We start from the raw sequence: 72,089 nt of genomic DNA, 5'->3' as shown, positions 1-72,089 counted from the left end.
CCGCCCACATCCTCGCGTTATTCCAAGCGCCATCTAATAGTAGACACAGATACTGCTCGTGATCTAGGGAGCCCGTAGCAATGTCAACGACAAGCGCAACTTCGTCAGGGTTAACAGCTGAAATATCGATGTTTTACCTCAAATAAAGCTGTTTGACGATTTAAACTTGATGTGATGGCAAGAATGGGCGAATTGAATGTGAAATCAACATTCTGGCAGAAGATATCGCACCGAGGGATTAGCGACGAAGCTGTTTTCGCTGCGATGCGGGAGGGCAGGGCGCCACCATGTTTGTCAACTCTACGTACGGAAGCAACGCGAAAACCACAACGTAAAAATTGGCATCTCACGTACGCCCGTGAGACCATCGCCTCTTGCATTACTGGAGGCAGTTGTGAGACGCACGTAGGCCCTTTGAGTTCTGCGAATGTGCACTGGCCACCCGCGAAAGTTCTACGTACGCGGAGATTCTACGTACGTGGACTAAAACTGTCTATCGGCTTGTTCACGTGTTCATGATCTAGCGTTGACGCCCAGGCGGACAAGTAGGTAGCAAGCATGCGTCATTCTGTGTCGTACCAAGTATAACGTTAAGGGTAGGTCCAACTACCCACGTTGCATGAAGCGACTATTTAACTCCACCTCCTTCCCAGCACATTGTTTTCAAAGCGGCGTCCTGCCTCCCCCTTTGGCGGTAGATCACGGTCTCGCGCTATCAGTCAGTCGCCCACCCGGTCTTGGTGCGTACACGGCCTGTGTCGGATTTCTCAGTAGGCGCAAAAGATCGTCCCGATCGTCGCCGATGTCTTGCGCACGCATGCATGTTTCGCGCGCACGGTCGAGCGTGGAATGTCAATCGAAATTGCCCACTACTACGCTTAAATCGGTGCGCACCGTTTATTATGCATGGTCCGCCAACTTAAATTTCGATAACTAATTCATGGCAAAAAAAAAAAAACAACCGAGACGTGGGTATTTTTGGTTAAGCTTGATCCGTTCATATCACTGAACGCTGCGTGCAATCGTTGGACGAATTAATATGCTTGCACGTTTAGAAGGCGCAGCGGAAGTAATAGGGGGCTGTTTTATAAAACTGAATTATGTCATACATACGTATTTAAATGAAACTTCGCTAATGAATTGGTGTGCGTGAATGATAGGAGTACATCTCCATGCGTACTCCCACACGGAACAAGAAGGAAATTGCAATTTTACTCTTCTCACTTGAGAAAGGGAGACAATGGGCAGGTTTACTCTTCCCTGTGCAGGATTCTAACTGGGACTAGACTCCGCCCCAAACGAGAAGAATACGCAGCTGGTTCTACTCATCCTGCTCATGGGGAGCGAACTTTGCATCATAGTCCCCACAGCTTCCGAGGGGAGTGTGCCAACGCTCACAAGAGTACAATGACTGTTGAAGTCTTCCAATACTCCCCGCATTTCTCGTGATATATACGCGCGGCTTGTCGAATCATGTGTTTATGTTACTTCACACGTTGTTGGACTCAGTGCGAGTGCTTGCAGTAGTTAACCCCCAACATAAGCTTAATCAGGCAGATTGGTTAAGGTTTTTAGTTGTAGCCACGAAAATATTCGAAATATGCGCAGGAAAATGGCAATGGTGGTTATGATTGGAAAGAAGATGTGCCTGCCCAGCTTCCATATCATATCGATGGCTCACCTTTGGTTCAGTAAACAACAGCGACTGAAGGCGCTCTGTGCGTTGCCGAATCCTCAAATATTCGCGGCGTTGCGGTCACTCCTGTTACTCTTGATTCCGGGCAGCATACTGGCAAAGGCGTGCCTATAGCTATATTGTGAGGGCAATGAAGACAAAATACAAGTTAAAAAATAAAATACGGTGCATTCCCTCGGTTTGCCCGTTGGGCAGCGTTTTCGCCTCTCTTCCTGAAAGTCCGGTTAGTCTCTCCGCCACTGTGTATAGACGAGCAGACATTCTGATCTCCTGCGTAAAGTGAAGGATGGAGCGACCATGGCGGCGATAAAGCAATATTGCGGCGACGGTCACTTCGCCCTGTTATGTTGGAGAACCTCACGTCATGGGCCTTTTCCGGACAGGACCCGAGGGTTCTCGCCTGTGTGCGTACGCGTGCTTCTCGCGGAAGACCGATCTTCCACACACTCTCCAGGACGCCTAAGGCATGTGACATATTCTCTACCGTCGGGTGGCCCATCTGCTGCGTCGGCGAAAGCACGCAAGCCCTAGCATGAACACAGTTGGGGAGCGCCAGATCACACCCCGTTTGCCGTTTATGTGCATAAGGCGTCTCTCTCAGTGCCACGCTCAGTACGGCATTTGGTGCCAGATAGTGAACGTTCGCACCAATGTGCAAAAAACTCTACAGTCCCTTCTTCGCCACATCTCTGACGAAAGCGCGGTGGAGGTTCACATCAAGCGCCGACTCCTACACAAGCCTACTGGCAAGGTCTGAGTGGCCAAAAAGGCTAACATAAACACCCGTTTAGGGTGATTGATGGATACGCCACTGTCAAAGTACTACAAAGTCCTATTCAATCCGAAAACGTTCGAGAACGTCCCTGAATACGCCACGGTACACCATGAAGAAGTCGAGGTTTCGGTTGAGGTGGCGGACATCCACGATCCCGTTCAGTGCGCCTCGGCCATCCATTCCGTTGCCGGACTGTGATGTACTGCGAGATGGGTCTCGAAATACGCATTTACTACTTGGTGCTTGTACCTGGGAAGGGTACTTCCATTTTACTTTCAAGCACGTGCACATCCCCGGTGTCTGGGTCACGGGTGTACGGGTGGCGAGAGGAGAGGCGGGGGCGGGCAGGCGCAGCTATAAGTTTTATGCCTTTACAGATGACATATTTGTTGTGCTGGCGGGTGGTTTAAACGTGGACGTCAAATGGCCCAATGTGACCTCTCGGTGTCCTCAGTGGCCGAGTAAATTGGATTTCTGCGTTACACAGAGAATAAGATGCCTACGACGCGGGAAGGAAACGGAGAGCTCCATGTTTGAGAATCCAGAATAAAGCTCGATTCCTTCTAAATTTCATTCAGCTAGTTTGCTTGGAAGCATGTTTAATAGCAAATTGAATGCAACCGTGTTTTCTGTCGTTCGCTCTGTGCACTGCGTCTAGCTTCGCAGATCATCCTTCTTCAGAGAGTAGAAGGGCACTGATTTGTTTATTTAAACGAGATGCTTGATCGGCATTCTGGCCCAGACATTTAACATGAACGGCGGTCTGAAGCTTTGGGTATAGTTTCCTCGCATTTTCTGCTCTGCGTCATGCGGAATACGCAGTCAAGCCGCCTTTAGCTTCAAAATTCATGTTATTTTAATAACAAGGACCCCAAAATTCTTTAGAGAAACGCAAAAAAGTTGTTTGTATTTCCAGTGCAAAAACGTGGCAGCAATCCCCACCTGTTAAAGGGGTGGGGAAGCAAAGCTTTAAACGCCAACCACAACAATTGCCCATGCCACGTTACTTGAATTTACACACGTGGCTTCACAAAGAATGAATACGTTCTGCCAGCCGTTACTTGGAGCTCACAGGGGCAACGTCCTGAACGCAGGAGCGTTGGCCACGGCGGCGCTAGAGTGGTGGACACCGCCGCTGTACCCAGCCGTGCGTCGGCAGAAAGAAAACGGACAGGAGCTTCTTTTGAATGGTGAGACAGCGGGACCTAGTCATCCTGATGTGCTAGCTCGCGGTAACACCACCGCGCGGCTCAACCGTAGAAACCGAAGATGTTCAGCATGTGAGCTGAGAGATTCCCATTTATAGCGATTTAAACTAGTTAGTAAGTTTGCGAATTGCGAGAAAGCCGAGGGCACTTTTCTAATTGCTATTAATCAGGACCAGTTGCTCCTTCTGCCTTTTTTATTACCTCTTAAAACACAACCGAATTGGTATTCACCATTTTAAAAAACGCAGTCCCATTCGCGGCAAGCAGTAGGCAAAAGATAGCGTTCCTCTAGCGGCCAGATGTCTGTACGTGGTCTCTATATTTTGTTTTCCCGCCCTTCAAACCAATCCTTAACGTATGTTTGCCGTACGACCACTTAATCCCGTCGGGTGCGGGTTAACCTGGCGGTGCTGTCGAAGAAGTTAATCAAGCCGTACGAAGGAAGCGCGCACAATGGACTCGAAGCTGCGCTAAAACAGGCCCATAAGAACCGTCATTAAAGCAGACGACAAAGGCGTACCGCTGATGCACCCCCCCGCCAAGCAGGAACGCCTGCGCGGGGAACGGCGGGTATATTTGCCGCTGATATCTACAGTTTGCCCCGTGAGTAAAACCCCTCACCCCTCGCGCCACCGCCTCCGCCGCTTTGGGTGTTTTTTGTCCCGCACGCCGCGAAAAAACCGCTGGCTAGTACAGGTAGAAATCTTTGCTTTAAAATTCTGGTCAGTATCGCCCGATGAAACATAATTTCACTTGTAAAACTCCAGTTTTGGTATTGCAGTCAAATCTCAGAAAACATTTCAAAAACTATATTTGCCCCTAAATCTGGAGCAAATATAGTTGTTTATTTCATCTGGTCTACAAACTGCAGTGTCGGTGAAAGCTGAAGAAATATTTATGTATTACACCCAAAGCATTCAATGGCTCATTTATGAAAACTTGCGGCGAATGGCGTTATAGCTCTTCACGTTTGTGGCAAACGGGTGACAAGCATTGCTTCTGTAGAATGAAAATATTGCGGGAAGGTATCTCAAGTGATTGCGGCGGATAACTTTAGTAAAGGAGCGATAAGAACATGTTTGAGTGCAGGCTGAAAACCTTATATTCGCCGTGACGCCTGTCAACCCGTCTTACGTTTGTGAGGAGGGATAATGGCAACCTGAACTTCAGGAGCTGCGGTTTCTTGTCTCAAATAAAGAGAAGAAATGACGTTCGTAAAAATTAAGATGACCGTCTCGCGGCGCAGATCTAGAACGCGTGTAATGGAGGCAGACACGTTCAAGATGTAGTGCTCACTCAATAGCATAGGTACAGTTGACTCTTTGGAAGCAACATGGTGGTTTGTCACGTGGCTCGACCGCCAGAGATGAAGATGGCAAACACAGGCATGCTGAATAAAACCTTAACTCGTTTACTTATTTATAGTTATTTATTTATTTGTTTATATTTATTTATTTATTTACTTACAAAGCTCTCTTTGGTACGACAAAATCCCTTAACACCACGCAAAACATCCTACTTGCTCAGTCTATAGACGAAGACGAACTGGAACGAGTTGCAGCCCAGACATTCTTCCCCAAAGATAATGTATACGACTCGACTATCTACGCCCCAACGTACGGTGATCACATGAAGCCTGATGACACATTCTTTACCATTCAAGAACTGCACACAGCCCTTGAGGCTGTTAATGTAAAGAGCGCTCCCGGAAAGGACAAAATTACTTGGCAAATGCTCCGTAACCTCGATGAGAAATCTAAAGAACAGTTGTTGGCGAAAATTAACACAATATGGGAATCTGGGATACTCCCTGTTGAATGGAAGCACTCCGTTGTGCACCCAATACCAAAGCCTAAAAAAACCCCTACTTCCATTTCCAACCTTCGTCCCATTTCACTTACATCCACTCTTTGCAAACTGATGGAGCGCATGATCCTTACTCGTCTCACCTACCTGCTCGAGACAGCGAACGACGCCATTTACGACCCTGCACAAACCGGGTTCCGGCCCGGTCTGACCACTCATGACAGCCTGCTCTTATTACGACCAATGATAGAGAAAAAATGGAGAAAGAATTTTAACACAGCTCCAGGAGTCCTTGTTACTATTGACCGCAAGAAAGCATTCGACACAGTTTGCCACGCCTACATCATTTCGATTATGGGAGAACTTAACATCGGTCACAGACTCACCAATTTTGTCAAGAACTTTCTCTGCAACAGAACGTTTGAAATACATACGGGTAAAAAGCATCCCCACATCTTCCACAACCACCGAGGTGTACCGCAGGGCGCTATTTTATCTCCGACTCTATTCAATCTCGTTATGTCAAAAATTGCCAGGCAACTCCGACAAATTCCCAACATTCAAAGTACTACATATGCTGACGACATTACTATTTGGATTGACCCCCGTAAGACAGACCTGACCCAACAGCAAGTGCAGGTACATATTCAAACTGCACTTGACACTCTCGCCGACGCCCTCCAACACACTGGGATGCAGCCTTCACCTGACAAAAGCACATACGTGGTGTTTGGTGGCACACAGCAACAGAAGGACGCCTACACTTTCCAGTTTGTACGATCGCTCCTTAAGCCGTCCCCCAAAAAGTGGGTTAAAGTTCTTGGCATCCCTGTCCCTGAGGATGGCGGCTGCAGTGTGTGGCTTGAACAAATCAAGAAAACATCGCACCAACAGCTTCACATAATCAAACGCATAAGCAACCGGTTAGGAGGGGCTACAACGGAGACACTCAAACTGTTGACCCAGGCTGTCCTCACGAGCAAAGTGACATATGGGGCAGTATGCTTCGACTTCACTAAGGCTCAGTTGCAGCAGCTGGAGGTGCTACATCGGGAGAGCCTTTGAGTCATCACTGGCCTTCCCAAACATGCCAAACTCGAGGAGCTCTACAAGCACGCTCAACTCCCCCCTCTCACAGAAATCATCCGCACCCGCCAGGAAGGCCACGACTTCCGACGAGCATCCACTCTCGCCGGCCGTGCGCTACTCGCGCTACTGCCACAATACGCGGCACCACAACATCGGATCCCTTTGCCGCTTCCACCATGGGACGACTTCATCGTCGTTAACCCAAAGCCACTCCCAGTCACCGGTCCTACGCTTCGCCACTCCAACAAACACAGACGCACATCTGAAATGACCGAGCGGTTTCCACATAGCACTGTTTATGCCTACGCCACTTGGGACCCCACCACGAATACTGCCGGATTAGCGGCCATTCACTCGACATTTCAAGCCACCTGTCAACAAGAATATCCAACAGCGCCATCGTCTACCCACCTCCAACTCGAAGCGATATTACTGGCTGTCCGACAACTTCAAATTTCTCACTGGCCTACCAACCAGCCTCATGCAACTATCTTCACAGCCAGCCAGGAGGCATCCCGCGCATTGCGCCGGGTGCCTTATCAGAATTCTATCTGTGCGTCCATCGAGATGCTTGCCCGAAGGCTACATTGTACAACAGGACTACAAATTCGGGTAGACTGGGTGCCAGGGCACTGCGTTAACTCCACCAAGGAGGCCGCGCGCGCCCTGGCAAGCGATGTTCTTTCCACCCGCTCTCACCCAGTTTTGCCTCATCACGACCCCAACTTGGACCCCTTTGAAGCCCGCGCCACCTACCAGCGATGTGCTAGAGCTCGACTCCGCAGCCACATCCCTGCCAATGACTACCCGCTACCTACAGGACTGCCACGTGGCCTTCAGGTTCTGATCCACAAGGCTCGTGCTAAGGCGGCGCTTACACAGGACATCCTGTTCAAGTGGCGTTCTTACATACCAAAAAAAGGGCGGCCACCCGCTCTCCCCGGCGCTACGGCAAGCAATTCACCTCCGCCGGCCATGACACCACCCACGTGCGTCACGTGCTCTTTAGGAGCCACAGCGACCATTGAACATCTCCTTTCGACGTGTCCGGGTCTGCACGCAGAGCGCACGTCTTGCAAACACAGCAGCATTACGTGTTTGACGGACTGGCTCTACCCACCAGCAGCCACAGCCAAGCAGGTGTTTGCCTCCTTGTGGGACTTCGCTCTCGCTACTGGCGTTCCTCTGAGAATGTAGTTTTCCCGAACTGACACCACCCTCCCCACCCGCCCCCACATAGGCTGAGTCGCCATCATTGTGCCAATAAAGTTTCATTCATTGATTCGTTTATTTATTTCTTTATTTATTGTTTAAATTTTTTTATTTTTTTATTATTTATTTATTGACACCACCCGAATGGACCCCACCGAGTCACCACCGAATTGAGACCACCGAATTGACACCAAATTTTTCCGCATTGACACCACCCCACCCCCCCGCCCCCACATTGGCCGAATGGCCATCCTTGTGTCAATAAAGTTTCATTTATTTATTTATTTACCAACGGCGCCGCGAAGGCATTACAGTGGTTGGGGGTTGCATACGACGAACCGAAAATTAGAATAGAGCAGCTTACAAATCAACAAAAGTATGCGATCCCTCAACTGGAAGCAAGAAATTCTGACCTTTCATAATTGAGAAGAAGAGCTTGTTACATTTGCATAGTACTAAATTTTAAATGGAATCTGCAAGCAGTCGATTGCTTTTTCCAGTTTTTGTTACACAACGAAGCATAAAAACTAATTTGCTCTTACAACGGTCCGCAGCGAAGAAAATACATAATCAAAAACAGATGGTCCCGCCACACGCAATGAACCTGTAACACTCAAGATTTATTTTAAGTTCATTGCACAGTTCCTGACAAAGCTGCGGAAGAAGAATTGCTTCGAATGCATGAAAAAAACCGCCGACAATAACGGATTCCGCTGCCAGACTGTACCGAAAAAAAAATCCGCCATCTCCACGAAGTGAATGATGATGAGAGGGGCGACGCAAAAATGCTTATCGGTAAAACCGTGAAACATTCGCCCGCACATCATATAAAGACTCGGCACGTCAAGCTTTCCACCGCTCCGTTGACAAGCCCGTCGACGACGTCGATGTTTGTGGTGGTTATGTAGGGGTTGTTTTGCACGATGAGAATCTCCATGGGTAAGTTGGCGAATTCGGTGTGTGACATTTTAGCCACCTTGGCCGTCGCCTTCTGCAGAGCGCCTTGTGTCGCGTCGTACCCCCGGTACGTGTCTTGAGCTCACAGGCGACGAACGACAACCTTTTCTTCCGCTTCTCCTTGTTGAGTAGCAAAGAACGCGTTGAACGTTTTGACCTCTTCGGTCAATCTTTGTTTGGCCAATCCCTAGGGGGATCCTGCCACAATCATCATTAATGTACCGGCTACAGCAGCAACGAGGGACGGGACAGGGCCCGAGCAAGAGGAGCTTCGCCCCTCAAAATCAATAACTTGCCATGGCTGCAATGTTGCGTTTATACCATGGCACTTTGTAAGTATTGTCCACCCGTGCTGATATGAGACGTGTTTTTCCGAAATGAGCCAGATCCAGAGATCGAAACTAAGTCGGATAAAACTGCAGCGACAAGCAAAACTCGGCACCTTTCCCCTAAAAAAGGGATGGCAAGAAAATAGTTGAGATAGCGCACTAAAAACGTGTACGCAGATCGTAGTTCGTATAGTTCGTAGCGGGGAATGAACTTCTGGCTTGTTCTGAAGCACGGATAAGGGTTGAAATTACGAAGCTTTCGCTACGTTGGATGGAAACAGAAGGATGCGTCTTACTGGGATGAGAATTGCTGCTTTCTTAACAGCGGTTCTGCAAGCGCAGGTCAGATACGGTAAAATGGTGTGCCAGTTGGTGTGGTCAAGGCGATTGTAAAAGGAAAGTTTGCAGGAAGGGGTAAGATAGAAGCACTGATTGGGGTGTTTGATGTGTGTAGCTGAGCATACTCTTGGGAACAGTTCGAGAGTAACGAAGAACTTTGGATGAGGAGTAGCAAGAACGGTAGTCCGCGGTCACAGAGAATAAGGCGGGCTGGAGAGTGGCGTTAGATGATTGCTTGCAGACGGATTATTGAACTACTAAAACTACTAAAACGCAGCTCGTATGAAGGTTCAGTAAGGCTTGTTGTTGGGCTAGTTGGTATCGGTACATGGTTGGAAAAGCGCTTATTTTGTGACACAAGGGACAAACGTAGAGCGAAGAAAACCAGACAGAACGAATGAGGCGCTACTGGGAGGCATTTGGGAGGCATTTTGCATAACATCGGGATTAGAAGGAGAGTGTGTGAGCTCCCCTTCCATTACCTTGCTAGAGAAAGAAAAGGAGTATCTCCGGTACAAATAAACAAAGAAATTTGACGCATGCGCACAGTATTGGCATAAGTGGTGGATCATCTATATAATTCCTTCTTCCTTGTTGAATAAACTTCAGTTGTTAGTAGCGCCTCATTCGTTCTGTCTGGTTTTCTTCGCTCTACGTTTGTCCCTTGTGTCACAAAATAAGCGCTTTTCCAACCATGTATCGTATGAAGGGCCATGGTTTCGGCATAGCGTTTTAAAGGGTTGTCACTGATGTGACTACTCCCCGAAGGCCGTTTGGAGTGACAGGGAGGGGCATATAGGAATACACTATTACAGAAGAAAAAAAGGGTGGTTCCGCTAAACTTGTCCTTCTCAGCATGGCAGTGACAGTTCACTTTCTTCACTGACAACGGTAGGTACGGAAGCTTGTTTACATACGTTTACATGGGCACGAAACTTGTAAGTCACTGACCTATGCAGGGTAACTATTTCAAGCGAGACTGCGGCGTTTCACGGAAAAGAAACAGAACTTAGATGCGGCCGGGGAAGGGCGGGTTCAGCGTGCTTGTTTGAAAAGGGCTATGTCCTGACGAGGTGTGATATTTTCACTTTACTTCTGGCCTTTTAGTCCTGAAGATTTACTCTTTTATGATCATGATTAATCTAGCACTGGTCGTAGATAAGTATCAGTAGTCACTGCTCTTAGAGGGACATTGTTCTTCACCCTTGCCAATGATTTATGTCTGCCAATAGCATGAACCCTCTTGTAAGGATTTTGTAGGTTTCCGCGGATTTTTATTTTTTTTGCTCTGCACAGGTGGATTCACTTTTGTTTGGCTAATAATTTTTTTAAGGAACGTTATATCAAGTAGATGCAATTTTTTATTCATGTCGGTACGCCGTAATTCGTCAGGGTTATTTTATGCGCACGTGTGATGAAAACAGTATTTGGTTCGAAGGGGAGAAAACGCAGTGGGGCTTAGAGCAGAGCGCTCGATATATGAATTCTTCTGGCTGCCAAATTTCTATTCAGGTATCGCAATGCAAATAAAAAGGCCTGTTTCGAATAAATACAACAACTTCGAAGTCAAAAGAAGGAATGCGCCAAAAGTTTGCAATATATATCGCAAATAACAGTAGTATTTTTAACGCATGTCCTACAAATAAAATAATGAAACCAAGGTAACGACCTCCCTTGCCGAGATTATTGCAAAGAAGGGAACCGTAGCATTTTTTTTATGTAGTATTTATTAAAACAGCCTTTCTTGGGCTACTCAAGGGTGAAACTTTTCGCCTGTCTGTAGGTCTGTCCCTCAAAAGAAGGCGAATACATATCTGGTGTTTGCATTTGTTTTAAGTAGATGCGCACTCGATTTGTGCAAGAGCAAATTAAAAAAAATGCGTTGGGAAACTGTGTTAAAACCCCAAAACACAAGGCAGGCACCCCAGCCTAGCGCTCCTGGCTGGAGTGCTGAGTTCCAAAAGTCCCAACAAATGGCGCGCCGGCTGAGAACGCGGCAAACTAGAACTTCGCAAACCTGTAATGGGTGAACCAAGACAGGAGGGGAAAAACGTGAGAGGTGGGACGATGAAACAGGACAGTTAGTTTCTTGCGCACTAAGCACACGTCTGTTCTAAGGTTGAAATGACGCTAGTTGTGTCAGTTATGTACTTATTTTGTGCCCGGAGTACATGTAACCTTTTTGCACACAAATCTTAATATATACTTATCATGGTTCCTGTTTTAGTTGTTTGGAAAAGTCCGCACTATATACACTTCCTGTTAAACCATTCTTTGAACATTTGGGCTTGCGACTTGATTTAGTGACATAAATACCCAAGTACCGACAGAAATACAGACAACAAAATGTATCCAGCAAAGATTTGCTACTTTCGTCAAGCGATGTCGTGGGGGATGCGCAAATGACCTTTTGACCGGAGACGAACCCCTCGAGGCGCAACGCGGGATTCCCCGGGCGCGCTGTTGACGCCTACGGGTGCCGCCTGCGACCGAGGCAGCCCACCACTCCCACAGGCTCCCATGCATGCGGCGCTGGGTCATTTCGGGCAACTTGACTCGTCTAGCGCCCGGCGAAGAGAACGGTGCGTTAGCCATGAATGAACGCCGCATTCGCGCGGCCTCCTTCTGTGAGCGTTGAACGGAACCGAACGGTTTTCAGACGTGGTCGGCAACGGATGTAAATCAAAGGTTTAACCAAGCGAAACCAAGACTCAACCACACTAAGCCAAGCTTTTGCTTTGCATATTTAAGGTTAGCTGAGGTAAGCCACCGCCATTATTTCGTTTAAAAATCCTCAATAACGGAGGGCTTTAAAGGGGCACTGAAGTGAATTTGTCAAGCTCCCGTTTTTGCTTGCACTGTGTAGACTGGCTCAAATTAGCACACTTTTCACCGTTTATGCAGTTGAAAAATCGGTAATTATTTTACAAAGCGCGAAAAAAGAAAAACTACCATGCGCTGTTTGCGGCGGCCACACAAACTAAGCTGTGACGTTGGGAGGAGGGGGCGCCGTGATTGGACGATGCCCAAGGTTGGCAATCAAACAAGTTTCGGTTTCGGTTTCGGTCTGTAAAACAACATGTTTGACATTCGATGGCGTCGTTGGATGGGCATTCTCAATATTGTAACGATGGTTACAATAAAAAAAGGCAAACTGGGTTTATTAGACAAGGTGAACTTGTGCCCACAAGAAACGAGCTCTGGCTAGCTTCAACCGTTCCACGGTCTTCTTCCTCTTTCCCTTCGTTCGGCGCGCACTCCTCGTCCTCTTCCTTGCTTTCGAGCACCGCCTAACGGACAAACGGGAAGGTACACCACTATGTACCTGGCGGGAAGTTCACACTACCACGGGAGATGCTGCATTGCTCCCCCCTCCGGGGTGGCATCGACCCGATGCCACTAGAACGCGTACGCGAAGGGGCAACGAAAAGAAAGGAATACGCAAAACAAAATAACAATCAGACGAAACACAAGGCAGAAAAATTAAGAGGGCAGCGGTAACCCGGGAAAAAAAAGTAGAAGCACAGTAGGTCAAACGGGGGTGTCCAATGGCCGCTCGTAATATGGCTTTAGGCGCACCACGTGCACAACTTCAGAGCTCGGTCGACGTCGAGAAGAAACGTTGGAGTTGCTCTCAGGTAACACCTCGTAGTTCAGATCGGAGATACGTCCGATAACCTTGTAGGGACCGAAGTAGCGGCGAAGCAGCTTCTCCGACAGTTCACGGCGGCGGATAGGCGTTCATACCCAAACAAGGTCGCCGGGACGATAGTCCACATTCCGTCGTCTCAGGTTATATTGCCGGGCGTCGATTTCTTGTCGCCTGCGGATGCGAAATCTTGCAAGCTGACGAGCTTCTTCAGCGGTTTGCGTGAATTCGTCAACATCAGTGCCGGCTACCACGTCGTTATCCACAGGGAGCATTGCGTCGAGGGTTGTCGTCACTGGGCGGCCAAAAACAAGCTCAAATGGTGTGAACCGGGTGGTTTCCTGCATGGCTGTATTATAAGCGAAAGTGGCATAAGGGAGAATTTCATCCCATGTCTTGTGGTTGAGGTCGATGTACATAGACAACATGTCAGCCAAGGTTCTATTAAGTCTTTCCGTGAGGCCGTTTGTTTGGGGGTGGTAAGCAGTAGTCTTGCGGTGAGTACTGTGCGTCAAGCGCCGTACTTCACGCATTAAGTCAGATGTGAAAGTCGTCCCCCGGTCAGTCAGTACTACAGCGGGCGCTCCATGTCTGAGGACAAGTTTGTGAAGAAAGAACTTCGCTACCTCGGCAGCGGTTCCCCGAGGAAGAGCGTGTGTCTCTGCATATCGGGTTAAGTAATCCGTTGCCACAATGATCCACTTGTTCCCTGAGGCTGACTTCGGGAAGGGGCCCAGTAGATCCATGCCGATTTGCTTAAACGGTGCGTCAGGAGGGTCTAGTGGGTGAAGTAGCCCTGCAGGTTTCACGGGTGGCGTCTTCCGGCGCTGGCAGTCCCGACAGGTCTTCACGTACTGTTGCACCGAGGCTAAGAGGTTTGGCCAGTAATACGTTTTATGAATTATTGCGAATGTGCGAGTGACCCCTAGATGCCCAGCTGCAGGCTCGTCATGGCATGCTTGTAAAATTTCCGTGCGTAATTCTGCCGGTACGACAAGAAGAAATTTCTCTTTACTCTGATCGTAATTTCGCTTGTAAAGTACGTTGTCGCGCAGGCAGAACGAGTTGATGCCTCTAAGAAAAGCACGGGGAGGTCCAGCGTTTTTATCCCGCAGGTATTCAATGAGTGGTCTGAGCTCCACGTCGGCCAATTGACGGGCAGCCATATCTGCAGCTTGGATCATCCCGACAAAGGGGAAGTCCTCCTCCTCGGCTTCAGGGGAATCGGTGGAAATCGGTGCCCGGGACAAACAATCAGCATCACTGTGCTTGCTGCCCGACTTGTACACGACCGTAACGTCGTACTCTTGTAGCCTTAAACTCCATCGAGCAAGCCGTCCAGAAGGGTCCTTGAGGTTCGCGAGCCAGCAGAGGGCATGGTGGTCGCTGACCGCTCTGAATGGCCTACCATACAGGTATGGACGGAATTTGCTGATGGCCCAGATGACAGCAAGGCATTCTTTCTCTGTCGCTGAATAATTCCTTTCCGCTCTGGAAAGGGTGCGACTAGCGTAAGCTACAACCTTTTCCACCCCAGCTTGCCACTGTACAAGAACAGCGCCAATTCCCACATTGCTGGCATCCGTGCGGATTTCCGTGTCGGCGGCGTCAACGAAGTGGGCTAGAACTGGAGCCCTTTGAAGGCGTCTACGCAATGTTTCGAAGGCCTGTTGTTGGCCGTTGCCCCAGGAGAACGGCACATCTTCTTTCATAAGTCGGGTCAGTGGCTCGGCGATATTTGAAAATCCGTCTACAAATCGTCTGTAATAGGCACAGAGGCCCCCAGAAAGCGTCGCACAGCCTTCTTGTCGTTTGGGCGTGGAAATGACGCGACGGCAGTCGTTTTCTAGGGATCCGGACTAACCCCAGCAGCATTTACAATATGCCCAAGAAATTTGAGCTCTTCAAACCCCAGATGACACTTTTCTGGCTTGATGGTCAAATCTGCAGAGCGAATAGCCTCCAGGACACTTCTGAGCCGTGACAAGTGCTCGTCAAATGAACTGGAGAAAACGACCACGTCGTCCAGGTACACAAGACAGGTCTGCCATTTCAGCCCAGCGAGGACAGTATCCATCATGCGCTGGAATGTAGCCGGCGCAGAGCATAGGCCGAAGGGTAGAACCTTGAATTCGTAGAGACCGTCTGGTGTCACGAATGCCGTCTTTTCGCGGTCGCGCTCGTAGACTTCGATCTGCCAATATCCCGATTTCAGATCTAGGGACGAGAAGAATTTGGCATCGCGCAACCGGTCCAACGTGTCGTCAATCCTTGGGAGCGGATAAACATCGCGTTTGGTCATACTGTTTAATTGGCGGTAGTCAACGCAGAAGCGAAGCGTGTTGTCTTTTTTCGCACAAGTACGACGGGGGAGACCCATGCGCTCTTCGAAGGCTGGATGACATCATCGCTTAGCATTTCTTTGACTTGCTGTTTTATTGCTTCACGCTCCTTCGGAGACACTCTGTAAGGGTGCTGGCGAACAGGTCGGGCGGATTCGCCTGTTAGGATGCGGTGCTTCGTCACATGAGTCTGGCGGACTTTGGACGTCGTGGCGAAGCAGTCAGAAAATTCCTGCACGAGACTCACTAAAGCCTCCTTCTGTGTGGCGGAAAGGTTCTTGTTAACTTCGACAGGCGGAATGACGACGCCCTGCGTATGAGAATCTGCCGCTGTCGTGCCTAGTGTGGTCAGATGCGTTACGTCGGCGACCTCTTTGATGAATGCAATGGCGGTATCTTTCGCGAGATGTCGGCGCTCGTTGGAAAAATTTGTAAGCAGGACGGGCGTGCACCCATTTTCGAGCTTTAGAAATCCTCTCGTGATGCAGATACCTTTGTCCAGAAGTAACCGCATGTTGCCTTCGGCTATCCCTTCGTAGTCCTGAAATGTATCGTTCATGACGTTGACGAATACACTTGTGCGAGCGGGAAGTGTGACACCGTCTTCGTCGATGAGGCGCAGAGCCGTGTCGCGTCGGTGTTCAATGTTTTTTTCGATGGCTCGCTTCGTGGAAAATCTGATCGTCGATTTCTGCAGGTCAATAACTGCACCATTTGCTTGTAAAAAGTCCATCCCAAGGATTAAGTCTTTTGAGCATTCGGGTAGGACGACGAAGGTGCCGATGTACGTGAACCCTTTGATTTTAATTCGAGCAGTGCACATACCCACAGGACTAATCAGATGACCTCCGGCTGTGCGAATCTGGAGGCCAGTCCAAGGCGTCAGCACCTTCTTCAGTGTGGTGGCGAAAGACTTACTTATGACGGAATGGTCCGCCCCAGTGTCCGCCAGCGCCGTCATCTCGCGCCCATCGATTTCCACCAAGACATCGCACGCTACATGTTGGGTGGTACAGCTCCCCGTCTCCGCCTGGTCTCTTGCCTCTCGCCCTACTCGTCGTCGTCGCAGTGGAGGTTCGTAAAAGTCGACGCCAGCGGCCTCACCTCCCGGGGCCGCTGAGTTCAGTTTCCCCGGATTTCAAAGCTGCGCGATGGACGGTCAGAAGAACGGGGGTGAAGCGTGGACTCGAGGATCGGCGTTGCATGGGCGATGGCGAAGGGGACTCTGGGCGTCGTGGTGCGAAAACGTTTCGGCGGTCGGCGAGGTAGTAGTCAATCTCTTGCGGGCGCTCACCATTCCTTGGACGCGGAGCATTTGGCGCAAATCCTCGCAAGCCGATACGGCGATAGGGGCATGCGCGGTAGACACGCCCTTCTTCTCCACAGTGGAAACAGAGTGGTCTGCGGTCAGGAGTGCGCCACAGATCACTTTTCCGAGGTTGTGTTTCCGGTGGATACGGCAGGCTTCTGCGATGCCTGGGGTTGAGCGGTGGTGTCGGCGCAAAGGTGGCGACGGTCGGCGGCGAGCGGTGGTGGTATTGCTGAAGAGCAGCTGCGTATAAGAATTTTGGTTCCTCCAGCTGTGGCTCCTCTGTTGGCTCAGGGATACCCACCGCTTGCCGGACTTCTTCGCGTATCATTTCGGCGATAGACACCGTCGGTGCTGAAGACTGCTGCTGGCGGAATGCCTGGAGCTCCTCTCGCACGATTTTCCTCACCAGTTCCCGCAAACCGAGGCAGTTCTCCAACCCTGTCATGCAGCTTGCATTGGAGACCATGGCTTCGGTTTGGCAGTACCGCTTCGCTCTACGCTGAAGGGCGCCTTCAATTGTCGTTGCCTCACTGACGAATTCGGTAACCGTTCTTGGGGGATTGCGCATCAGCCCGGCGAAGATGTCCTGCTTGACGCCACGCATGAGGTGCCGTACCTTCTTCTCGTCCGTCATGGCGGGATCTGCGCGCCTACAAAGACGGACCATATCCTCGGTGTACATGGTAACACTCTCGTTCTGGCGCTGTTTTCGTGCTTGAAGGGCAGCCTCGGCCTTTTCTTTGCGGTCGCTGCTCATGAAAGTGGCTAGTAAGCGCTGACGAAACTCCTCCCATGACGAAAGTGTGGATTCATGGTTCTCAAACCACGTTCGCGCACCTTCCTCAAGAGAGTAGTATACCTGTCGCCGCTTATGGTTATTGTCCCAGCCGTTGAACGTGGCGACCCGTTCGAAGTGGTCCAGCCAGTCTTCCACGTCTTCATAAGGCTCGCCGTAGAAGACTTTTGGTGTACGCGGCTGTTGCACCACGTACTGGAGAGGGGCGTCAGTCATGTTCGTGTTCACAGTGGCGGTGTTGCCTACAATCTTCTTGGTTGCCCGATCAGGTAGAAGGCCGCACTCCGCCGGCACTCCGAGTAGGCGACGGCTGGTCCGCTGGTGTACGGGCGACACTTCGACGTGGACAGGCCTGGATGATTGGGGTATCATGTACCCCGCACCTCCACCACTTTTGTAACGATGGTTACAATAAAAAAAGGCAAACTGGGTTTATTAGACAAGGCGAACTTGTGCCCACAAGAAACGAGCTCTGGCTAGCCTCAACCGTTCCACGGTCTTCTTCCTCTTTCCCTTCGTTCGGCGCGCACTCCTCGTCCTCTTCCTTGCTTTCGAGCACCGCCTAACGGACAAACGGGAAGGTACACCACTATGTACCTGGCGGGAAGTTCACACTACCGCGGGAGATGCTGCAATATCCCAGTTATCGTAGTACCGAGCTTCTGCAATGTTGTCGGCTGTAAAATGCATAAGATAAGCCTCCCAGGACGGCTTGGAATCGTAGCATTCACTATCTGAGGCCTACGCAGTGCATGAACGCCCTCCGCGTCCCCGCAGACGCTCAAATGCATGCGCTTTTCCCCCATATTTGGAGCTTGCCTCGCTCATGCCTGTATCGTAAAAAGCGTGTACGCACCAGGCCAAGGGTCTGTTGATTCTGGCCTGCGCCCACTGCCCGCAAGCAGTCGGTGCTTATGGCAACAGCACGCCAACGAGAACTCGCTAGCGCGGCAGTGCCAGCCTGCGCGAGTTCTGCGGACTAGTTCGTGGAGCAAACGTTGCGGCCCAAAAAAAGGTGAACTCAGTATAGAAAACATCGGCGAAAAGCAAAAAAGTTAACGCATAAAAAAAAGCCTGTACCCGCGGCGATTCGAACTTGTGACTGGCAAAACACTTGCGGTGACATACCTAGCGCACCAGACGACTAGGCCACAAGGGGCTTTTTTTTTTTCTTTATTGGACTAGGCCACAAGGGGCCGCTGGCGGCAATGGAAAATATCAGGTATAACCAGTTTACACTTTTATTTAGTTTTAGTATTTCAAGCAGCTTAGGTGACTATTTGTTGTATTGCGCTCGTGCAGTAAGCGTCCCCCGAGTTTCCACAATAGCTCACGTCTAGCAATTGCATTTCGTAGACGGGAAAGCGTTCGCAGATGCGTAGTCGTGCTCCTGACCACTCTGCTTGTTCGCCTAGCGCAAAAAAGTGCTTCCCGCACCCTAGTTTTACTCTGTACGGTAAAAATATCAGTTGATTTTATTTCCTTAGTACCTATATTGACTTCGCTCACTCTTGTCCTCCTTCAAGAGGCCTTATATTTTCCTACTGACGTACCAGTCAGCGAAGCGTCGCATGTGCGCTTGTGCAGCGCTTGTGTGAAGTGACCTTGACTTGGAGCTAGATACAGCGTACAAACTAACGAAGTAAAGAAAGGCGCATTCTTCCATTCCCAAGCGTGTTGTGGCTTAGTTTCAACTGATCGAACGAATTGCGACGACCCGTCGGCGGCCGGCGGACTAAACGGTGGGCCGACTGACTCGGTCGCGGAAGGTCGGCGAGCCGTGCAGTAGCGCAGCCAATTGTCAGCTCCTCTCCTGCTGACGTCACACGAAAACGCCACAGAAAATGGGCGAGCGTAAAGAGAGGAGGACAGCATTTTCGAATTGATTTTTCTACTAAATAAATTCGCGTAAACGCGCACAGAGTGGTCGAAACAGGGCCCAGGGACTCCGGACTACAGTTTGCGCTCGTAATCCCGCATTGTTTACAAATCAGTTCAGTGTCCCTTTAAGATTAGATGACTTAAAGATTATCTGCCATTTGAACAGCTTTTAAAAGTGTTTTTTTGAAAGAATAAAGAAAATGAGCAGCTCTACTCGCAAAGCTGTATAATTGAAGGCGACGTGAGGACTAAAGGCACAACCACGTTCTTGTCTTGGTCCATGGTCATCATAGGGGAAGGTACCTAAGCATGTTTATTGTCTTGTCTCTCAGGCTTGAGATATAATGGCGAGGGCGACTTCCATCACGCTCAGGATCCTGATGAAACTAGGCACTCGGGATATTCCAACCCATCTGAAGAGCAGCTGTAAAAAAGGAAGGCACAGAAACTCTTGGCATGGCTGAAAAAAAGGACTGTGCGACCGTAAACGTGGCCATATATACCCTCCAGGAAGCCGACGGAGAGTAAGCTCGGTAGAACCCAATACGACGACAAAGAAGCTGCAAAGTTCTTGATGTAACACATCAGCTGAATTGGTAGAGATGATTTTGAAATTTATTGGTTCCTTCAAGATCATTTAGTAGTGCGGTTCACTGAAGAGCCTGGGGTGCATTAGTGCTCTTGGCAGGAGTTCGTCCAGGTTGTCACACCAGCTTGTGTAGGCCACTGGTAAGCGTATATTCGATTACTTCCTCTACCTGTGAAGGACCCGCTCGAACGCTTGTTCAATGCGCTCCCTCGTCTGGAGGTGTGAAACCAAGCTCCAATACTGGCTCGCGACGTGTTGTGAAGTGCATAAATAGCCGTAAGGAGTTATTGAAGTTAGGGATGCATTTACAATCTCAATACGGGCAGGTTGGATGTGTGTGCTGGCTTTGTAGGCCTATTTGTGCCCTGCATTAGGCGTTTTCTTGAAAAAGAAAATTCTCGTGGAGCTTCTATGCAGGCAGAAGGGTAAGAAAATATTTGGAAAGGTCTTTGGAAAAATAAGATGGCTGAACATTGTTGATATTTAATTTTCTCTGGGCTCTCTTTGAGCCTTTTCACTTTCTGTCAACCTTCACCTATTGTGAATATTCAGGCGAGAAATACCAGCACAGGCGAGAAATACAAAAAAAAAAACGAGGAGCATTTGGAGCTTCGTTCTTGGGATGGATGCCCCGAAGTCCATGCGTGTCGTTCGAATGAAAATCCGAAGAATAATAAATTACCAAAAGCTAGGCCTGGAGCGTATACAGAAATTGAGGTCACTGTTTTGCTGCTGGATATACATATATAAATTTCTTCGAACGACAGTCGGCCTTTGCGCTGACGTCGTCAAACGGAGTATTCGAGAAGCATGGGAAGAGATATATTGAACGTGTTTCACTTTGTCTTCTTGGGCTACGCCTTTCTAGTTTTGGCGCAAAGCGGTGAGTTGAGAAATGACAAAAATTCTGAACTTAGCACCCGCATTTTCGGTGTGCTGATATAATCCCAAAGAGGGGGGGTTAATGAAGCTTTGTGGCAGCGTGTATTTCGACCACAACATAAAATGGCCATAAGTGCTCATTCGTAAAAACTCAGTTATCAAGAGTTATCTCGTGACTATTTTTTTGAATAAAACTCACCCATTTTATGGTGAGCTAAAGCGAGTAGGTTAAAATTAATTCACAATGTACCCGCCATGGCATCTGAGTGGCTAAGACGTTATGCAAGGATGCGGGGTCGATTACCGGAAGTAGCGCGGCTTTTCTGATGTAGGTGAAAAGCGAAAACGTTGGTGTGTTCGAGATTTGGCACACGTTCAAGAGCCCCAGATGGTGAAAATAATCCAGAGCCCTCCACTACGGCGCGCCTCATAGCGTGTGTGGCGTAGGTGTGTTAAACATAAAAATCAATCAATCAATCAATCAATCAATCAATCAATCAATCAATCAATCAATCAATCAATCAATCAATCAATCAATCAATCAATCAATCAATCAATCAATGCATCAACCAATGAATGTATGATGCCTGTTATGTAAGGGCAACGATTGTACCTTTTCTGTCAAATAATCCCGAACCATGCCTAACATCAGATTGATGTTGTTTGGTAATATTGGTTCGAACTTATGCGACATTATTGAGGCTGTGCATAAAAATGAGACACAAATCGCCCCAAAAAGGGCGAAACGTCATTAGCTAGTGCGAAACTGAGCCTAAACTCTAGAGGCCCGACAAAGACAAAATACATAATTTGTTGTTTCAAGATAAGTCGTTTCCCTACTAGCAAAAGTTTCAACTGTAATGAAAACAAGAAATGTTTATTCTGTATAAAAAAGGAAACATTTGAAATGGCGCTGATTTGCGGCAACTTTCATGCCAGGTATTTATGATGTCACACAGAAGTAATTTTGCGATTTGCACCCGCGGAGTAAAGCCACGGCAATCAAAAATTATAATGGCGCAACGGTAGGTTTGCCTTGACCTTCGTTTTAGCCTATCACTTCACGCTAACGGGGAGTTACAAACTTACGACTCTCTGTTAAGCATTTCCAGTGTTTCGTCCCTGCTGACACTGCATCGCGTGGAATGTGGAAGCTTTTCAATGCGTCCTGCTTTTTTGTGGGCTAACCGATTTCCGCTCCTCAGTGACCTCCAGTAACCTACGAAAGGCTATCCCTCACAAAAAGGAAAGTTTAGGCATTGTCCGATCTGTTTTTAAAGCCTTAAGTGTAGTCAGCTAGGTTTCGTTATTTCTTGAGGGAGAGAGAGAGAGAGAGAGAGAGAGAGAGAGAGAGAGAGAGAGAGAGAGAGAGAGAGAGAGAGAGAGAGCAAGAAGCGAATAACATTCATTATTTCATTATAGCAAACTGGGGTGGTTTCGCCGGCTGCCGGGGATGGTTGGGCTGGCCTGAGTACTGATACCCTTAATATTTGGCTACCGCAGTGAAGTGGTAGATTAAAGACATGTGGTTACCATTCGTCAGGAGACCCTTGGGAATTGGTCAGAAAAAATGAGGATAGATGGAAGAGGAGAAAAGTGTTGACAAGCCCCCACCATGGTGTAGGGGGTATTAGGATTAGGAAAGGAGCAGAAGTAACAGTTGAGAGGTTATAGAACAAGTGACTCGAGATGGGTGTGTGACGGCATGAGTTGCTAAGTGACACCACATAAATGGTTCTCCCTTGGTGCATTGAGTATGCGGTGGAGGCAGGGTGCACGCATCCCCCACCACTATCACAATCTTCCTTTATTCGCTGCTAACATTTTCAGATTGGTAATGCGTTCTCGTGAATTTCAGTAACCTTTCGTTCCTAAATATTGTTTGCAATTCTAACTAAATTTTCACCGTACTGTTTATGTGAATACGTGTTATCCCTAATTACGGTAATCAGTGTAGACAGTAACTTGAAATGATTCATAATACTGTGCGGCAGTGCACAAAGAACGACTACCATTAAATACAAGGTTGCAGAAGTCATACAATTACTGAGTAAATTCCTGGAAGGAGGTAGGTTCATATGATTGAGAGCAGCTTCAAATTGTTGTCAATAACATTTTCTGCAGGGCATTTGCGGCGGACTGGAGCTAGGATGTCCAAAAACTCCACCTAGCGTCTTTACTTGTTTTTCTAGAATTCAATTCAATACCTTGAAGCAATGCCTTCTTTCGATGTTCAGTTGGTTTTACTGGGGGCTTCTGCTTTCTGCACAGGTGCGCCGCTCGACACACTGTTTGAGATAACGCACGCCTTATCGTATAGCACCACTCTCCGCCGCCTGGGAGACAATCACAGTTTGTGCATTGCAACCTTGCCGAATCTTAAACCAGATAACGATGACAACTGTGCATCGGCCCGGTTGTGCCAAGAAATCCGGCTGGCTGACCCGCCCGTACTTCTCTCGCGTGGCTTGACGGAAATGACTACCAGAGGATCGCCAGGGGGAGCCTGAGTTCATTGATTAATCTGATTGATTGTGAGGTTTAATGCACCGACGCTACACAGGCTACGAGGCGAGCCATAGTGGAGGGCTCAGGATGAATTTTGGCCTTCTGGGGATCTTTAACGTGCCCAGAAATCGCAAACACACGGGTGTTCGTGCTTTCTTGCTTCATCAGAAAAGCTGCCACCACGGCCGGAATCGAACCGCGTACTTGTGCTCAGCAGCACAACGCCTTAGCCTTTGAGCTACCGCCGTGGATCCGAGTTCACTCGCTCGTCATGTTCTGCGTACGTAGGGCTGGTGTCGCATTCGCCAGGTAGATTGAAACGTTGACAGTCTCTTGTTACGCCTTGCAACGCTCAATGTAGTCGCCAGTGCTCACTGTTTTGAAAAAAATCGGCGACTACGACAAGCAATGTGTGGCATCCGCCAATTATTTTGTCTCACCTCGCTTTGAACCAAACATTTTCTATATTGTCATTTCACAAAAAGGAGGGTTTAGTGCAACATTGATTATTGTTCTAACTTTTACTACTGGGCATGTTGGGAAATGGGGCATGTTGGGATACTTTGGAGGCGCTGTGTCTGTTTTAGAATCGTGGTAATCGCAAGCAGAGAACGACCGAGTGAAGATAACGTGAGGAGAGCCTTCGGAACGCGGGCTATGTTGCCGTGGGGACAAGCATAATAGGCGAGCACCACCTGACGTTACCTTGTCCAGTCTTCTGGGCTCTGCGACCGATTCTACGCGTTTAAAATTGTGTGAGAAGCCAGGAAAGTGCGGAGAAAAACTGGCGAAGCTTGCGTTAAGTCTCGCAAGGCTTGCAGCATAGCGAAGCTGCAAGACGTCTTTCTACGTAAGCACTGAAGGTCACATCACCACGCATTTGTATGAGTTTGAAATCGTTTATTTGCATATTCCGTTGCCGCTTTGCACTGTGCTAGTAGTACTAGTCATGGCCATATGAATGGATATCTTTGTGTTCCTCATGCGAAGCATTGCATGTGCTGTAGCACTTGACGACAGTTGGGGACGTACTTGCACGGAGTATGCGCGGCGTTCCTTGCGTCGCCTGGTGGTTCCGAGGAGCGGATGCTGTGCCAGCTATGGCGTTGTTGGTTGGTAGGCTACCTACCCAAGGCGCTCCTCGGGGTTTCGCCAGATTTAAGTGCAGATCACTCTAGGGCTCGCCTTGTCGTCGTACCTCGCTCGCTGGGCCCAACGTGGAACCACACGGCGTTTTGTCGTAGCGGCTGTCGTCCCGGCGTAACCCATAGGCTTCGAAAACTAAGCGGTTCATGTAGTCATAAGCGTTCGAAACTCGCGAACATCTGGCGTTTGTGATTAATTCCCCCGTTGTTTAGCGCAAAAAAAAGTGTTGCTGCATTAGAGCAAAACATACGTAATTAACCGGCAGCGGCCGCGTTCCTTTAGTTAAGAACGCTCGTTGGGTTGGTTTTTACGATAGTAAGCGAGAAAAAGTCAGTTCAACGCCGGCGCGTGCGCGAGGAAAAGAAAGCACAGAAAGAAAAAAACTCCCGCGGGCGCAGTCTCAGGAACGGGGCGTGCGTGCACTGCGAAGGCGGCAGATTTGAATTGCATTGGGTGGTAGCAGGGAGCTTATAACGGCGCTACAGCCCATTATAACGAATCACTGATCTGCACTTCCAACAGCTTTCACGTTGAGTGGAATGGCTTTAATTTTCTTCTTTGCTAAAACCATTGCGGGAGCCGGGGACTCTCGGTGGTCGCCGCGTTGCACGCGCTCATTAGCCACCGTCATTTGCTCGCTCCTCAAGGGTTTCGCCAGTTTTTTGCTAAAGCCACTGCACGTGCCGGGGACGCTCGGCAATTGCCACGACGCATGCGCTCACGAGCGCTTAGAGTTTTCTTGGTATGGTTAACGCGTAACGCACAATACATAACTGCCTGCAACAACAACTTCTTTGTTAATAGAAAGGAAGGGGAATACATGCGAAGAAATTCCGCGACTAGTCCGCAAGATAATGCGAGACAGGCAGCCAGCCCATGCCAATACTAAAGCAGGTAAATAGTGCCACACATATGGTTAGAACGCTAAGGAAGATTGCCATGGCGTAAGTGGGACGGGAGAGAAGCATCGCATCACGGTATCAAGAAGCCTAAGCAACACGTGCGCTCGGGTGAAAATCATGCTCAGAAGTTTTGCAGATCCAACAAAACATGTCAAAATACATATTGATGATTAGACATTTATTCGTAGCCGCATCTCTTTAGGAAATGTTCCTGCTACAGAGGAAGTTTGTTTGAAACACCGTCGTTTCGCACTTAAATGCATTTGCGAACGAAGAATTTTCAGGCGGTAATGTGGTTTTGCAAAAATTTTATGAATAGTCTTGGGATAATACCTGGGAATATCCGGTTTTAATGAAACACGAAAACAATCAAAACTTACGAGGACACCTAAATAATACATGTATTTAGACAACCAGGAAGTAGTATTTTTTAACAGAGCAACGTGTGATCTGATTATCACCATCATGCCTCTTTGCCTTTGCAGCGAAGCTTATGTGGTTAAAGTTCCATGCTTTTTTATGTGTGCGAAGGACAGTTCGAAAGGCTCGTTTAGTTCACCACAGGTGCAGCTAAATGGTGCTCCAACACGGTTACCCAGCTCCCGTGTTCTAGTCACCTGTGGGGGCATCTGTACATTGCAATTTTAATTATGTCATGATCACCTAATCTTGTTAGTTTACACATGTGCGCATTAAACCAAACTTCCCACATAATACGTTGTCCCTGTTTTCTGTTTGTTTACCTAAGTTCGGAGGAAGTATACTCAACAGTTATACTTGAAACAGTTGCCAAAGAGCCGAAGTGCCGCGCTACCAATCAACAAATATGTTGACACCAAAAACAACCGGTTGCCTGTAATCGCGAGGAACAGTGTACCACAGATATTCAAGCAGTTATGTCTGGAGGACCTGAATTGAATTTGGTCATTTCCCGCAAGGAGAAGTTTGAGGATGTTCTTGTACAAAGAAGTCACGAGGCATTTCCGTGTTTAATATTGGTCTTCTGATAGGCGATTCACCTGAATGTATGCATCGAATGGTGCACCCGTGCCATCCAACGGGCTCTGGAACTTTGGGGTACGATCTAGATGTGTTTGTGAATTCGGGCGCTTTTTATTCGTGAACATAGCCAGGAATTTTGAAAAGTTGCCTGTGGTATATCGTCTGAGCGTGCCCCTGCAAGATTGCCCCTGACTCTGTCATTAGCAAGGTGTAGACATTGCACACCAGCCGCTCCTCGAATCGGAGCTTTTTTGAATATTGCCTAATTCAGTTCCACATTTCTCGTACTCCTTTCATAATTTTCAGGAAGTCATGCGTAGCTTAGGTGTCCGCAATCCTAGCCAAAAGGTTTTCTTATTTTTGTTTCGTTTTTGGCTTCACCACCTAATATATATTATTATGTGAAATAGAGGAGCTTTATCTTTTGTCGTTAACTCGGCATTAAAAATTCGCCAATTTGTTTTGGATGCTTTTCAATTAAAACACAAAATGCGGATGCCATTTTTTAACACGTGCGTTCTAAAAAATATCTTCGTATCCACCGCGGTGGCTCAGTGGCTAAGGCGTTGCGCTGCTGAGCACGAGGACGCGAGTTTGATTCCCGGGCGCGACGGCCGCTTTTCTGATGAAGGCGAAAAGCAAAAACGCCATGTGTACGAGATTTCGGAGCACGTTAAATATCCCCAGATGGTCGAAATTATTTCGAAGCCCTCCCTACGGCGCGCCTCATCGCCTGTGTTGCGTGGGTGCGTTAAACCCTACAATCAATCAAAGAAATATCTTCGCGATATCCAACCACCACCCAGCCTGCATGGCGTAGCCGCAAGACCATCCTTTTCAAAGCCAATTTAGAACCAACACAACCGCCATCACGAGGCTCTCTTCACTACCGAGTTGATGCCAAAAGATGAGCACGATGAAGGCCACCAACAATATCATCAACATCATTATCATCATCATCCTATCTACGCCCACGGACGCGTACAGGCTTGTCCAATGAATCTCCAATTATCCCTGTCCTGTGTTAACTTATAAAGGTAAAGTATATAAAAAGCAGTGAAATGCGGCCGATTCCCTCTGAAACGGGAAACAAAAAACTGGGGTCAACAGTACTACCCGGTTTCTTTTCAGGCCATCGAGTTCAAGATGTTAAAGTAGAAAGACATGTTAGTGTATCTCCCGCGGAAAGATGGTAGTGGTTGAACAATGACACCGACGACTCATTTAAAGGAACACCAGTAGAATAAACGTCCATCTCTTTCCGAGGGACGAGGATGACGGATGGGCGTCCCTAAAGCAAGCATGGCAAAATGCGTAATGGGCGTTGGTGTGCACGTTATGGTCACTATTCCTGATTTCCTGGTTCATTCAGACTACCTTGTGCAATAATGTGACGTTACTTTTGTCTTTGTGTTCAGACGTAGAACGTAACCCAGTTCCTGGATGTCCGACAATCACCCTACAAAGCTTCACTGAAGAGAGAAACGCTGCTCCTTTATCGCGATATTGTAGAGACAAGACGAACGTTACTGAGGAGGTCGCCAACATCACTTTCTGGATTGGGACGGTACGTGAAGTGTACGAGGTTGCAAGGGCTGGCAACCCACCGTGAGCCTAGATAACATTCATGCGTAGTTACGGTTGAAGTGAAATAAAATATCTCGAAGTAACTTTTCATGGTGGTAAGTATTGAGTTGGGGTCGGAGGCATAGCATGATACAATGAGGGAGATATTTGGTCACTGTGTGTTACTAGTTTAGAAGTCACACATTGCGTTGGGAATACAGATGTGAGGCAAACCGGTCGCCCGGTGAACTGATATGAATCCTGTGCCGTGGGGAACATATAAAAGTGTCTTGATGAGAGTCACCTCCCATACTCTGATTGAATGAGTGTTATCTATATTGACAGGTAATAGGTTTAAGGTTACTTTACTGATATGAGGTGCTCATGTTGCTTGGTGCGTTGGTATGAGTGAACGGGTGGGATTTCTGTACCCTTTTTCTTTCGTATTTTCTTCTCTATAAAGTGGCTAATTATGACGAATGGAGGATTTGGTATCGGCATTTTTTGTCCAAAGAACGCATGCAAAGGTTCAGTGAGAAGTGGAATTAAAAGTAGAAATACTAACAGAAAAAAACTAAATCACCTTTTAGACTAAAGCAATAAACGCAAGTGTACATAATATGGTCAACAAGTTCCTCCCGAAAGACTCATCCACATTTTTGCATGCCTCGTTTGTTCGAGCTTGGAAGGAGCGAGTGTAATTTATGGACGTACAAAATACGCGTGCATCCTCTTATTCATCCATAAATCTTGGCCTTGTTTGAACAGTCTGAAGGCATTTCGAAAAATTGAAAATGAAATACACCAGAAAAAAAGCAGCGCATTTTTTCCAAGGTTACCTGCATTTAGCTAAGAATTGCATACGGATGAGTTACATACTAGTGCTGCGGTTATTGCTAATAAGATCTTATTTGCTCACCCAGAGCAGATAAGATGGCCAAATAAATCATCGAAAAATCATTAGCAACAGGCAAACAAAAAACCATTTGGACTCCTGTTCTCTAACATTCCTTAAATAACTGTGTGAAAACCTGCGGGGACATACGCATAACATCACACGTTTTGGCACCCGTTGTGTGTGTAGAAATCCGTGCAGTAAAGAATTAGACAAGACAGACGAGGTGTTAACGGTTTAATTACAATTTGCTCTCCAGCGGGCGGTATCGCCACAAGCTGGTTCATTTGGAAAAGTAGAAAGCCCAATGCCACGAAGAGAATCTAAAACACGGTTAGCAGTTCAAGAAGGACAAGTGGGATATCATTCGAATGAATGGTCACGTGAGTAACCATTCCTATGTCACCGGCTCTCCCGTCTGAGCCACTTCCTGGGCTGCCGACGAGATGACAAGAAGCGGTTGCGCCGTTGGAGTGATCGTGGTTCCGGTGACATGGAGCGCGGGCAACGAGGCCTCGCTGCGGACCAGGCCTCAGCTTCTCACGCCCGCCGCTAGCCATCGGCCACTGTTCCTTGCCAGCGAGGCACCGGTTCAAGGCCGGCAGCAACCTGCTCCATCGTCCGACCGTACTCATCGTCCACTACCGAGACGTAGCTCTCCGATTTATCACTGCACGACGGTCTCGCCTCTACGAATGTCGCAAGTGTATGAATAGTGCTTTTTAACTGTGTCCACTCTCGTTCGCCCCTGAGTGTGTTTTCGCGTCTACGCCGTTCGTGTGCTTGTGTCCATCCCGCCGTGTACATAACTTACGTTAAAGTATTTGTGTGTGTGCGTTTGCGAAACCGTAGTCCAGGCTCATGACTTTCTGCGCGGTCCGGCCCAACATTAATAACAAAAGTGGCGAGCCTGCGAAGATCCCACCCATAATATCTGCATAAAGTTGAGTGCTGTGAGAACACGTAAATAAAGACTAGCATGAATGTAGAGAAGCTAGGGGCAATCTGGACGCAGCTGGGTCTCTCAGGACTGGAACTTCGCCAGTGGATTGATACCCAGCGGATGGAGCAGCGTGCAGAGAGGGCAGCTGAAAGAGAGGCACTCCGTGAAGCTGCAGAACGGGAGAAGGAGGTTCGGCGAGAAGCTGCCGAGATAGCCAAGGAAGCTGCCGAGAGGGAAATGAGTATCCTGGAGTTGAAGATTCGTCTTCAAGAAGGGTCGCCAAACACCACCACCGTTACTGCCGGGAACAAAATGAACCCAAATGTGCCCTTCGGGATTCCGCAGAAGCTCTTGCCCCTTTTTGATGAGAGACGCGATGACTTACGCGCGTACTTGCAGCGCTTCGAGGGCGTGGCGACTGGGCAAGAGTGGCCGCTGGAAAAATGGGTCGTCGGCCTCAGTGTGTTCTTGTCTGGTGAAGCGCTGACCGTGATTGGGTGTATGACCACAGAGGACTCGCTTGAATTCAGCAAGGTGAAAAAAGCACTGCTCCAGCGGTTCAGATTCACGGCAACTGGGTACCAAGAGAAGTTTCGCGAGGAACGGGCTGAAGATGGCGAGACGGGAAAGCAGTTTGCGGCGAGGCTCTCGAGCTACTTCAATCATTGGGTGGAAATGGCCAACATTTCCAAGACCTACCAAGGTATCCGTGATTTGTTAATCTCTCAGGAATTCTACTGTTGTGACCACCGGAGACTCACGGCCTTGTTAAAGGAACGCGAGTGTGCCACCCTGGATGCCTTGGCAGACGTCACGGACCGTTTCCTGGAGGCGCAAAGCTTTGGGAACTTAGGGAAGCTTCCAACTGACGTGCCGGACATTACGATGGGTGTAGCCAACACGCCAGGGAAAGGCAACACAGAAGTGTTCTTAGGCGATCGTCCTGGACACCGCGCGCAAGGCTGTCGCACAGTGACCAAAGAACATGAAAACTGCTACAAGCATGTCCGCCCAGGTGGCAGTTCCGACAATTGTCGAAGCGGACCAGGAGACCAAGGCAAAGTGATCGCATGTGCCATTTACGAGCCTTCAAAAAGAGTCTCGAAAACCAAGTCCCACAGGGGCCAGATATCGGGCGCAACTGGACGTGGTTCCAACTATGTTAACACCACCGGTAGAAATTCACCGTTTCTCGTCAAGGGAATGCCAGTTATTCCTGGAGGAGTGCTAGGCAAATTCGCCAGCGTGCTTCGAGACACTGGAAGTGACACAGCCATCGTCCGCCGAGATATGGTCGACGACGATTGCTTGAATGGCATTACACGCCGTGTTGTTCTTCTTGACGGCTCCGTCCAGGAACTCCCAAAAGGTAAAATCCGGGTACACACACCGTATTTCGTGGGAGAGATCATCGCAGCCTGCATGAGTCGTGCAATCTACGTCCTGATTCTCGGCAATATTTCAGGAGTCAGGGAGCCTCACCAGCCAGACCGTGACTGCGAGTATGAATTTGCTGGCGACAGGGAAACACCGAAGAGCAGCCTGGTACGAACACTACGTTCGGAGCCTTGCTATCTGAGTTCCGCCGTTGCAAGGACTGAACGACCGCAGACCACACCTTTCAACGTGCCACCGCCTTCGTGCACTCCTTTCAACCGAGCTCGACTACCCCAAGAGCAGCGCAAAGACTACACTTTGAGGTCTTGTTACCGAAAAGTTGGGATGGAGTCTCGGTCCGCACGGGGTCACCGCTACACTTTTCTCGAAAGCGAAGGCCTCTTATATAGAGAATTCCAATTTCCAGTGGGAAAGACGGTGAAGCAGATGGTAGTGCCGAAACCTTTCCGGGACTTCATGATCCGAGCGGCACATGAGAACGCCCCACCTCGACATGCGGGCATTCGCAAGACTGCTCAGCGAATTTTAGAGGAATTCTACTGGCGGGATCTGCAAAATGATGTTAAGCGGTTTGTGCGCTGATGCCACATCTGCAGCCGGAGAACGACGGACAAGTTGCTGTTGAATACACGCTCAACGACACGGTCTAATGCAAACTACTGACTTTGAGAGTTTTGAGAACAAACCTTTCGTCCGCTTCCTTACTCCATGCGTGCGAACCAGCAGCGACAAGCCATCGTGCAACTGACTATTTCTGACTGCATGCTGTGCGTGAGTGCGCTGTGACCGTGACCCGGGGCCATGACTAGTAGAATAGTTGTTTGCTCCCCTAACAAATTTCTTAAGGTGGGGGTGATGTGATGAATGGTAATGTAAGTGATTGGCCGTGAAAGTGAGCCAGCAGAACGACAGCGACGATGACGAAAAAGAGGGCGGCGGGTGAGTGATCGCGGATGCTGGAACGGAAACGGCTGGAAGCCAAGCGGCTGAACAGGGCGCGGTACGTGGCAGCTACCCGGTGAGACTCCTGGGCCACCTTAAACGGGACCGCTGCTACCCTCCGCGAAGGCTCGAGAGCTCGTCTGGGCGCCGTCATTGAGGTGCTGGTGCGCCGAGTGCTAACGCGCAATTCCGGCTGTTGGGCGCTGCCGTTCCTGCTGTTGAAGTGGCTAGGAACGCGTCGCGAGTGAGAATGAGCTGACTTGCCTATTGGGCATTGCTGTCCGACCTTGAGAACTGCGAGGTTATTTTGTGTATCTTTGAACTGTGGACTGTGTCAAACCCATCCTGTCTGTTACGTCCCGACCTCTACTATGCTCACGTCCTGTGTTTATCCTCCATCCTGTTGAAAATAGTCTTTGAAGTGTTAAACAGTGTTCGTCTGCCTGCCTGCGTGGTCCTCGGCCCATTCATAACAATCATGGATATAAAGCTGTACAGCCAAAGATTGAATATTGAGGTCAGGGGGCCTCCCGTTGTCCAGGTGGAGTATTTCTGCTAGACAATTTGGGCATTGGCTGCTGCGGTTGTTGCTACGATGTAAGAAAACAACATGGATATTGTACAGCATGTGCAGTCTGAAGACAAACATAAGCGAAATGTGGTGACACCGTTTTCCAAATTTTTACACAACGACACCTCGGGACAAGTTTACTGCGGCTTCTAGAATCAAAACAAACAGTTTTTCCTTGGCTTTGAGACAGCGAGCGCAGTTAAAATTACCGAACATCCTTCCACAGAAGCCAAGGTAATGCTGAGCAAAACCGGGGAGAACAAAACACAGGAGAAATGGAAATTGTTCTGGTTCAGGCAGGATAAGAATTCGGGGTCGTGCTGGTCGCATGTCAGGAAGACCTGACGAAGGTGGTCATAGGTTCACTCCAGCACTCAGTAGAAATACCCACAAAGTTTGTTGTGTAAACTATTTTTGGATGTGATAAATTATTTATAAGAAAAATCCTTGCCCTTCTTACAGGCTCGGGAGAAATTCAGATGGATTTGTTCTGTTACTATAAAGACATTGTTGTTTCATCTTATCGACGTTAGCCAATCAAAGAGTATAAAATATTTTAAGGGTTCTTATAAGTGGGAACGTTTATGATCTCCACGCAAGTCAAAGAGCGGACTATGTGGTGTGGAAATGTTTTTTAAAAATACTGATCTCCTTGCTTGAGACACTCTTTCAGCCAGTTAGACTGTTATTCAAGCTGTTATTATAACACTTGTTAATTAGTACAGTCAACCCAATCAATGACTCCTTTTTGGATCAAGTCAAGCCCTATCTTAGATGTTTATGCTAAAACATGAAGATCACGTGGTTATTGTACGAGATCAAGACGCTGCTATGTTTATGATGTTCCAGTAACTACTGAAAACTTTTGGGATATTTAACTTTGCTAATTTCACTCAAGAACCGAATCAGGTTATTACCTCTTCGAGATCGAATATTATTTATGCTCGGAGTAACATTATCACCGGTGTCACGCTGTCGTATAGAGGAAGTAATATCTGGTAATTTACTTAATTTACCAAGTCGTGTTGAACTCTTCATTACAGAAGGGTAACGTACCCCTCGCTCAATGCTGAAATGAACAATGAGCCTTTTATTTGACTCTTGCCACTGATCTGAACATCGGGTCTAGCAAGTTCACTAAGGCGAAAGCTTTAAGTGCCTCATTCTGCGAAAAAAGCGCAGTTGTTGCAGTTGTGCAGTTGAAAAAGGCCGTTACTGCAAAGAGTAGATAAATGTCGTAGTTGCAGCTCTTTCGTCGATTTCAATTGTGTGTCTTATGACGACAATTACCCGAGGAAGCAGACTAGCAGATGCCACAGATTCCCAAGAATAAGGTTTCAGCGCGCCTGGTGTGCACCTGCTTTATTGAGGTGTCATCACGTTCACATGCCACGCTGGCGCACTACTGCGAAATTTTGCCGTTTCCAATTACCAGATTTGTGAATTTTCTGAATCGTGTACATTGCGGCTCAACTCTACCTATTTGAAGTCAATACTTTCTGTGCGTACGTGCAACCGAGTTACGATCAACGACAACAACATTTGTTCTGCGCTAGCACGTGCAGATATAGCACTGTTCAATTTTCTTGCTAAAGGTCCCGTCTGTATATTTGGGCCAATACAATACTCGTTAAACAGGTGTTCCTTGTCGCAGCGTCGAATGCTACGACTAAACTAAAACTTTCGTTCTACGCTGGCAACGCGCAGAGATAGCACTGTTCGGCTAGATGTATGTAAAGTGAGCATCTATTTAGGCCTTCGGCGACACAATTTTCAATCAAATAAGCAATGTCTTCAGTCCCCACCGTTTCTAGTATGTATTTAGAGCCTCTGTGTTTATCAGCTTTCCAATGCCCGAGCGTGTATTCTTCTAATGAATAGGCAGTGAACATAAGCAGTAGTAGTAAGTATTGCTGAATGAGTCGGACTTAGCCTTGCATAGCTGCCGGCAATTGCTCCGCCTAATCGTCCCCAATACAATGTCAGAGAGACTCAAAGTCATCACACCTCACTTAGTCATAACATAACAGACACCCAATGTCACCACACCTCACTTAGTCCTGTGGGCTGGTCCTTGCAGGTGTGAACAAGGTCGTCTTCATCTGTGCTACCAATCCCAGTATTGGCAAAATCACCTGATTGTTCATAGAACCCGGGGTTTTTAAGGAATTATAATTATCTTCACGAAGAACTTCAGCCTCTGGTTTGGTTCGTGGGTGCTCGCCGCTTCCCGGTATGCAGAAACTGAGTGGGCATGACGGCCACTAAAATACCTTGGGGTACCAAAGGACTTCAATAGGGAGCCAACTATACTGGCGGGGGCTCGGGCAAACACTCCGTCATTACAATGACAGTTTTGTGGCGCCCAACCTTTTAATTTTCAAAGCTAAGCGTGCGATACGTTTCTAGCCAGACAATTACTGTTGTATTTTCAAATTTTGCAGTGTGCGCTGCTTCTCATTCAGCGTTTGGAAAGGACGCTCGGGATATTTTTGTTTGGTCCTTTTCTATGGAGCCTATGAGACAGCATAATCTGTTTAGACCGTAATGTACTAAGGGAGTCGGGATGACGCAACTTACACTCGGCAACTCGACGGGAGTTTTTTTGTTTCGTGAGTCATCTCACCCCTTTATTAGAGTCGCCTTCCAAGTGCAGTTTGTGAATGTTCTTATCAGTGTAATCGTTTTTTCTAAAATTTTTTCACTCTTTACGGAGATGTTCCGACCTAATGACCGTAAGCCAGTTCTAAAAAGGCCTGTCTCCATATAGGAAAGCTTTCGCTTTCAAGCTACATGCTGACACATTTGCCGTTAAAACATGGCTGCATATAAATTACTTGTCCACATTATAATTTTCCAGACGCGATTGAACACTGTTTGAATGAGTGCACACATGTTGTATTATAATGGGATGTCATGAACGTGTGTTCCTAAAATGCACTGAATGAACACCCCACACTGTGAACTACCTTGTAGCGTCGTGGAGTGGTGTGCCTTATACATGTTCGTTTAGGTGGCTCATGAAAGCGCGCATGCGATACAGAAAAGCTGAGCCTGAGGTATCTTTAAAATGCACTTTAGCCAAATGACAACTTATCTAAAAGTCCACTAAGACTACAATGACAGTAGTAATGATTGGTGTCTTGCTCTGCATAGGAGTGTATCACTTCTCACCCAGAGGAAGTTGTGAATATGTTGTTCATTAAACTGTATATTATCCGTTTTGCTTTGTATTTTAAGCAAAGTGATTTGTGAGAAGTTCTCTTAGATATCATTTCATATATTTGCATGAATTACACTGGAAGAAAAAGCAAACTTGTACAGCTAGGTTGTCGATCACAGGACTGCTGCTCTGCTGATTTGGGTTTAGATCTAATCGGATCACACATCAATTTTTATTCACTCTTTGCAGCTGCAAAGAGATTAAGAATTTTATTAGCCGGCGAACTACATCATCAACGCCCAATTTTCGCAGAATGATCCCTCAATGCTTTTCCCGAGGACACATTTGTGATGCGTGCCATAGGTCTCTGTTCTTGAGACAGCAGTTTCCGGCTCTACAGCAATAATTTTCCACCTATCTTGAAATCGCAAGCGTTAATGAAAGCTCATGATATTGTTCCCTTTTGACAGGTGACATTATCTACTAAATGAAAGTAAATATGTACAAAAAACAACCCAGAAATAATGCGTGGTTTAGCGACGGTTAGCGCAAAGTCGATGTAAGAAACAAAATACTCAATGTTTTGTCCCAGGAAAAAACAATTGAATTGTGACCATCTTTTCACACGCTCACACAACAAACACATAGAACACGTTGCTTCTCATAAGCATCTCGGTGTGACATGCGCTGGGAAGTCAAAGCAGGAAACGTAGCTCACGAGTAATCACGTGAGTAGGATATTTTTAAAGGGTCATGATTACTTTGGTTACATTATTCGGTGTAGTGTACCTTTGCTTAGTGATTTAGATTACTGCACAGAGGCGCGGTATATCCATGCACAAAATTTCCCGAAAAATAGATTAAACTACGCAAGGAAGCCCTTAAAACATGGTATGCGGTTCCTTGCTCAATAGATCATCTTCAGTAATCTGGCCCTCTATCCTCATTATTCCATTTACCCGTAAAACTACTGTAGACAATAACGAAGATATTATCACTGAAAGAATAAGTAGCTGCGAGTCCTTTTCTTACAACGAAAGATGGTACTAAGGCAGCTGTAAATAACCGCTTTATTTTAACAGTGTGACGGAATATGTATAAAAATATAACTGAAATAGCAGCGCTTTATTTGGAACAAACCTTATAAAGGTGCTGGAATTACGGCAAATTTCTGGCCATCTCTGAGGAGCTTTTCTTTAGAAGTCAAAGAAATTCATTTCCCCGTGAAGGGCCTGCTTCACGTCGTACGGTATTGACATGTGTTGTATTGGTGGCTTGCCTGACCTGTGCAGCGTGGTAATATGTTTTTGGTGCTTGTACTTTATTTGGCAGCTGATAATTAGTAGTCGTAGTTTCTTGCTAAAAACTGGTTTTCTAGGTCAAAGATGGTCTGATGTAACCTTCTCTTCCCAAATGTTTGTTGTGTTAAAGCAGTAACTGCCCGTTGCTTTTTAAAACAAATATTTTGCTTTTACCCTGCACTAGCGATTCGGCTTTAGGTCTAAACACCAGCGGATGTAAAAAAACACATCAATACGTGAAATAAACACTAAAATTGTGTATCGCCGATTTCGCTCATTTTCTGAAGAATGCAGGCCGAACTTACGTATTCAAACAACGGTTATTTTTATAACCGACCTCAAAACAGTACTGATCTAGAGCGTTTGTAACGTGGTTTCACAACAAGTATACTTAGGAGAACTCTAGCGATCAGAATTTGTCTTACTTTCTTCCTACCATTGAATGTAATGCCAGCTTCACCCCCGATGAAGATTATCCTGTGCTAAAAATTGTAAAAGCGGAGGTGTCTTACCTTTGATGCTTAGCATATGAAGGACAGACTTCGACCATAAAGCTGGAAATTCCGAATCACGGCTATCCTACACGTTTTCCAATAAAAAAGAACCAAAAACGCAATAGTACTACGTCTAATGCTCTGTAACCTGGAATAATATTGCTTTAAATGATGTGATTGCTGACTAGGTGCAGCTGAGGAATGAAAGACACATGATCACTCAGTTTTCTCCAGAGAGAAGGAAAATATTTTTGCTACGTTTAATGGGTAACAATGGGGCATTTGCAGGGCGGGACAGTAATTATTATTTCAATCTTACGTACCAGAAACTTCAACATTTTATGTATAAAAGAGCGATTTCTTCGGTCACAGCAATGTTGACGTGCAATTGGCCGCAGCAATTTAGACGTACAATCATTGTATTCTTGTGCAGGCAAGTGTTTTTTACCTCTGGCTGCAATGTGGAAGAAGAGGTTGCGAGGTCCGCTGATTAGTAATGTGCCTTGTGAGATTATGCGATCCTCGAGCGCTTATTCCTTTATAATAAAGGCGTCACTCCTTGAGCGAACGTAGCACCGGTTGAAGGATGGGTGTTCTGTCTTTGTGGTTTATTAATATTGCCTCTTTATTAACCATACCTTAAACAGTGGGTAAGCAAAGCTTACACCGAGATGATATTGCGGACATTCTGTTATAAAATAATTAACGAAGGTCTCTGATGCACGCAAAAATCAGAAACAGAGGTTATGAAAGTCAGCAAAACAGAGAAAACTTCAAGAAGCAGGATAAAACAATTTCGGTAAAAAACTACAAACGCATAAGCCCTTCCATTCATAGGAATAAATTGACACATTCAAATTTGCTGCCATAATAAAAAAAAACCGAATACCAAACCGTTGCGTGGTTAGTGTTCACATTTTATATTTGAAGCTGGTCATAAAAACGCCACGCGCGTTATGCCCTCCAGAGAGCACGATGATTAGCAAGGCGCAGCCTCTTGTGTCGAATATTGCGCAGTGTGATTTCAGCTTCGTGTCGGTTCTTGTGGTGTTCGAGGTGCATGTCGTGGCGTGTTATACAGCCGTGCCGAGCTCGAGCGTGAGCAAACGTTTACATCTCCTGAAGAGCTTCAGCTACCTTGCGTGGCAAGACAGGTTAGCTGAAATTAACAGCTAATGCATCTCGTCGATTACATACCAGCTGACTTTCTCGGGCAAATTAGTACATTCAAATGCGCCAATATGAAGCCAGCCAACGTTATTTTTTACTTAGTTTCCGTAACTCGAGGAGAATATAAAGTGAAGCACAAGCAGCGGAGAGAAGAAGGATATCCTGATTGGTAAGGGCCATCGTGGTGAAATGTTCGCTACGAAATTCGACATGCGAAGCGACATACGTGTTTGTGGATACCCTGGGATATCTTTATTAAATACACAATAAATAAACTGTTAGTACTCTCGAAATATTCAGCACTCCCTGTGTACTCTTTCTATTCCTTAGGTGAGTTCTAACAAAACCTGCGGTATCTGTTGCTCTTACGAAAATGCTAGTCAAATATACTATTTTGACCTTCCACAACCAAAGAACCTTCCCTGCCCGAGAAAAGGTAAGAAACTTTGGCCTGAACTCATGAGCAACAACATGTACAACAAAATAACGTTGTGGTTGTTTTGCCTAACCTTCATTAGCCATAGTGCTGCATCGACGTCACTTTGTGTGCGAGTAGGTAAAGGAAGTCGAGATGGAATAAAAAGAGGCAAATATAAGCGCAATGCTCCGAAATGGAGCTCGGCATTGGTTCCTGTAATTGCCCAGGTGTTAGCGGATATATACAATTACCCCTGGTTTTCTCGAAGTAGTAAATTTAGCAGAAAATTTCGAGATAAGCGGAAGTTCGAGTTAAGCGAAATGCCGAATAGTTGTTGCCGGTTTACTAAAGTAAGTGTTATTGCTGGTTACACATGCGCTACTGCAGAGGGGTGCTTTCGTAATTGCGCCAAGAAAGTTTCCGCGAGAAAAAAATTTTTATTATTACGGAAGGAAGAACCCCGTGATGTTCCGCTGTTTGGCTTTCGCATCTGCTCCCAGAAAAGTGCCCTAGAGGTGCTCAATAAATCCAATAAGTTGATGGTCAAAAAGACTACATTTTACCTTGTTGTGAAGGAGGCGCTGCACCTTCGTTGTTTCGGCAGTTGCAAGCGCTTCTCTGGCTTCCTGTTCATCCTCATGACCAGCTGCGCCGTCAACATTTCGAAATATCCGCACTATCCCGAAGAAATGTTTCAAAATAGTAGAGGGCAAATGCATGGTGTCTATGCTATGTAAATGCACGACGAAAAGAAGTTTCAACTTAACCGAGATTTCGTTGCACAGAAGTTCCAGTCAAGCAGGGATTGCAGTATACAGGTTGTTTCAGAGACGATTTTGTTTAAGAAAATGCTTTCTTAAGTAAAATTGCTTTTTTTTGCTCGAAGTCGTCAGGAGCCGTGGCCGACGCAACAAAAAGAATTCCAATTGCTAGTTACAGTAACAATAAATTATTACTTTTTAATTAAGTTTTCAGTTAATGCAGTTAGGCGTGTGTTTGTAATGTGATAATTCTAGAGGATCACCAGTAAAATTGATGCCCGGCTTTAGATTTGAGAAAAGGTAATTTTCATCATTACCATGGGCTGAGTACTTCAGTCCCATGAACGCGCGTTTCTGGAGATCGGCGGATGCAAAGTGCCACAAATTCCCACTCCCGTATTGGCATCACACGCCAAACGCACGCCGCGCTTTCAGAGCGGAGGCGCGTGCTCGCGCAGCTTCACTTTCACCTGGCCGTGGTAAACCGCGGAGTACGACGATGACGGGCAACCCAAAAGAAAGAAAACTTAGAACAAGGTAATGACATCGATTGTTGCCAACGTTTCTGCAAAGTGAGTTGCCTTCGTCAGCGCAAAAACTCACCTGGCTGGCACAACTTATGTAGGGTAGTTCCATAACAAAGAAAGGAAGCGAGAGAGAAGGACGGAGAGAGTAGGAGCCGGAATGTTTCGGGAGCATCAGGAGAGAAACATTGAGGAGGAAGCAGGTGTGCATATATATATTCACTAAGGACAGTCACCAAGGTCATGCAACGGACAATCTCCTGTTTGTGGATATGCGCCGGTGCGAGGACAGTGCTACGAACAATCTTCCATCTGTGGGCACGCACGAGGGTCAGGACACTACATTGGTCATGTTTTCGTCACACCCTATCGCACCCACTTGTCGCCCGCTCGCCCTGTACCTACCGGCTGAAGCGACCGCTTGGTTTGGCCCCGCTCACCACAGCACCCCTATCTCTCGTCCTAATAAATACCATTTCATTTGGTGAAGTGTGCGGGGTCACCCCATCCTGACCCCAGCTTGGCACCTTCACGGTAAACGCCTCTCGAGCCGCCAGACTGGCATTGCGAAACCAGACGCTAACAGCCCCCTTGCTCCCGCCATGCCTGATGACAGCCGAACCGCACCACCGCCTTCGCCCCCGGCGATTGTCTGTTCCGGGGCGATTCGAGCAGGATGCCGAAGACTGCCTTACCTCTTACAAAAGGGAAAGCGCGCACAATCGGTGGGATGACGCGATGAAGAGATATAACGTCGGTTTCTGCTTTTGCGAGGCCGTCGAACGGTGGCTTACTAACAACGAAGCCAACATGAGCACGTGGGACGCTTTCAAGTCCCCATTTATAGATATCTTCGGCCGGACAGCCCTACGCAAACTTCTCGCCGAGCAGAGTTGAGGTGCACGGGCACAACAGCCTGGGGAAACATTCACCAGCTACATCGAGGATATTGTAGATTTGTGCAGGCGCGCCAACGGCTAAATGCCAGAAAATGAAAAGATCAGACACATTATGAAGGGCATTGAGGAAGACGCTTTCTAGATGTTGCTGATCAGAAACCCACAAAATATCAGTGGAGTTGTCACCTTATGTCAAAGCTATGACGATCTGCGAAAGGAGCGCGTCTACGTCCATCACCGACTAGCTGCAACCAACGCATCGCTTTTAGCGCTGTCCTTCGACGACCCTTCAGTACAAGAGAGGATCAAACACCTCGTGCGCAAAGAGGTAGCCCAGCAACTTTCTCTTCTGCCGTGTACACTACCGATTTCGCGTGCTCAAGCGCCTGGCTTGTCTTCACCGCTTCATGAGATCATTCGGGAACAAGTCACTGAGGCTCTTCCTTCGACCTGTCAGCAGACCACCGTGACGGCGCCCCTTTCTTATGCCGAAGTTGCAAGTGCACCATGCTACCCAGGTTCCTCCATGCCATACCCTTTATCGACGCCTATTGCTTATGAGGAAGTTATAGCCAGAGCTTGTTATAGCCAGACCTTGCCCCCTTTGGTGCGCTCTACCCCGACGCCAGCACGTCCTCCCATTCGAGTCAAAACGTCCGCCAACCCTAACCCCTGGCGCACTGCGGATAATCACCCGACATGTTTTGCTTGCTTCATCCGGGGTAACGTGTCTCGTTTCTGCCGACGTCTTGTTCAGCCACCCCATTACGCCTATCGTGGGCCCACCTATGAGAGCAACCCATATGTGACGCGCCAACCCTATGAACACACGTCTCCTAGGCAGCCGCGTCGTTCTTTTTCTTCTGACAAACGCAGCCGCCACCGGTCACCTTCGCCCTGTCGCCGTTCCTTGTCGCCGATGCACTGTCGTCCCAGTACACCGCCCGAAGAAACTGATCAGCGCAGTTTGGGAGGCAAGAACTGCAAGAACTGCCGCATTGACCATCTCACACGCTACGCTTAGACGGCCGCATTTCCGGCTGCCAGAGCACAAGACGTGACTCTTTCATTTTGCATCGCTTCATCCTTCGCCATTGTGTCCCTACGGAATTACTCCGAGATCCAGGCCACGTTTTCGTTTCCGAAGTTGTTGAAGCTCTGCATACTGAATGCCGCATTGTTCATCTTACCTGAACGGCATATCACCTGCAGACAAACGTTCTCACTGAGAGATTTAATCGCCCTCTTTAGGATCGGCTCGTCAAGCTGCTTCTATGCAGCTTTTATCGTCAGCCTTCGATGTAAATAACGATAAATTGAAATAAAAGATACCTCACCTCAAAAAAAAAGTACAATTCTTCAGACCATACTAACTGGGACTCAGTCCTCCCACTGGTCGCGTATGCGTACAACACCGCGACGCAGTCGACTACCGGATTCTCGCCGTTTTTTCCTCCGTAGGGACGCGAACCGACTCGCCCACTTGACACCATTCTCCCGTACAGAGCTGACGCCGTTGAGTATTCACCTGTGTCTCAAGTATCCTCATATGCCGAAGAATGCCTTTAACTTGCCCGCTCATTTACTTCCAACGATCAATTCCCGCAAAAGAATCGCCATCAGAAATGACGTGCCAGACGTGGCGTTCTTCCCCGGTTCACTGGTGTGAGTGTGGGTGCCATCCACACCTTGTGGACAATGCAGTAAGTTTCTACAGTTATTACAGTTATTGCCTTTCTATCCTTTAAATGCCTTTCTATCTTACTGCACTCTTACCCGACGTGTCTACACTCTCTGTAACCAAACAGCAAGCCATCATCTATTGTCGCCTTCAGACCGGCAGCTTATACAATCACGTAATCCCTCATCAGATTGCACCCACACCAAATCACACCCCGTCAATGACAACATCAAGCCAGCCCATGCACACATCCCACCTGGTATACTCATGTCACCCCTCCCCTAAAGCACCCCCTTCATCACCTCGGGGCAGTCGGAGACTGAGCTCACCAGCCTGGACGAGGCCTACCGGAGTGTCTTGGTTTCTCGGGCCATCGAGTTGACCCGGTCAAGAGGCATCCTGCACTAGCGACGCTTCCCCCCACCATTTCCCCTTTGCTCCAGTTGAGATTTACTGCTACTACCAGCCACTTTTTTACCCTGACATTAGGTCGTGCTCGAGCGTGGAATAAGCAACCCACAAGAGACAGGACTGTGCATTTATTCGCAGGTCCTGTTTCGTCCTATTGCACCACCTGGATGGTTAAGAGTTAACAAAATGCCAATTCCGATTAAATTTTTTACTTGTTACGTAACTGATGATGTTCTGGAACGGAAAGTGGGGAAGGTTTTCAACGGTGATCATCTCTTCTTGTGACAACAGCTTCCTTGAGGCTGTAATGGGGTTGAGCGAGTAAACCAAAGGCTAGTGGCTAAAATCAGGAATTCCACCAATGTATCCTGCTGCTGATCACATACGGAGCGGAAATGCGGCACCTTACTAAGAAAAAAAAGCAAACTTGGGTCCACCCGACGTGCCGTGGAGCGAATAATATTAGGAATAACGCTCAGGGACAGAAAACCCACATACTAGATTAGGGTGCTGACTCGAATAGAATATATCATAGTTCAAGTTATGAAAAAGGAACAGGCTTAGGCTGGCCATGTACTGCGACGAAATGACAACAGGTGGTCAATTAGGGTAACAGAGTGGATACGAACTGATAGGTATAAAAGAAGGGAAACGCCAATATACCAATGGACGGAAGAAATAAGGACACTCGGAGGTACAGAATGGACTCGGGCAGGTCGGGACAGGAGCTGGTGGCGGTCAATGGAGGAGTCTCTGGTCCTTTAGTGAACTTAGTGGCTATTAATGATGATGGTGAGGTATATATTGTAATGCGCGACAGCCTTATGGTATTTACCCACACCTATTGGTTTCGGTATGTGCAATGTGGCTGCATGGAAAATAAGTAGTATGTCTTGGCCTAAAAGAAAGACAACTATGGCGATTCTCGGATTCAAACTGGGCTAAAGCTTGTCGGCCATTCTGCCTGTGCCCGCAATTAGCCAGATTGCTGTGTACAAAACGAGAGAGAGAGAGAGAGAATCCACTTTATTGGAATTCTGGTTTTAGGGTGCGGAGTGGCGGTGGCCCATAGGGCCGCACCGACATCGAGGGCCCGACCGGTGACCAGTTCTTGGCGGTCGCGGTCCCAGCACCCCAGAGCTTTTTCCCAGATGGTGGGGGAGGGTAGAGGGGGGAAAGAGTCACGCAGACATTCGCAGAGCGAGTGATAGACCGTGTCCGGCGCGTCAAACAAGGGACAGTTGGGAGAGAAAAAGGGTTGAGGGTGCGTATGCACTAATAGAGTGTGGTGAGGAAACCAGTGCGGCTGAAGAAGGCGCCACTTCTGCGCAGCCTCGGCGGTGATTGAGGGGTGGGGAGGGGGAGGTTGTATGTGAATGAGGTGGTAATGTTGGGTGATGTCCTGGTATGTGAGCAGTACAGGATGGGACATCTCGGGAACACCGTGTTTAGGTGTAAAAGAAGCGCCTGCCCGATGTGTCAAAGCCCGGGCTTGGTGGTTGCAAGCCAGCATCATTACCTCCTATGCCGGTGTGGGGCGGGGTCCACAGCAGCGTCACGGGTTCGGAAGGGGTCGAGTGCGAAGAATTTGGAGGGCCAGTGATGAAATGGTGCCTTTGAGGTAATTTGGGATGGCGGGTTGCGAATCTGATAATATAATTAGAGGGATGTGTGTTTGGGTGAGAGCGAGGGCAATTGCCACCTCCTCTGCGGTAACTGAAGCTTGCGGGTCGGCGCCGGGTGCTCCTATGACCGCAATGCCAAAAGGGGGCTTGTTCGGATACTCAGCCGCGTCTACATATACGACGTTCGGGGAACGGGGGTAGCGTGTGAGATGATCCCGGGCACGGGCTAAACGGCGACCAATGTGGAAGGCGGGATTCATATTGCGAGGAACGGGTTTTATTCTTGGCTTTAACACACCCCATCGCATAGCTTCGCACTTAAAAAACGAAATATAACATTCTGTAACATCTTGGAGGAGCTCCGGGGTGACCCTTCGTGCAGCATGGAGCTCCGCTGGGGCCGTCAGATCCGTCGTCCTACGATGGCGACATGTGAATATCCCCCGTAACCATCAGAAATCGTCGTTGTGTCCGCACCACGCGACCCTCAAATGGAATGCGCAACAGACAGCGCTGATGCGGGAGACTGGTTCGACATGTATGAGTGTGTTAGCGCTCATAACTGGTGGGACACTACCATCATGCTGGCAAACGTCTTTTTCTATCTGAAAGGGGCTGCGAAATCGTAGATTCAGAGGCATTACAACAGTTGCGCAGCTGAGATGTTCCTGAAGACAGGTTGCTGGAGCTATTGGAGAAGCCCACTGGCCGCCATCTAGCAGTTAAAAAGTAGCTAACGGCCTATTCACAGTCACCCACAGAGTCGTATATACGACGTGATATCTGCGGCCACATGGGGGATTTCCGCAAGTCAGAGACTGAGAAGTTAGTGCAAATGGTAAAATGAATCGCGGTTTACATTAATCAATCTCCTGATGTGTAAAGACGGCAGGATAGTGGACAATATTATCAAAAAATATCGACGGTTCCAGCAAGCGGAGGGACGTCGCCTCACAATGAATTGTCCCCGGCTTCCCGACAGCACTCTCACTTCATCACGAAAAGGCCCTTGTCCAGCTGTACGTAGACCCGCAATGCCGAGTGCAGCACCGACCAACGGCCTCACGAAGCTCATACGACGCGAACAAGTAGCTATGGCTCCCACTACAATATTTTTGCCAGAAGCTTACACCCGGTCTCAGCCAACCATTGCCCTAATCGAAGCTGTCTTGCGGGACGACTTGGTTAGGTTTGGCATTCAGCCTGCTTCACAATGAGTCTCGGAAGCCTTAAGTCCCCGCAAGTGGTCACTGCTCTGCGGATGCCCATACGCGCCCAACTCACTTACTTCCCCTTCCTTTGAGCACTGGGAGCGCGAGTAGGCCAGGTCATGACGCGAGGAACATTAATCCTCATCGCTCGCGTATATGCTGTGGTGGCTCACGGCTTTCTGGAGTAAGAAAGTCATTCACTTTTAAGCTCAATACATTAAAGTGTTTTTTCTCCTCATCTTCTGTTTACAAGGGTCCGTGCTGGTTAAAATATTTGTCCTGTGTTTGAAACCACACATGGGCTGTACCTTGAAGTCAAATGACGTGCTTTGCAAGCATGATAGTATCATCCCACGGGTTGTCACCAAAGACACGCTAGTCCATTTCGATATAGTCTTCCACATCGACGTCAACAAAACCAGGGAACGTTACGGGTTCACGCGGTTTGGACAGACAATCGAAGGAGTAGCCGGGATAAGGGTGGGTTTTGAGTTCGTGGTGTGCTGCATAGCATCCGAGAGGAACAGACCTTGTACCTTGTGCGAAACGTCGTGGTTGCAGTAAAAGCCACAGGACCTCTAGCGCAGATTATAAGAGGCGGGGATGCTGTGTTAAGTGCATCCGCACTGTTTAAAACTATCACGTAAGGATATGAATAGCGCTCAGCGCAGCAGACTCATCTTCATCATCTTTTTTCACGACACTCAGCTCCTAAGCTTGTTCCTTCTCTTTTATTACCAGAGACCTCTGCCCGTGCCCTCTTCATGCATCCCGTGCTGATATGATAAAAGGTTATCGGGTACTCGTAAAGACACAAAGAAATCTTCTACAGCCGTATGAAGCAGGGGACAATCTGCGGTATCCTGGTAGCAGGAAATCATGGAACCATCACTGTCAGTGTTGGGATGGAGGACGATGATCACATTTTCTACGGGGGAACGGCACTGCTTTGCCATTTAAGGAGGGACGCATCACTGGTTGTGATGGAAAGCAGGTCTTTTCCCATTCATCATATAGTACCCTCAAGTAACGTTAGCCCAAGGTTTATCAGTTGTGACCGAGGGAGTCCCGGGCATGGGAATGACGATGAACATCGAAATGCGCGCGTACATACGGCATTTTGGATGAAAACAAATGCATGTTATATTGTAAAAAGCTCCGGCAAATATTCTGACGCTGTCAAAGAAATCAGCGTTCAGAGTTGAAGTCGACATCAACGCTGTGTTTCTGCGATACTGGTACTATATTATCATATGTGGCGGTATTTTCTACTTAAGTGTGGGAATGTGTATAATTAGAACTGCACCTAGGCAGAGTACACAGTGATAGCTTTACAGATTCTTAGAAGTCTTGTTGCAATCACCCAGCGTATCACGGGATCTCGCCATCTTTAACGCATTCTTTAGTGACACGTCAGACTTTTCGCAAAAATTAGGGTTTTTCAGTCGCGAATCAATACTATCATAGTCGCCGGATGGGCAATCACGGCCTGCGTAAATAAGCAATGCATAACGGGGCGCTATACGCCCCTACGTTGCACAAGTGCGGCAAATTCACAGTTTCGCACTTCACGGGGATGGCATACGCTGGTCAACTTAGCGTTTAATCGTTTTCTCCCCAAACACGTGCTGAAATCCTCGAGAGCATGGTCGCAAAAATCTAACCACCCACCACGAGTTTTTTTTGGACAACTTTAAGGCAGTTGCCTGTAGAGTCCTCGTCATTGGTTAGCCGGCGGATGACCATGTAAAGCGCCTTGATAGTCGGGCTAAGTGCTCCCGAAGCGGGACGTTTCCTTTTTGATCCTAAATGATGTTATAATAAATTTAGTGGCTGCTCTGCAATAACTCGAATTAGGTACCAATAAAACCTTAACCAAAGCACAGCGTTCCTCTGCATAAAGGCTCAAGTTTGAGCATGTAGAGCGGTTTCCCTACATTGGAAAGAAAAGCTCCGATTCACGCTTTATGTCCAGTTTACCACCCAGAAAATTTAAGACCAGCTCGTTGCAGTGTGTTCATAGCCCTCAGTCTTCTCGTTTTTGAGTACCTTTTCGTGTCATATGAGTGCTATAACATGTGTACATATTGCAGCAACACAAGTTTGTAAAAATTTACCGAAGGCACTGTTGCGTAGTGTGGGTGTAAATTGGTCTTTCAATGATGTGATAATGTTTCCTGCTGGCGGTCTGTGCCATTCTGTCCCCATTAGTATGTGTGCATCGCTTTATTGCTTTTTCCGGCATAAAAATGAACTCCGACATAATAATGAACTCCGCCAAAACGACTCTTCTGCATGATTTGTGCGTTACCGGCCGTACGTAATGCTTCATCTTTATGTTACGTCATAGTTAACAATCTATCCGTGCTCCTGGAAGAATTATGTCGAGACTCTACTGTTGATCTTGCTTGGAAGCAATGGTACGATCACTCGTCCGGTGCATTGAATGTTGTAATGTATTTCTTAGTACTAAAATCATTTTAGGTTGATGTTTAGAATGCTGCATTACAATAGTTCTGTGCAAGAATTCTCTTTTAAAATTCTGGTTTACAAAACGTACCTTGATAACAAATACTCAGTTAATGTTATATAACCAGCTTGAGAGCGTGAGCCTGTAGTGACATGCGATTTATCGGTTCGTTTCTTTGATTCAATACCGATTGTGTTCCTTTGCAAAGCCTGAAATTCCAGCGATATCTTATTTTTATTCGCAGATAAATATAAGAAAATATAATCGAGGGATACGGGCTCCAGTTAGTATAAAATCTTTTTACCCTAAATCATTATGGTGCCAGATAAGAATTATTATGAATAAAAATGGATGACTAAAGTTTTGTTATCTTTTCTAGGTTTGAGGAAAACACCCAATTTATTCTGATGTTTAGGGTGTCAAAATAAACTAAGTCGACTTCCCTAACGAAGCCTGATTAATAAAAAATATTCCCACGTCAACTATTGAAAATAAAAATTCAACAAAAACTTTGATTTGATACCGTCACTTGCAATTATGTTGTGACAAGAGTAAAACTTCCAGGTTTGTCTATATCAGCCCGAAGAGGTGGCATAACGATTGGGAAGAAAATGTTTTGAGATTTTCCTGCACTGAAAATTTTAAGGTGTGTAAAGCCTATTAAATGCATTCACGATTTTAATTCCTCATTTTCCTACTTTGATAAAGTATTCTCGTCCACCAGCAGCAACAAATAAACAAGTCGCAGTGTCTGTGCTCTCTTAGTTGAACATTGCGTTCAGAGAAGTTCTTCTTCTCCCAGTCCTGTCGCGCGACTAGGTCCTCTTATCCCTCCCACGCGCTGCACCCAACCCCTACACGCCGTATCTACCAGAAACATTTTATGAATTCTTTCATCACATCTGTTGTTCAATTCCTCAAGGTTTGCGTGCTATATATATATATATATATATATATATATATATATATATATATATATATCAAGGTTGCAGTCGTCATTGCCAGTGCTATTCGGCTGTTTCCGAAAATATTTAATAGTGCCGAATAACGTGTGTTCATCATGTTTCTTTGATATAGTGATAAATCAATTTTCGCCTATTTATCACTATATCAAAGAAACATGATGAACTCACGTTATTCGGCACTATTAAATATTTTCGGAAACAGCCGAATAGCACTGGCAATGACGACTGCAACCTTGATATGCGTCCTTACAGAGTCCCTCGTCGCGTATCTTTCTGTTCTGCTATATATATATATATATATATATATATATATATAGGGAGTAGTAGAACTTTGAAGATGGTAGAGAACACAAGAGAAGAAAAACTTCGAACAAGGTAAAAGCACGGCTGTGGCCTACGTTTCAGCAAAGAGAACTTGCTTTCCTCAGGGCCCTGAGGAAAGCAAGTTCGCTTTGCTGAAACGTAGGCCACAACCGTGCTTTTACCTTGTTCGAAGTTTTTCTTCTCTTGTACATATATATATATATATATATATATATCAATGTTGCAGTCGTCATTGCCAGTGCTATTCGGCTTTTTTCGAAATATTTAATAGGGCCGAATGACGTGTGCTTGTCACGTTTCTTTGATTCATTGATAAATAAGCGAAAATATAAGTCGAGAAAAAATCCGCCGTTTTCCGGGAGCGGGACTCGAACCCACATCTCCGCATAAGCGGTGCGGTGCGTTCACCATTACGCTATCCCCACAGCGGCTTCTCTCTCGACTTTAAAGCGGGGGTTTATATTTACAAGAGCTCTGAGGCCGGTCAACTAGCGCCGCCCCTCGACTACCGCGGGAGACGTAGAACGTCTTCTTTCCCAGCGGCCGCCACGTAGAACGTGGTTGGAGGTCGGGGTTAGCAATTGGCATATCCGAACTGCTGGAGCCAGTGCCTCGTAATGCATGTAGCAGAACAGAGAGATACGGGACGAGGGACTCGGTAAAGATACATATCAATGTTGCAGTCGTCATTGCCAGTGCTATTCGGCTTTTTTCGAAATATTTAATAGGGCCGAATGACGTGTGCTTGTCACGTTTCTTTGATTCATTGATAAATAAGCGAAAATATAAGTCGAGAAAAAATCCGCCGTTTTCCGGGAGCGGGACTCGAACCCACATCTCCGCATAACCGGTGCGGTGCGTTCACCATTACGCTATCCCCACAGCGGCTTCTCTCTCGACTTTAAAGCGGGGGTTTATATTTACAAGAGCTCTGAGGCCGGTCAACTAGCGCCGCCCCTCGACTACCGCGGGAGACGTAGAACGTCTTCTTTCCCAGCGGCCGCCACGTAGAACGTGGTCGGAGGTCGGGGTTAGCAATTGGCATATCCGAACTGGTGGGGCCAGTGCCTCGTAATGCATGTAGCAGAACAGAGAGATACGGGACGAGGGACTCGGTAAAGATACATATCAATGTTGCAGTCGTCATTGCCAGTGCTATTCGGCTTTTTTCGAAATATTTATTAGGGCCGAATGACGTGAGCTTGTCACGTTTCTTTGATTCATTGATAAATAAGCGAAAATATAAGTCGAGAAAAAATCCGCCGTTTTCCGGGAGCGGGACTCGAACCCACATCTCCGCATAACCGGTGCGGTGCGTTCACCATTACGCTATCCCCACAGCGGCTTCTCTCTCGACTTTAAAGCGGGGGTTTATATTTACAAGAGCTCTGAGGCCGGTCAACTAGCGCCGCCCCTCGACTACCGCGGGAGACGTAGAACGTCTTCTTTCCCAGCGGCCGCCACGTAGAACGTGGTCGGAGGTCGGGGTTAGCAATTGGCATATCCGAACTGCTGGAGCCAGTGCCTCGTAATGCATGTAGCAGAACAGAGAGATACGGGACGAGGGACTCGGTAAAGATACATATCAATGTTGCAGTCATCATTGCCAGTGCTATTCGGCTTTTTTCGAAATATTTAATAGGGCCGAATGACGTGTGCTTGTCACGTTTCTTTGATTCATTGATAAATAAGCGAAAATATAAGTCGAGAAAAAATCCGCCGTTTTCCGGGAGCGGGACTCGAACCCACGAGGCACTGGCTCCAGCAGTTCGGATATGCCAATTGCTAACCCCGACCTCCGACCACGTTCTACGTGGCGGCCGCTGGGAAAGAAGACGTTCTACGTCTCCCGCGGTAGTCGAGGGGCGGCGCTAGTTGACCGGCCTCAGAGCTCTTGTAAATATAAACCCCCGCTTTAAAGTCGAGAGAGAAGCCGCTGTGGGGATAGCGTAATGGTGAACGCACCGCACCGGTTATGCGGAGATGTGGGTTCGAGTCCCGCTCCCGGAAAACGGGGGATTTTTTCTCGACTTATATTTTCGCTTATTTATCAATGAATCAAAGAAACGTGACAAGCACACGTCATTCGGCCCTATTAAATATTTCGAAAAAAGCCGAATAGCACTGGCAATGACGACTGCAACATTGATATGTATCTTTACCGAGTCCCTCGTCCCGTATCTCTCTGTTCTGCTACATGCATTACGAGGCACTGGCTCCAGCAGTTCGGATATGCCAATTGCTAACCCCGACCTCCGACCACGTTCTACGTGGCGGCCGCTGGGAAAGAAGACGTTCTACGTCTCCCGCGGTAGTCGAGGGGCGGCGCTAGTTGACCGGCCTCAGAGCTCTTGTAAATATAAACCCCCGCTTTAAAGTCGAGAGAGAAGCCGCTGTGGGGATAGCGTAATGGTGAACGCACCGCACCGGTTATGCGGAGATGTGGGTTCGAGTCCCGCTCCCGGAAAACGGCGGATTTTTTCTCGACTTATATTTTCGCTTATTTATCAATGAATCAAAGAAACGTGACAAGCACACGTCATTCGGCCTATTAAATATTTCGAAAAAAGCCGAATAGCACTGGCAATGACGACTGCAACATTGATATGTATCTTTACCGAGTCCCTCGTCCCGTATCTCTCTGTTCTGCTACATGCATTACGAGGCACTGGCTCCAGCAGTTCGGATATGCCAATTGCTAACCCCGACCTCCGACCACGTTCTACGTGGCGGCCGCTGGGAAAGAAGACGTTCTACGTCTCCCGCGGTAGTCGAGGGGCGGCGCTAGTTGACCGGCCTCAGAGCTCTTGTAAATATAAACCCCCGCTTTAAAGTCGAGAGAGAAGCCGCTGTGGGGATAGCGTAATGGTGAACGCACCGCACCGGTTATGCGGAGATGTGGGTTCGAGTCCCGCTCCCGGAAAACTGCGGATTTTTTCTCGACTTCTATTTTCGCTTATTTATCAATGAATCAAAGAAACGTGACAAGCACACGTCATTCGGCCCTATTAAATATTTCGAAAAAAGCCGAATAGCACTGGCAATGACGACTGCAACATTGATATGTATCTTTACCGAGTCCCTCGTCCCGTATCTCTCTGTTCTGCTACATGCATTACGAGGCACTGGCTTCAGCAGTTCGGATATGCCAATTGCTAACCCCGACCTCCGACCATGTTCTACGTGGCGGCCGCTGGGAAAGAAGACGTTCTACGTCTCCCGCGGTAGTCGAGGGGCGGCGCTAGTTGACCGGCCTCAGAGCTCTTGTAAATATAAACCCCCGCTTTAAAGTCGAGAGAGAAGCCGCTGTGGGGATAGCGTAATGGTGAACGCACCGCACCGGTTATGCGGAGATGTGGGTTCGAGTCCCGCTCCCGGAAAACGGCGGATTTTTTCTCGACTTATATTTTCGCTTATTTATCAATGAATCAAAGAAACGTGACAAGCACACGTCATTCGGCCCTATTAAATATTTCGAAAAAAGCCGAATAGCACTGGCAATGACGACTGCAACATTGATATGTATCTTTACCGAGTCCCTCGTCCCGTATCTCTCTGTTCTGCTACATGCATTACGAGGCACTGGCTCCAGCAGTTCGGATATGCCAATTGCTAACCCCGACCTCCGACCACGTTCTACGTAGCGGCCGCTGGGAAAGAAGACGTTCTACGTCTCCCGCGGTAGTCGAGGGGCGGCGCTAGTTGACCGGCCTCAGAGCTCTTGTAAATATAAACCCCCGCTTTAAAGTCGAGAGAGAAGCCGCTGTGGGGATAGCGTAATGGTGAACGCACCGCACCGGTTATGCGGAGATGTGGGTTCGAGTCCCGCTCCCGGAAAACGGCGGATTTTTTCTCGACTTATATTTTCGCTTATTTATCAATGAATCAAAGAAACGTGACAAGCACACGTCATTCGGCCCTATTAAATATTTCGAAAAAAGCCGAATAGCACTGGCAGTGACGACTGCAACATTGATATGTATCTTTACCGAGTCCCTCGTCCCGTATCTCTCTGTTCTGCTACATGCATTACGAGGCACTGGCTCCAGCAGTTCGGATATGCCAATTGCTAACCCCGACCTCCGACCACGTTCTACGTGGCGGCCGCTGGGAAAGAAGACGTTCTACGTCTCCCGCGGTAGTCGAGGGGCGGCGCTAGTTGACCGGCCTCAGAGCTCTTGTAAATATAAACCCCCGCTTTAAAGTCGAGAGAGAAGCCGCTGTGGGGATAGCGTAATGGTGAACGCACCGCACCGGTTATGCGGAGATGTGGGTTCGAGTCCCGCTCCCGGAAAACGGCGGATTTTTTCTCGACTTATATTTTCGCTTATTTATCAATGAATCAAAGAAACGTGACAAGCACACGTCATTCGGCCCTATTAAATATTTCGAAAAAAGCCGAATAGCACTGGCAATGACGACTGCAACATTGATATGTATCTTTACCGTGTCCCTCGTCCCGTATCTCTCTGTTCTGCTACATGCATTACGAGGCACTGGCTCCAGCAGTTCGGATATGCCAATTGCTAACCCCGACCTCCGACCACGTTCTACGTGGCGGCCGCTGGGAAAGAAGACGTTCTACGTCTCCCGGGATAGTCGAGGGGCGGCGCTAGTTGACCGGCCTCAGAGCTCTTGTAAATATAAACCCCCGCTTTAAAGTCGAGAGAGAAGCCGCTGTGGGGATAGCGTAATGGTGAACGCACCGCACCGGTTATGCGGAGATGTGGGTTCGAGTCCCGCTCCCGGAAAACGGGGGATTTTTTCTCTACTTATATTTTCGCTTATTTATCAATGAATCAAAGAAACGTGACAAGCACACGTCATTCGGCCCTATTAAATATTTCGAAAAAAGCCGAATAGCACTGGCAATGACGACTGCAACATTGATATGTATCTTTACCGAGTCCCTCGTCCCGTATCTCTCTGTTCTGCTACATGCATTACGAGGCACTGGCTCCAGCAGTTCGGATATGCAAATTGCTAACCCCGACCTCCGACTACGTTCTACGTGGCGGCCGCTGGGAAAGAAGACGTTCTACGTCTCCCGCGGTAGTCGAGGGGCGGCGCTAGTTGACCGGCCTCAGAGCTCTTGTAAATATAAACCTCCGCTTTAAAGTCGAGAGAGAAGCCGCTGTGGGGATAGCGTAATGGTGAACGCACCGCACCGGTTATGCGGAGATGTGGGTTCGAGTCCCGCTCCCGGAAAACTGCGGATTTTTTCTCGACTTATATTTTCGCTTATTTATCAATGAATCAAAGAAACGTGACAAGCACACGTCATTCGGCCCTATTAAATATTTCGAAAAAAGCCGAATAGCACTGGCAATGACGACTGCAACATTGATATGTATCTTTACCGAGTCCCTCGTCCCGTATCTCTCTGTTCTGCTACATGCATTACGAGGCACTGGCTCCAGCAGTTCGGATATGCCAATTGCTAACCCCGACCTCCGACCACGTTCTACGTGGCGGCCGCTGGGAAAGAAGACGTTCTACGTCTCCCGCGGTAGTCGAGGGGCGGCGCTAGTTGACCGGCCTCAGAGCTCTTGTAAATATAAACCCCCGCTTTAAAGTCGAGAGAGAAGCCGCTGTGGGGATAGCGTAATGGTGAACGCACCGCACCGGTTATGCGGAGATGTGGGTTCGAGTCCCGCTCCCGGAAAACGGCGGATTTTTTCTCGACTTATATTTTCGCTTATTTATCAATGAATCAAAGAAACGTGACAAGCACACGTCATTCGGCCCTATTAAATATTTCGAAAAAAGCCGAATAGCACTGGCAATGACGACTGCAACATTGATATGTATCTTTACCATGTCCCTCGTCCCGTATCTCTCTGTTCTGCTACATGCATTACGAGGCACTGGCTCCAGCAGTTCGGATATGCCAATTGCTAACCCCGACCTGCGACCACGTTCTACGTGGCGGCCGCTGGGAAAGAAGACGTTCTACGTCTCCCGCGATAGTCGAGGGGCGGCGCTAGTTGACCGGCCTCAGAGCTCTTGTAAATATAAACCCCCGCTTTAAAGTCGAGAGAGAAGCCGCTGTGGGGATAGCGTAATGGTGAACGCACCGCACCGGTTATGCGGAGATGTGGGTTCGAGTCCCGCTCCCGGAAAACGGGGGATTTTTTCTCGACTTATATTTTCGCCTATTTATCAATGAATCAAAGAAACGTGACAAGCACACGTCATTCGGCCCTATTAAATATTTCGAAAAAAGCCGAATAGCACTGGCAATGACGACTGCAACATTGATATGTATCTTTACCGAGTCCCTCGTCCCGTATCTCTCTGTTCTGCTACATGCATTACGAGGCACTGGCTCCAGCAGTTCGGATATGCAAATTGCTAACCCCGACCTCCGACCACGTTCTACGTGGCGGCCGCTGGGAAAGAAGACGTTCTACGTCTCCCGCGGTAGTCGAGGGGCGGCGCTAGTTGACCGGCCTCAGAGCTCTTGTAAATATAAACCCTCGCTTTAAAGTCGAGAGAGAAGCCGCTGTGGGGATAGCGTAATGGTGAACGCACCGCACCGGTTATGCGGAGATGTGGGTTCGAGTCCCGCTCCCGGAAAACGGCGGATTTTTTCTCGACTTATATTTTCGCTTATTTATCAATGAATCAAAGAAACGTGACAAGCACACGTCATTCGGCCCTATTAAATATTTCGAAAAAAGCCGAATAGCACTGGCAATGACGACTGCAACATTGATATGTATCTTTACCGAGTCCCTCGTCCCGTATCTCTCTGTTCTGCTACATGCATTACGAGGCACTGGCTCCAGCAGTTCGGATATGCCAATTGCTAACCCCGACCTCCGACCACGTTCTACGTGGCGGCCGCTGGGAAAGGAGACGCTCTATGTCTCCCGCGGTAGTCGAGGGGCGGCGCTAGTTGACCGGCCTCAGAGCTCTTGTAAATATAAACCCCCGGTTTAAAGTCGAGAGAGAAGCCGCTGTGGGGATAGCGTAATGGTGAACGCACCGCACCGGTTATGCGGAGATGTGGGTTCGAGTCCCGCTCCCGGAAAACGGGGGATTTTTTCTCGACCTATATTTTCGCTTATTTATTAATGAATCAAAGAAACGTGACAAGCACACGTCATTCGGCCCTATTAAATATTTCGAAAAAAGCCGAATAGCACTGGCAATGACGACTGCAACATTGATATGTATCTTTACCGAGTCCCTCGTCCCGTATCCCTCTGTTCTGCTACATGCATTACGAGGCACTGGCTCCAGCAGTTCGGATATGCCAATTGCTAACCCCGACCTCCGACCACGTTCTACGTGGCGGCCGCTGGGAAAGAAGACGTTCTACGTCTCCCGCGGTAGTCGAGGGGCGGCGCTAGTTGACCGGCCTCAGAGCTCTTGTAAATATAAACCCCCGCTTTAAAGTCGAGAGAGAAGCCGCTGTGGGGATAGCGTAATGGTGAACGCACCGCACCGGTTATGCGGAGATGTGGGTTCGAGTCCCGCTCCCGGAAAACGGCGGATTTTTTCTCGACTTATATTTTCGCTTATTTATCAATGAATCAAAGAAACGTGACAAGCACACGTCATTCGGCCCTATTAAATATTTCGAAAAAAGCCGAAAAGCACTGGCAATGACGACTGCAACATTGATATGTATCTTTACCGAGTCCCTCGTCCCGTATCTCTCTGTTCTGCTACATGCATTACGAGGCACTGGCTCCAGCAGTTCGGATATGCCAATTGCTAACCCCGACCTCCGACCACGTTCTACGTGGCGGCCGCTGGGAAAGAAGACGTTCTACGTCTCCCGCGGTAGTCGAGGGGCGGCGCTAGTTGACCGGCCTCAGAGCTCTTGTAAATATAAACCCCCGCTTTAAAGTCGAGAGAGAAGCCGCTGTGGGGATAGCGTAATGGTGAACGCACCGCACCGGTTATGCGGAGATGTGGGTTGGAGTCCCGCTCCCGGAAAACTGCGGATTTTTTCTCGACTTATATTTTCGCTTATTTATCAATGAATCAAAGAAACGTGACAAGCACACGTCATTCGGCCCTATTAAATATTTCGAAAAAAGCCGAATAGCACTGGCAATGACGACTGCAACATTGATATGTATCTTTACCGAGTCCCTCGTCCCGTATCTCTCTGTTCTGCTACATGCATTACGAGGCACTGGCTCCAGCAGTTCGGATATGCCAATTGCTAACCCCGACCTCCGACCACGTTCTACGTGGCGGCCGCTGGGAAAGAAGACGTTCTACGTCTCCCGCGGTAGTCGAGGGGCGGCGCTAGTTGACCGGCCTCAGAGCTCTTGTAAATATAAACCCCCGCTTTAAAGTCGAGAGAGAAGCCGCTGTGGGGATAGCGTAATGGTGAACGCACCGCACCGGTTATGCGGAGATGTGGGTTCGAGTCCCGCTCCCGGAAAACGGCGGATTTTTTCTCGACTTATATTTTCGCTTATTTATCAATGAATCAAAGAAACGTGACAAGCACACGTCATTCGGCCCTAATAAATATTTCGAAAAAAGCCGAATAGCACTGGCAATGACGACTGCAACATTGATATGTATCTTTACCGAGTCCCTCGTCCCGTATCTCTCTGTTCTGCTACATGCATTACGAGGCACTGGCTCCAGCAGTTCGGATATGCCAATTGCCAACCCCGACCTCCGACCACGTTCTACGTGGCGGCCGCTGGGAAAGAAGACGTTCTACGTCTCCCGCGGTAGTCGAGGGGCGGCGCTAGTTGACCGGCCTCAGAGCTCTTGTAAATATAAACCCCCGCTTTAAAGTCGAGAGAGAAGCCGCTGTGGGGATAGCGTAATGGTGAACGCACCGCACCGGTTATGCGGAGATGTGGGTTCGAGTCCCGCTCCCGGAAAACGGCGGATTTTTTCTCGACTTATATTTTCGCTTATTTATCAATGAATCAAAGAAACGTGACAAGCACACGTCATTCGGCCCTATTAAATATTTCGAAAAAAGCCGAATAGCACTGGCAGTGACGACTGCAACATTGATATGTATCTTTACCGAGTCCCTCGTCCCGTATCTCTCTGTTCTGCTACATGCATTACGAGGCACTGGCTCCAGCAGTTCGGATATGCCAATTGCTAACCCCGACCTCCGACCACGTTCTACGTGGCGGCCGCTGGGAAAGAAGACGTTCTACGTCTCCCGCGGTAGTCGAGGGGCGGCGCTAGTTAACCGGCCTCAGAGCTCTTGTAAATATAAACCCCCGCTTTAAAGTCGAGAGAGAAGCCGCTGTGGGGATAGCGTAATGGTGAACGCACCGCACCGGTTATGCGGAGATGTGGATTCGAGTCCCGCTCCCGGAAAACGGCGGATTTTTTCTCGACTTATATTTTCGCTTATTTATCAATGAATCAAAGAAACGTGACAAGCAGACGTCATTCGGCCCAATTAAATATTTCGAAAAAAGCCGAATAGCACTGGCAATGACGACTGCAACATTGATATGTATCTTTACCGAGTCCCTCGTCCCGTATCTCTCTGGTCTGCTACATGCATTACGAGGCACTGGCTCCAGCAGTTCGGATATGCCAATTGCTAACCCCGACCTCCGACCACGTTCTACGTGGCGGCCGCTGGGAAAGAAGACGTTCTACGTCTCCCGCGGTAGTCGAGGGGCGGCGCTAGTTGACCGGCCTCAGAGCTCTTGTAAATATAAACCCCCGCTTTAAAGTCGAGAGAGAAGCCGCTGTGGGGATAGCGTAATGGTGAACGCACCGCACCGGTTATGCGGAGATGTGGGTTCGAGTCCCGCTCCCGGAAAACGGCGGATTTTTTCTCGACTTATATTTTCGCCTATTTATCAATGAATCAAAGAAACGTGACAAGCACACGTCATTCGGCCCTATTAAATATTTCGAAAAAAGCCGAATAGCACTGGCAATGACGACTGCAACATTGATATGTATCTTTACCGAGTCCCTCGTCCCGTATCTCTCTGTTCTGCTACATGCATTACGAGGCACTGGCTCCAGCAGTTCGGATATGCCAATTGCTAACCCCGACCTCCGACCACGTTCTACGTGGCGGCCGCTGGGAAAGAAGACGTTCTACGTCTCCCGCGGTAGTCGAAGGGCGGCGCCAGTTGACCGGCCTCAGAGCTCTTGTAAATATAAACCCCCACTTTAAAGTCGAGAGAGAAGCCGCTGTGGGGATAGCGTAATGGTGAACGCACCGCACCGGTTATGCGGAGATGTGGGTTCGAGTCCCGCTCCCGGAAAACAGCGGATTTTTTCTCGACTTATATTTTCGCTTATTTATCAATGAATCCAAGAAACGTGACAAGCACACGTCATTCGGCCCTATTAAATATTTCGAAAAAAGCCGAATAGCACTGGCAATGACGACTGCAACATTGATATGTATCTTTACCGAGTCCCTCGTCCCGTATCTCTCTGTTCTGCTACATGCATTACGAGGCACTGGCTCCAGCAGTTCGGATATGCCAATTGCTAACCCCGACCTCCGACCACGTTCTACGTGGCGGCCGCTTGGAAAGAAGACGTTCTACGTCTCCCGCTGTAGTCGAGGGGCGGCGCTAGTTGACCGGCCTCAGAGCTCTTGTAAATATAAACCCCCGCTTTAAAGTCGAGAGAGAAGCCGCTGTGGGGATAGCGTAATGGTGAACGCACCGCACCGGTTATGCGGAGATGTGGGTTCGAGTCCCGCTCCCGGAAAACGGCGGATTTTTTCTCGACTGATATTTTCGCTTATTTATCAATGAATCAAAGAAACGTGACAAGCACACGTCATTCGGCCCTATTAAATATTTCGAAAAAAGCCGAATAGCACTGGCAATGACGACTGCAACATTGATATGTATCTTTTCCGAGTCCCTCGTCCGGTATCTCTCTGTTCTGCTACATGCAATACGAGGCACTGGCTCCAGCAGTTCGGATATGCCAATTGCTAACCCCGACCTCCGACCACGTTCTACGTGGCGGCCGCTGGGAAAGAAGACGTTCTACGTCTCCCGCGGTAGTCGAGGGGCGGCGCTAGTTGACCGGCCTCAGAGCTCTTGTAAATATAAACCCCCGCTTTAAAGTCGAGAGAGAAGCCGCTGTGGGGATAGCGTAATGGTGAACGCACCGCACCGGTTATGCGGAGATGTGGGTTCGAGTCCCGCTCCCGGAAAACGGCGGATTTTTTCTCGACTTATATTTTCGCTTATTTATCAATGAATCAAAGAAACGTGACAAGCACACGTCATTCGGCCCTATTAAATATATAGAAAAAAGCCGAATAGCACTGGCAATGACGACTGCAACATTGATATGAATCTTTACCGAGTCCCTCGTCCCGTATCTCTCTGTTCTGCTACATGCATTACGAGGCACTGGCTCCAGCAGTTCGGATATGCCAATTGCTAACCCCGACCTCCGACCACGTTCTACGTGGCGGCCGCTGGGAAAGAAGACGTTCTACGTCTCCCGCGGTAGTCGAAGGGCGGCGCTAGTTGACCGGCCTCAGAGCTCTTGTAAATATAAACCCCCGCTTTAAAGTCGAGAGAGAAGCCGCTGTGGGGATAGCGTAATGGTGAACGCACCGCACCGGTTATGCGGAGATGTGGATTCGAGTCCCGCTCCCGGAAAACGGCGGATTTTTTCTCGACTTATATTTTCGCTTATTTATCAATGAATCAAAGAAACGTGACAAGCAGACGTCATTCGGCCCAATTAAATATTTCGAAAAAAGCCGAATAGGACTGGCAATGACGACTGCAACATGGATATGTATCTTTACCGAGTCCCTCGTCCCGTATCTCTCTGGTCTGCTACATGCATTACGAGGCACTGGCTCCAGCAGTTCGGATATGCCAATTGCTAACCCCGACCTCCGACCACGTTCTACGTGGCGGCCGCTGGGAAAGAAGACGTTCTACGTCTCCCGCGGTAGTCGAGGGGCGGCGCTAGTTGACCGGCCTCAGAGCTCTTGTAAATATAAACCCCCGCTTTAAAGTCGAGAGAGAAGCCGCTGTGGGGATAGCGTAATGGTGAACGCACCGCACCGGTTATGCGGAGATGTGGGTTCGAGTCCCGCTCCCGGAAAACGGCGGATTTTTTCTCGACTTATATTTTCGCTTATTTATCAATGAATCAAAGAAACGTGACAAGCACACGTCATTCGGCCCTATTAAATATTTCGAAAAAAGCCGAATAGCACTGGCAATGACGACTGCAACATTGATATGTATCTTTACCGAGTCCCTCGTCCCGTATCTCTCTGTTCTGCTACATGCATTACGAGGCACTGGCTCCAGCAGTTCGGATATGCCAATTGCTAACCCCGACCTCCGACCACGTTCTACGTGGCGGCCGCTGGGAAAGAAGACGTTCTACGTCTCCCGCGGTAGTCGAAGGGCGGCGCCAGTTGACCGGCCTCAGAGCTCTTGTAAATATAAACCCCCGCTTTAAAGTCGAGAGAGAAGCCGCTGTGGGGATAGCGTAATGGTGAACGCACCGCACCGGTTATGCGGAGATGTGGGTTCGAGTCCCGCTCCCGGAAAACAGCGGATTTTTTCTCGACTTATATTTTCGCTTATTTATCAATGAATCCAAGAAACGTGACAAGCACACGTCATTCGGCCCTATTAAATATTTCGAAAAAACCCGAATAGCACTGGCAATGACGACTGCAACATTGATATGTATCTTTACCGAGTCCCTCGTCCCGTATCTCTCTGTTCTGCTACATGCATTACGAGGCACTGGCTCCAGCAGTTCGGATATGCCAATTGCTAACCCCGACCTCCGACCACGTTCTACGTGGCGGCCGCTTGGAAAGAAGACGTTCTACGTCTCCCGCTGTAGTCGAGGGGCGGCGCTAGTTGACCGGCCTCAGAGCTCTTGTAAATATAAACCCCCGCTTTAAAGTCGAGAGAGAAGCCGCTGTGGGGATAGCGTAATGGTGAACGCACCGCACCGGTTATGCGGAGATGTGGGTTCGAGTCCCGCTCCCGGAAAACGGCGGATTTTTTCTCGACTTATATTTTCGCTTATTTATCAATGAATCAAAGAAACGTGACAAGCACACGTCATTCGGCCCTATTAAATATTTCGAAAAAAGCCGAATAGCACTGGCAATGACGACTGCAACATTGATATGTATCTTTTCCGAGTCCCTCGTCCGGTATCTCTCTGTTCTGCTACATGCAATACGAGGCACTGGCTCCAGCAGTTCGGATATGCCAATTGCTAACCCCGACCTCCGACCACGTTCTACGTGGCGGCCGCTGGGAAAGAAGACGTTCTACGTCTCCCGCGGTAGTCGAGGGGCGGCGCTAGTTGACCGGCCTCAGAGCTCTTGTAAATATAAACCCCCGCTTTAAAGTCGAGAGAGAAGCCGCTGTGGGGATAGCGTAATGGTGAACGCACCGCACCGGTTATGCGGAGATGTGGGTTCGAGTCCCGCTCCCGGAAAACGGCGGATTTTTTCTCGACTTATATTTTCGCTTATTTATCAATGAATCAAAGAAACGTGACAAGCACACGTCATTCGGCCCTATTAAATATTTAGAAAAAAGCCGAATAGCACTGGCAATGACGACTGCAACATTGATATGAATCTTTACCGAGTCCCTCGTCCCGTATCTCTCTGTTCTGCTACATGCATTACGAGGCACTGGCTCCAGCAGTTCGGATATGCCAATTGCTAACCCCGACCTCCGACCACGTTCTACGTGGCGGCCGCTGGGAAAGAAGACGTTCTACGTCTCCCGCGGTAGTCGAAGGGCGGCGCTAGTTGACCGGCCTCAGAGCTCTTGTAAATATAAACCCCCGCTTTAAAGTCGAGAGAGAAGCCGCTGTGGGGATAGCGTAATGGTGAACGCACCGCACCGGTTATGCGGAGATGTGGATTCGAGTCCCGCTCCCGGAAAACGGCGGATTTTTTCTCGACTTATATTTTCGCTTATTTATCAATGAATCAAAGAAACGTGACAAGCAGACGTCATTCGGCCCAATTAAATATTTCGAAAAAAGCCGAATAGCACTGGCAATGACGACTGCAACATGGATATGTATCTTTACCGAGTCCCTCGTCCCGTATCTCTCTGGTCTGCTACATGCATTACGAGGCACTGGCTCCAGCAGTTCGGATATGCCAATTGCTAACCCCGACCTCCGACCACGTTCTACGTGGCGGCCGCTGGGAAAGAAGACGTTCTACGTCTCCCGCGGTAGTCGAGGGGCGGCGCTAGTTGACCGGCCTCAGAGCTCTTGTAAATATAAACCCCCGCTTTAAAGTCGAGAGAGAAGCCGCTGTGGGGATAGCGTAATGGTGAACGCACCGCACCGGTTATGCGGAGATGTGGGTTCGAGTCCCGCTCCCGGAAAACGGCGGATTTTTTCTCGACTTATATTTTCGCTTATTTATCAATGAATCAAAGAAACGTGACAAGCACACGTCATTCGGCCCTATTAAATATTTCGAAAAAAGCCGAATAGCACTGGCAATGACGACTGCAACATTGATATGTATCTTTACCGAGTCCCTCGTCCCGTATCTCTCTGTTCTGCTACATGCATTACGAGGCACTGGCTCCAGCAGTTCGGATATGCCAATTGCTAACCCCGACCTCCGACCACGTTCTACGTGGCGGCCGCTGGGAAAGAAGACGTTCTACGTCTCCCGCGGTAGTCGAAGGGCGGCGCCAGTTGACCGGCCTCAGAGCTCTTGTAAATATAAACCCCCGCTTTAAAGTCGAGAGAGAAGCCGCTGTGGGGATAGCGTAATGGTGAACGCACCGCACCGGTTATGCGGAGATGTGGGTTCGAGTCCCGCTCCCGGAAAACAGCGGATTTTTTCTCGACTTATATTTTCGCTTATTTATCAATGAATCCAAGAAACGTGACAAGCACACGTCATTCGGCCCTATTAAATATTTCGAAAAAACCCGAATAGCACTGGCAATGACGACTGCAACATTGATATGTATCTTTACCGAGTCCCTCGTCCCGTATCTCTCTGTTCTGCTACATGCATTACGAGGCACTGGCTCCAGCAGTTCGGATATGCCAATTGCTAACCCCGACCTCCGACCACGTTCTACGTGGCGGCCGCTTGGAAAGAAGACGTTCTACGTCTCCCGCTGTAGTCGAGGGGCGGCGCTAGTTGACCGGCCTCAGAGCTCTTGTAAATATAAACCCCCGCTTTAAAGTCGAGAGAGAAGCCGCTGTGGGGATAGCGTAATGGTGAACGCACCGCACCGGTTATGCGGAGATGTGGGTTCGAGTCCCGCTCCCGGAAAACGGCGGATTTTTTCTCGACTTATATTTTCGCTTATTTATCAATGAATCAAAGAAACGTGACAAGCACACGTCATTCGGCCCTATTAAATATTTCGAAAAAAGCCGAATAGCACTGGCAATGACGACTGCAACATTGATATGTATCTTTTCCGAGTCCCTCGTCCGGTATCTCTCTGTTCTGCTACATGCAATACGAGGCACTGGCTCCAGCAGTTCGGATATGCCAATTGCTAACCCCGACCTCCGACCACGTTCTACGTGGCGGCCGCTGGGAAAGAAGACGTTCTACGTCTCCCGCGGTAGTCGAGGGGCGGCGCTAGTTGACCGGCCTCAGAGCTCTTGTAAATATAAACCCCCGCTTTAAAGTCGAGAGAGAAGCCGCTGTGGGGATAGCGTAATGGTGAACGCACCGCACCGGTTATGCGGAGATGTGGGTTCGAGTCCCGCTCCCGGAAAACGGCGGATTTTTTCTCGACTTATATTTTCGCTTATTTATCAATGAATCAAAGAAACGTGACAAGCACACGTCATTCGGCCCTATTAAATATTTAGAAAAAAGCCGAATAGCACTGGCAATGACGACTGCAACATTGATATGAATCTTTACCGAGTCCCTCGTCCCGTATCTCTCTGTTCTGCTACATGCATTACGAGGCACTGGCTCCAGCAGTTCGGATATGCCAATTGCTAACCCCGACCTCCGACCACGTTCTACGTGGCGGCCGCTGGGAAAGAAGACGTTCTACGTCTCCCGCGGTAGTCGAAGGGCGGCGCTAGTTGACCGGCCTCAGAGCTCTTGTAAATATAAACCCCCGCTTTAAAGTCGAGAGAGAAGCCGCTGTGGGGATAGCGTAATGGTGAACGCACCGCACCGGTTATGCGGAGATGTGGGTTCGAGTCCCGCTCCCGGAAAACGGGGGATTTTTTCTCGACCTATATTTTCGCTTATTTATTAATGAATCAAAGAAACGTGACAAGCACACGTCATTCGGCCCTATTAAATATTTCGAAAAAAGCCGAATAGCACTGGCAATGACGACTGCAACATTGATATGTATCTTTACCGAGTCCCTCGTCCCGTATCCCTCTGTTCTGCTACATGCATTACGAGGCACTGGCTCCAGCAGTTCGGATATGCCAATTGCTAACCCCGACCTCCGACCACGTTCTACGTGGCGGCCGCTGGGAAAGAAGACGTTCTACGTCTCCCGCGGTAGTCGAGGGGCGGCGCTAGTTGACCGGCCTCAGAGCTCTTGTAAATATAAACCCCCGCTTTAAAGTCGAGAGAGAAGCCGCTGTGGGGATAGCGTAATGGTGAACGCACCGCACCGGTTATGCGGAGATGTGGGTTCGAGTCCCGCTCCCGGAAAACGGCGGATTTTTTCTCGACTTATATTTTCGCTTATTTATCAATGAATCAAAGAAACGTGACAAGCACACGTCATTCGGCCCTATTAAATATTTCGAAAAAAGCCGAAAAGCACTGGCAATGACGACTGCAACATTGATATGTATCTTTACCGAGTCCCTCGTCCCGTATCTCTCTGTTCTGCTACATGCATTACGAGGCACTGGCTCCAGCAGTTCGGATATGCCAATTGCTAACCCCGACCTCCGACCACGTTCTACGTGGCGGCCGCTGGGAAAGAAGACGTTCTACGTCTCCCGCGGTAGTCGAGGGGCGGCGCTAGTTGACCGGCCTCAGAGCTCTTGTAAATATAAACCCCCGCTTTAAAGTCGAGAGAGAAGCCGCTGTGGGGATAGCGTAATGGTGAACGCACCGCACCGGTTATGCGGAGATGTGGGTTGGAGTCCCGCTCCCGGAAAACTGCGGATTTTTTCTCGACTTATATTTTCGCTTATTTATCAATGAATCAAAGAAACGTGACAAGCACACGTCATTCGGCCCTATTAAATATTTCGAAAAAAGCCGAATAGCACTGGCAATGACGACTGCAACATTGATATGTATCTTTACCGAGTCCCTCGTCCCGTATCTCTCTGTTCTGCTACATGCATTACGAGGCACTGGCTCCAGCAGTTCGGATATGCCAATTGCTAACCCCGACCTCCGACCACGTTCTACGTGGCGGCCGCTGGGAAAGAAGACGTTCTACGTCTCCCGCGGTAGTCGAGGGGCGGCGCTAGTTGACCGGCCTCAGAGCTCTTGTAAATATAACCCCCCGCTTTAAAGTCGAGAGAGAAGCCGCTGTGGGGATAGCGTAATGGTGAACGCACCGCACCGGTTATGCGGAGATGTGGGTTCGAGTCCCGCTCCCGGAAAACGGCGGATTTTTTCTCGACTTATATTTTCGCTTATTTATCAATGAATCAAAGAAACGTGACAAGCACACGTCATTCGGCCCTAATAAATATTTCGAAAAAAGCCGAATAGCACTGGCAATGACGACTGCAACATTGATATGTATCTTTACCGAGTCCCTCGTCCCGTATCTCTCTGTTCTGCTACATGCATTACGAGGCACTGGCTCCAGCAGTTCGGATATGCCAATTGCCAACCCCGACCTCCGACCACGTTCTACGTGGCGGCCGCTGGGAAAGAAGACGTTCTACGTCTCCCGCGGTAGTCGAGGGGCGGCGCTAGTTGACCGGCCTCAGAGCTCTTGTAAATATAAACCCCCGCTTTAAAGTCGAGAGAGAAGCCGCTGTGGGGATAGCGTAATGGTGAACGCACCGCACCGGTTATGCGGAGATGTGGGTTCGAGTCCCGCTCCCGGAAAACGGCGGATTTTTTCTCGACTTATATTTTCGCTTATTTATCAATGAATCAAAGAAACGTGACAAGCACACGTCATTCGGCCCTATTAAATATTTCGAAAAAAGCCGAATAGCACTGGCAGTGACGACTGCAACATTGATATGTATCTTTACCGAGTCCCTCGTCCCGTATCTCTCTGTTCTGCTACATGCATTACGAGGCACTGGCTCCAGCAGTTCGGATATGCCAATTGCTAACCCCGACCTCCGACCACGTTCTACGTGGCGGCCGCTGGGAAAGAAGACGTTCTACGTCTCCCGCGGTAGTCGAGGGGCGGCGCTAGTTAACCGGCCTCAGAGCTCTTGTAAATATAAACCCCCGCTTTAAAGTCGAGAGAGAAGCCGCTGTGGGGATAGCGTAATGGTGAACGCACCGCACCGGTTATGCGGAGATGTGGATTCGAGTCCCGCTCCCGGAAAACGGCGGATTTTTTCTCGACTTATATTTTCGCTTATTTATCAATGAATCAAAGAAACGTGACAAGCAGACGTCATTCGGCCCAATTAAATATTTCGAAAAAAGCCGAATAGCACTGGCAATGACGACTGCAACATTGATATGTATCTTTACCGAGTCCCTCGTCCCGTATCTCTCTGGTCTGCTACATGCATTACGAGGCACTGGCTCCAGCAGTTCGGATATGCCAATTGCTAACCCCGACCTCCGACCACGTTCTACGTGGCGGCCGCTGGGAAAGAAGACGTTCTACGTCTCCCGCGGTAGTCGAGGGGCGGCGCTAGTTGACCGGCCTCAGAGCTCTTGTAAATATAAACCCCCGCTTTAAAGTCGAGAGAGAAGCCGCTGTGGGGATAGCGTAATGGTGAACGCACCGCACCGGTTATGCGGAGATGTGGGTTCGAGTCCCGCTCCCGGAAAACGGCGGATTTTTTCTCGACTTATATTTTCGCTTATTTATCAATGAATCAAAGAAACGTGACAAGCACACGTCATTCGGCCCTATTAAATATTTCGAAAAAAGCCGAATAGCACTGGCAATGACGACTGCAACATTGATATGTATCTTTACCGAGTCCCTCGTCCCGTATCTCTCTGTTCTGCTACATGCATTACGAGGCACTGGCTCCAGCAGTTCGGATATGCCAATTGCTAACCCCGACCTCCGACCACGTTCTACGTGGCGGCCGCTGGGAAAGAAGACGTTCTACGTCTCCCGCGGTAGTCGAAGGGCGGCGCCAGTTGACCGGCCTCAGAGCTCTTGTAAATATAAACCCCCACTTTAAAGTCGAGAGAGAAGCCGCTGTGGGGATAGCGTAATGGTGAACGCACCGCACCGGTTATGCGGAGATGTGGGTTCGAGTCCCGCTCCCGGAAAACAGCGGATTTTTTCTCGACTTATATTTTCGCTTATTTATCAATGAATCCAAGAAACGTGACAAGCACACGTCATTCGGCCCTATTAAATATTTCGAAAAAAGCCGAATAGCACTGGCAATGACGACTGCAACATTGATATGTATCTTTACCGAGTCCCTCGTCCCGTATCTCTCTGTTCTGCTACATGCATTACGAGGCACTGGCTCCAGCAGTTCGGATATGCCAATTGCTAACCCCGACCTCCGACCACGTTCTACGTGGCGGCCGCTTGGAAAGAAGACGTTCTACGTCTCCCGCTGTAGTCGAGGGGCGGCGCTAGTTGACCGGCCTCAGAGCTCTTGTAAATATAAACCCCCGCTTTAAAGTCGAGAGAGAAGCCGCTGTGGGGATAGCGTAATGGTGAACGCACCGCACCGGTTATGCGGAGATGTGGGTTCGAGTCCCGCTCCCGGAAAACGGCGGATTTTTTCTCGACTGATATTTTCGCTTATTTATCAATGAATCAAAGAAACGTGACAAGCACACGTCATTCGGCCCTATTAAATATTTCGAAAAAAGCCGAATAGCACTGGCAATGACGACTGCAACATTGATATGTATCTTTTCCGAGTCCCTCGTCCGGTATCTCTCTGTTCTGCTACATGCAATACGAGGCACTGGCTCCAGCAGTTCGGATATGCCAATTGCTAACCCCGACCTCCGACCACGTTCTACGTGGCGGCCGCTGGGAAAGAAGACGTTCTACGTCTCCCGCGGTAGTCGAGGGGCGGCGCTAGTTGACCGGCCTCAGAGCTCTTGTAAATATAAACCCCCGCTTTAAAGTCGAGAGAGAAGCCGCTGTGGGGATAGCGTAATGGTGAACGCACCGCACCGGTTATGCGGAGATGTGGGTTCGAGTCCCGCTCCCGGAAAACGGCGGATTTTTTCTCGACTTATATTTTCGCTTATTTATCAATGAATCAAAGAAACGTGACAAGCACACGTCATTCGGCCCTATTAAATATATAGAAAAAAGCCGAATAGCACTGGCAATGACGACTGCAACATTGATATGAATCTTTACCGAGTCCCTCGTCCCGTATCTCTCTGTTCTGCTACATGCATTACGAGGCACTGGCTCCAGCAGTTCGGATATGCCAATTGCTAACCCCGACCTCCGACCACGTTCTACGTGGCGGCCGCTGGGAAAGAAGACGTTCTACGTCTCCCGCGGTAGTCGAAGGGCGGCGCTAGTTGACCGGCCTCAGAGCTCTTGTAAATATAAACCCCCGCTTTAAAGTCGAGAGAGAAGCCGCTGTGGGGATAGCGTAATGGTGAACGCACCGCACCGGTTATGCGGAGATGTGGATTCGAGTCCCGCTCCCGGAAAACGGCGGATTTTTTCTCGACTTATATTTTCGCTTATTTATCAATGAATCAAAGAAACGTGACAAGCAGACGTCATTCGGCCCAATTAAATATTTCGAAAAAAGCCGAATAGGACTGGCAATGACGACTGCAACATGGATATGTATCTTTACCGAGTCCCTCGTCCCGTATCTCTCTGGTCTGCTACATGCATTACGAGGCACTGGCTCCAGCAGTTCGGATATGCCAATTGCTAACCCCGACCTCCGACCACGTTCTACGTGGCGGCCGCTGGGAAAGAAGACGTTCTACGTCTCCCGCGGTAGTCGAGGGGCGGCGCTAGTTGACCGGCCTCAGAGCTCTTGTAAATATAAACCCCCGCTTTAAAGTCGAGAGAGAAGCCGCTGTGGGGATAGCGTAATGGTGAACGCACCGCACCGGTTATGCGGAGATGTGGGTTCGAGTCCCGCTCCCGGAAAACGGCGGATTTTTTCTCGACTTATATTTTCGCTTATTTATCAATGAATCAAAGAAACGTGACAAGCACACGTCATTCGGCCCTATTAAATATTTCGAAAAAAGCCGAATAGCACTGGCAATGACGACTGCAACATTGATATGTATCTTTACCGAGTCCCTCGTCCCGTATCTCTCTGTTCTGCTACATGCATTACGAGGCACTGGCTCCAGCAGTTCGGATATGCCAATTGCTAACCCCGACCTCCGACCACGTTCTACGTGGCGGCCGCTGGGAAAGAAGACGTTCTACGTCTCCCGCGGTAGTCGAAGGGCGGCGCCAGTTGACCGGCCTCAGAGCTCTTGTAAATATAAACCCCCGCTTTAAAGTCGAGAGAGAAGCCGCTGTGGGGATAGCGTAATGGTGAACGCACCGCACCGGTTATGCGGAGATGTGGGTTCGAGTCCCGCTCCCGGAAAACAGCGGATTTTTTCTCGACTTATATTTTCGCTTATTTATCAATGAATCCAAGAAACGTGACAAGCACACGTCATTCGGCCCTATTAAATATTTCGAAAAAACCCGAATAGCACTGGCAATGACGACTGCAACATTGATATGTATCTTTACCGAGTCCCTCGTCCCGTATCTCTCTGTTCTGCTACATGCATTACGAGGCACTGGCTCCAGCAGTTCGGATATGCCAATTGCTAACCCCGACCTCCGACCACGTTCTACGTGGCGGCCGCTTGGAA

General features: G+C 48.4%; 1 long non-coding RNA gene across 1 annotated transcript; it reads left to right on the top strand.

The window, feature by feature from the left end:
• The first annotated feature begins 20,763 nt into the window (after positions 1-20,763).
• On the top strand, positions 20,764-39,294 carry LOC144141918 (uncharacterized). Its single transcript, XR_013316747.1, has 3 exons — positions 20,764-20,863; positions 27,839-27,987; positions 39,194-39,294. It is a non-coding gene; the product is annotated as an uncharacterized LOC144141918 (long non-coding RNA).
• The last annotated feature ends 32,795 nt before the right edge of the window (positions 39,295-72,089 follow it).

Source organism: Haemaphysalis longicornis, unplaced genomic scaffold, assembly GCF_048455015.1.
Source record: "Haemaphysalis longicornis isolate Haplotype H1 unplaced genomic scaffold, Haemaphysalis longicornis Haplotype H1 scaffold_6, whole genome shotgun sequence".
Classification (NCBI taxonomy): domain Eukaryota; kingdom Metazoa; phylum Arthropoda; class Arachnida; order Ixodida; family Ixodidae; genus Haemaphysalis; species Haemaphysalis longicornis.
The sequence above is the reverse complement of the archived record's forward strand: the minus strand, read 5'-3'. Positions and strand labels throughout refer to the sequence as shown.